Below are 72,089 nucleotides of genomic sequence, written 5' to 3' on the forward strand. Positions count from 1 at the left end.
TGTCTTCTTTCTTACCACCACCGTGTTTGCCAACCATTCGGGATAGAAGACCTCTTTGATAGCCCCTGCCCTTTTCAGTTTCGCCACTTCGTCTCTTACGGCACTAGCGTGTTCCTTCGAAGGACGTCGGGGTGGTTGTTTCTTCGGAGCTGAAGAGGGGTTGACGTTCAGGTGGTGACAAATAAGGCTGGGATCAACTCCTGGGGCGTCGTAGGCGTCCCATGCGAACACGTCGACATTTTCTCTGAGAAATCTGACCAGCTCCTCTTTTTCCTGAGAAGGTAATTCAGAGCCGACCTGAAAGAACTTCTCTGGGTTGTCGTTCACAGCGATCCGATCTAAACTTTCACACCTTATCTCCTCGGCCAGCCCATCGTCTTGCTCTGCCGAGGCGGCTGATTGCTATAAACTTTCAGGGGCCGAGGACTCGGCATGGGGCCGATGTAAGACGGCGGCCACCATACATTGCCTGGATACGGCCTGATCTCCTCGAATCTCTTCTACTCGTCCTCTGGATGGGTATTTTACTTTTTGGTGAAGTGTGAAGGTCACGGCCTCTAGGGCATGGATCCATGGCCTTGCAACTATTGCGGTGTAGGGTGAATAAGCGTCGACCACGATAAAATTCACCTCCACCGCCCCAGTCTGTACGGGTAGTCGAATTTGCCCATTTGGCGTAACCATCCTTCCCTCGAAGCTGAGAAGGGGGGAGTCATAAGCTGCCAAATCTTCTGGCTTCAAGTTCAGCCCCTTGTACAGATCAGGGTACATTATCTCTACTGCACTTCCCGAATCCACCATCACCCTTTTCACGTCGAAGCCCCCAATCCTCAGCGTGACCACCAAGGCATCATCGTGAGGTTGAATAGTTCCTCTCTTATCCTCATCCGAGAATCCCAGTATCAAAGAGCTTCCCTTTTTTGACCTTTTGGGTTCCCTCTACCTGCCCTCGGAGGGGAGCCGATCAACAGCTAAAACCCTGAGGATGGGCGGCCCCGTTCTTCCTGGTGCAGCGAGGATGACATGTATCGTCCCAGTGGGGGGTCTTAAAGACACGTCCTTTCGAGGCTCTTGTGTTGCTTGGCCGGGGTGGCCACTCGATGGATGCAGCAAGTGACGTAACTTTCCCTCTCGGACCAACTGATCTAGATGATTCCGTAGATTCCTGCAGTCCTCAGTAGTATGCCCATGGTCCTGATGATAGTGGCAGTACAGGTTCTGGTTACGTTTAGAAGGGTCTCCAGCCATCTTTCCCGGCCACCTGAAATAGGGCTCATCCCTTACTTTCTCCAGTACCTGTTGTACTGGCTCTCTGAATACGGCATTCACTGTTTGCGGGTTGCTCTGCCCAGCCTGCCGTGAAAAATCTCTCCTCGGCTGACCAGGGTTGTGCCGTTCCGTCCTGAAATCATTTGCTTTGGGGGGGATAACCTTCTCCTTTCCCCTCCCTTGCAGCTGATCTTCCTCCACTCTTTTGTACTTGTCGATCCTATCCCTCAACTGATCAATGTTGGCAACTGGTTTACTAGTGAGGGATTTCCTTAAGCCATGGTCGGTGGGGAGCCCGCTTTTAAATGTGCTGATAGCGACAGCATCATGGTTGTCATCCAGGTCGTTATACACTTCCCAGTATCTATCTGAGTATGCTTTCAGAGTCTCTCCCTCGTGCATGGATAAGGACAATAGCGAACCGAGGGGCCTGGGGACTCTGGTGTTGGTGATAAAGCGGGAGCAGAAATCCCGAGTGAGCTGCTTGTATGAGCTTACGGAATTTGTCTTCAGGCCGTTGAACCACCTCATCGCCATTGATCCCAAGCTGGACGAGAAGATTTTACACATAAGGGCTTCATTTTGCGAGTAGATCGCCATCTTTTGGTTAAATTGACTCACATGCTCTACCGGGTCTGCTCGACCGTTATAGATGGCGAATGCCGGTTGGTTGAAACGTCGAGGCAGCTTGGCCCCTTCAATTCTATACGTGAAGGGGGACCTTGAAACCTGGTCCAACGCTTTCTTCATGGCGTCGTTCCCTGAACCTTTGCTGGATGTGCTCTCATACTTCCGCACAGGGCGTGGTTCCTTTTCGTAGGAAAAGGTTTCACTTGGGGGGGGTCCTTGACCTCCGTCGGTAACTCACATCCTCCGCATTAGAGGACTCGTTTGAGTCTGAAGGAGATCGTCTTCGCTGTGCCCGTCGTAGCTTCCTCTTCAGATCATCTATCTCTCGCTGCATGGCCTGGTGACTATTTCGCCTCTGGGACACGTGACTACCTATCTGAGTGTGACTCTGGCTTGTCCGGATAGTATGCACACTTCCCTCACGATTTTCCCTGTGGCCTGGGTTGACGGGGTTATTTTGCCTCTGGGACTCGGCGGGTTGTGTCTGTTGGGAGTTAGCCTGGTGAGGATTCTCCTGGTGCGGACCTAGTTCTGCCATGCTTGACCGTTGTGCTAGCTGATGCCCTAGTTCTTCCCACAGACGGCGCCAATTGTAGTTGCACGATTTTCCTGGCCCAAATTCTATTGATCAGGCCTTGGCTCAAAGCGCAACCCACAATAAATATTTGTAGAGGATGGGTCAAAGAACTTAACCTCAGTGAGCCTATTCGGTCTGGTACATGGACAGTATTATTGCAGAAAAGAAAAGCATAAGAATGGATCTCTCAAGTGTAATTCTATTTATTCAGTTCATAATACAGTTTTCTCCGTCCCCTTCTTTGAGGGACTCCACTACATTATATAGTTCCCCTCCTCTCATCTCAACCTTACACTTGTTTATCATCTAAGCATCCACTTGAGTACCTGTCTCATCAGACGCCCTCATCTCTCCCTTTGTGAGTTGCAGAGGTCAAGGCGGTACTGTTCAGGAGTCTTTTCCTCATTAATGCGGCCAAGAGGGTGGTTGGGGCGCAATTAATGTGGTGGTAGCTCTCCATAAGATATTTTGGATTTTATTCATTTTATATGTTGGGAGGATGAACTGAAATGGCTGGGGAGAGTTCCTCGTCTGGGTTTCGTGATGTCCGAGGAGGAGTTACTCCTCGGACAGGTTTCCTTGGCGTTTATTGGGATTGGGTAATGCTTCATATGTGGTTTCTCTTCGGACAGGACGCTCCTCGGACGGGCCTGAATTTGGAATAGCCCATTATTTCTGAGCCGGGCCCCACAGTTTCGTTTAGACATCAATTTTTAAATGAGATTTAGATGTTCAAAACTTTATTTAAAATTCAAAATTTCTCTTTAAAACATTATTTAAAAGTCGAAGTTTCTCTTTAAATGACATAAAGAAATGCATTTTGATAAACTTTAGAAAACGTAAGCTTAAAAACATTACTTTTGAAAACTTTTGACTTATAGGAACCTAATTAACAAAACTTATTTATATTATGCATAATTAGTTACAGCACTTGAATCACTCTGAAAATTCAATTAAAACACCCTCCAAATTGTCTCAAAATACTCTTAAATAGGACCTATAATCAACTATGGAAATTACTTACTATTCTCCTCAAAATATAAAGTTTATCGAATTATACAAACTAATTCACTAGGATTATACTTTGTTGAATTAAATAATAACACTAATGCAGGGCGTCTATATCCAAAAATATGTTTCCTTGAATTTATCAAAACCCAGAGGCAATAGTCAATACTTTAAGATTTATTATATAACCCCAATGAAAACTGTGGGCTAAATCTAATATGACTTTATTCTTGGACTTAATATTAATGACCCTAATGGATTTAATATCTAAGCATTTTGGGATGAAATTAGAATTTGGGTCAAAACCAAGTTTGTCATTATCCTTTAAAACAACTGTAGAAGTGTTGAACTTAAATGGTTCACTGTGTTTGGAATAGTCAACGTCTGGGCAGAGACTATCAAGGCCATCAATCAGAGAAATTGGACTTTTGACAAAATGTGAGCAAGCTAGTGTGAAATCGGTGTGGGGGTCTGGTGTTAACTGTCCAGCAAAATAACGAAAGGACATTATGGTATAAATCAGTATATATAAGTGGTTATCTCTGCAAGCCCAAAAACTCTTACAATCTTACGAAAATGCCGAAAGCCATATTCATGTATTTAATAACTTCGGCTTTTGTTCTAGAATAGGTACAGTGGCAACCTACGATTCAAGGACTAACGCAAAAGTGTAAACCATATTCTAGGAAAAATATCTCTTTGAAACAAATCTACTTATCACTAATGTTTCCAAAATAAAAATTCTAACCCTCTAATTTCTGACAAATAAAAAATCATACCTGGAACAATTGGTTGTTTTTTCAATTGTATTTGTTCTAAACTTCAAGGGAAAAAACACATTTTCTAGCCTCTTTAGTGATAAATCCCTTTTTATGAAAAAAAACCCTAATTTATCTCTTCCTCTACTTTATATTTAACATATCAGAGATGTGAGCAACAAAAAGTACTTATGACCCATCAATTATGTATATATATATATATATATATATATATAGGCAAAACTTAAGTACAGTATCTAACTAGATGCTGTTCTTTAAGTTACCTACTTAAATTTTAGCCATGTGTCCAACTAATCAAACTAGCAAACACCGTTAAACCCATCCGTTAGACTGACACCTTCTAGTTTGGCCATAAAAAAACACCCCTGCTTATTGTGTTCTTGTTGCAGCTCACCGATCTTTTTTTCAGATTGCCGAAAAAACTCCACTGCTTTGGGGGACTTGGTTTTAAATCCAATTAAAACAAGAGGTATTTGATAGACAAAATAGATCCAACAAATGATATCGCTGGGAACATCACCATCTCGACAAATAATTTCAAAACTAGAGGATAGGATTTAGAGGTAATGTTCACTGGAACAAATCCAAGTTAGATTTGGAAAAAGGGCAGTAAGGATTTGCTTGTATCTTTATTTTAAGCACATCATTCGGGGTTGGCCTCTTCTCCCATTCTTATGGGTTTGGAAAGAAAACTTAAAGGCATCCACCATCGACCTCGCCACCAATTCACTTCAGGAGCCTCCCCCGGTTGAGCGATGGCAGATCTGAATCGGTCTTGGAGTTTAGGATTATTTAGATCGAGACAGATAGAGAGTGATGGAGAGAGAGAAAAAGGGAGAGAAGGGAGAAGATGTAGGGAATTTAACCGAAATCCCAACTTGTGAGAAACAAAAAATAGAGAAAACACATGCCAAAGAAAAACAATCACACGCACAATACAGTATTTACGTGGTTCGGCAATTTGCCTACGTCCACGGAGTTGTAGAGATTTCACTATTATCAGGGAAAAGTACAATACACAGTGCGGCTACAATTTTTTCTCTTTATAAAAACACGGCAACTGACTCACAATAATAACCCTAATCACCAAAGTCGATTCCACAATGGGCTAAACGAGCCAAAAAAATTTTCCTGGGGGCATTGCCCCCGAACCCTCAAAAGCCTATCAGCTCAAGCCTTCACTCCATGGACTAAGCCTCAATAAACCTCCTATTAAAATCACGTAATATTATTCGAGTCAAGTCAGGTTATCAAACCAGATCAAACAAAACTAAGTTTCACAAAACCCAACAGAAGAGAGGTTAAAATAAAGCTAAGGCACTACTATTGGCAGCGATGAGTGGTGAACGGCAAAGCTCAAAGCTCTCAACCATTGTCTTCAATAGATGAGAGGAGATTAAGAAACAAGTTTTTTACGCCGTTTGTGCTGATTTTAATTAGTTGGATACGTGGCTAAAATTTAAGTGAGGAGTCTAAGTAACAGCACCTAAAGCACTGTACCTAAATTTTGCCCCAATCCTTTTTATAAGAAAGACTCTCACATTATCATTTTTTTTTTTCTTTTAATGGGAGTTATCTAGTTATTTTAAATTCTAAAATGTAGGCACTTAGTACAAATTCAAAACAAAAGAAAAAATTGTATATATATGTAAGGACTGAAATTGGATTGGACCCAATATAGGATTGGGTTCTAACCCAAATGGCCCAAACAATAAATTTATAGAGCGTGGATGAAAGAACTAGATTTATTCCAGAAGAAAAACGATAAAATTTGGTAATTTAAGGCTGTTAGACACAAGTATGATGAGAAAATCTATCCTCGGAATAACTTGAGGAGTTTATACTATATTATCTTGTTGATCCATAAAATTATACAAGAGTCCACAGTCTTATTCTAAAATTGCTTTCTTTTTTTCCTGATCCCCCCTTTTAGTAAATCTTCCCATGTTATATACTACAATCTTGGTATCATCCCTACCACACACGTGTAGGTTAAACTCGAGGAACTCTTTCCTGTCCCATCCAGCACCTCCTAAAACCATCAACTAGTAGTTGTAAGGTTGCTTGATCATCGTTCAGGTATCACTTCCACATTAATGCAGTCAGAGAGTTGGTTGAGAGTCATTTAATGCGGAGGTAGTAGCTTTTTGAAGATATTTGTTGCCCTTCTCCTTTCTTATCCCTTGTCCAACGTCTAACTCTTAGTGGTGATGTAATTTTGAAGAAAGTCCATGATGATATGACACTCTTACTGACCTTGGACACCTGTTGCCGAGATGGCTTTTATCCTCGGACACTTGTTGGACTTATCTCATATTATCTCTACTCTTCTCTTTACTCTGTTTTCCTTATAATCTTAGCTGGACCTACTCGGATGGTCTAATATCCTCGGATCGGGCCATAGGCCCAGTTAGCACAGCCTTAACAGTACCTCCTGATTAACTGGCCCCCACAATATATATATATATATATATGTGTGTGTGTGTGTATGTATATACGCACACATTTTTTTTGTAATAGGAAAGGTTCTTACACACACACACACACACACATATATATATATATAGCCTCTAAGCACACGTGTTACGTGTGCTCAAAGGTTCTTTTATTTTTTTGGGTAAAAGTTAATAATTTGTATCTATTATAATTTGGAAATATTTTTTTTTTTTTTTTCAAAAAATAAAAATGATAAACTTTAGAGATAAACAATAATTGTAATTTTTTTTTGAACATGTGTTTAAAAGTGGTGTAGTGATATAGAGAAAATTTTGGGTAGGAAAAATAAGATGAACATGAGGGGAAAAAATGCTAAATTTTAGAAGTTCTCTTAGTTTTTCATTTTTTTTTAAATTGGGGGTGTTTTATTAGAAAAATACTATGTCTACAACATTTTTCACAACAAATCATAAGTGGCATGTTGTTATTAGTTGTAATGGGTGGGTAAAAAAGTAATTTAAGTTGTGGATTCAAATCAAAACAAATAACAAACTACCCCCTAAGATTTGTTATGAAAATATTGTGGACATAACACCTCTCGTTTTATTATGATGAAAAATGAATTAAAAATGCTAAATTTTAGGAAATAAAAAGATGAACGTGAAGGAAAAAAAAAACCCAAATTTTAGGAGTTCTCCTTTTGAATTCAAAATGAAATATGTTATTTGTTTGACATTTATGACCTTATTTTTATGAGAAGTTTCCCTTCATTAATGTAGATATTTTTGAACCATATAAAAGTCCAGTTTAAATAGGAGAATCCTCTTATAGATAGAATAGAATATATATATATATATATATATATATATATATATATAATTGTAGGGACTGAAATTGGATTGGACCCAGTACATGATTGGGTTTTGGCCCAACAAGTCCAAACAATGAATTTGTAGAGCGTGGGTGAAAGAACTAGTTCTATTCCAGAAGAAAGATAATAAAAATTGCTAATTTAAGACTATTAAACACCAATAATATAAGAAAATCTGTCATCGGCCCGGTCTAAGAAGTTTATGTTATAATATCTTGTACATGAACAAAACTACAAGAGTTCACCGTATTCTTACAAATATTTCTTGATTTTTTCCAATCCTTTTTTTTTTGGCGCTTTCCCATGTTATATACTAAAATTTTGGTGTCATCTCCATCATACATGTGTAGGTTAGATTCGAAGAGCTCATTCTTGTCCCATCCAACACCTCTAAGAACCATCAAATAGTAGCTGTAAGGCTGTTTGGCCATTATTCAGGTATTACCTCCACATTAATGCGGCTAGAGAGTTAGTTGGGAGGCATTTAATGTGAAGGTAGCAGTTTTTGAAGATATTTGTTGCCTCCCTTTACTCACCCATTGTCCAACGTCCAACTCCTAATTGTGAAACAACTCTGAAGAAGGTCTAGGGTGATAGAACATTCTTATTGATCTCGGATCCTCGTTTTTGAGATGACTTTTCTCCTCGAACGTGTGTTGGACTTATCTCGTACTATCTTTATTTTTCTCTTTATATCATTCCCATTATAACCTCATTTGGCCATTCTCGGATTGGTTAATGTCGGATTGGACCATAAGCCCAATTCGTATAGTTTTAATAATACTTCCTAACTAACTGGCCCCCACAGTAATTGAATTAAATTTTTTTTTTTGTTAAATGAAAGACTATTATTTTTATTTTTATTTTTTTATCTATGGGAGTTATAAAGTTATTTTTAATCCTAAAATTTAGCTAATTACTACACATACATAAAAAATTTAAAAATAACTTAAATTCAGGAATTAACAACCACCTTTAAAACCAAGAAACTGTAACATTTTTTATGGGTAGTAAATTAGTAATTATCTTCGAATTGCCTTTAAAAAATATTGAAATAAAAATGGACGTGTATTGTAGTGTTAGGTGAAACCCAAAACAGTTGTTACGGATAACTACCCACATTGGAGCTAAGGTGGTCCTAACTTGGGGGAAAAAATCAATTTTTATATATAAATTTAAAAAAAATTATAATTTTTTAATCCTTAAAAAAAAAATTTGTGACCACCCTAAATTTTTTTAAGCCCGTAATAATTAAAATTTTGTATAAAGTTTGACAACAAACTTTGTTATAGACTAAGCCTACAACTTCACTCAATATTTTTTTTTATTGAATGTGAATTTTGACAAATCCACCATTGAAATTACAATTTTTTTTTCTTATATCCTACATACTTGCAAAACTCCAAGAAGGTCAAAGATCAATAAGTATGTCATCAATCAAATATTTAAATTTCTATTTTTTGTTGTCTAAAATTATAAATAAAAAATAAGTTTAGAGATAGAATAGTAAATAACATCTAATTGACATGAAATTTGACATGTGATTTAATACCATAAAGAACATACAATTCAATAGTTAGATTTTTAAAATATGTAGCCATGTTAATTTGTTTAGTAAGAGTTTAGTTTTAAGCTACAACTAAATTTGTAGTCAAATTTTGTCCTTAAACTTTGGTCCCTCTTAACAATATATTAAGCCCTTACAAATAAAAAGAAAATTCCAAGAAATTTTTTATTTAACTAAAATTTTGAAAGATATGTAGTTTGTAGCATTGATAATAAGATTGTCATGTAATGATCTCAAAATAAGAAAATATGTACAACGAAATTGTAAAACTTTATGTATTTGCATGGTTTTTTTTTAATCAATATATAAAGTTCTTTTTTTTATTAGATTTTGTATAATTTAAGTTTCTTAATGACCACTTTGAAAAAAATTCATAACTCGTCACTAGATAACTATAGGAATCACAATCAGTTATTATTATTATTTTGTTTCAAGAAAGACTCACATTTTTTTTTTTAATCTTTGGTTTTTAGGAAAGGCTCGTTACAAAAGTTTCAGTTCCAAAAAATGCAAAAACAAAAATTGAAATATATATGTGTGGGGGGGGGGGGGGGGTTAAAGGAAATGCTCCACATTGTCTTCATTTGTTGTTTTTTTTATTATTTTTTATCTTAAAATTTAGCCACTTACTATACATCCATAAAAAAAGTTAAAAAGAGCTTAAATTTAGGATTTATCAACTACATTTAAAACCAAGAAATTGTATCTAACATTTTTGAAGGGTAGTAAATTAGTAATTATCTTTGAACTGCATTTAAAAAATAAATAAATAAAAATGGATGTGGGTGAGATCGGACGTTAGGTGAAACCAAAAACAGATAAGATTGAGATTGAGAAAAATAAATCTAATTAAGTGCATCCAATAAAGGATAAGGGACCACAATCAATTTCATATGTTTTTTTTTTTTTAATAGAGAATTTTAACCTATGACGTCCGCTCCTAATAATAACTATTTTATTATCAAATCAAGACACCGGTTAGTTTTTGGTATAGGCAGAGATTAAACCTCATATCTCTTATTCAACCATCAGAGACTTTTCCAGTTGAGATAACTGGAATCCGTTATAATCAATTTCATATGTAAAAGATAAGATTGACAAAAATGAAGTCAAACTATATGTATTGTATTTAATGTTGTGTACATTACTTGGGTTAGTGTATTGTTAAAGTATAGAAGTTTTATTTTAAGTAATTATCTTATTAGTTGAAAACTTGTAAATGGAAAAAATCTGAGTATTTTAAAATTTAAAACCACGAAAATAAAGAATTCAAATAGGAGAACCTAAATAGTAGTATAGCCTATAAAAAATAAATATAGATATATAAAAGATACCCCAATTATATTACAATTTTTTTTTATCTATATAAATAATTATAAGTTGCAATTTCAAGGTTGTATGGATTATAGAAAAACTCAATCACATCCACGTTACGTGGAAAGCATAAGTATAAAATAGGGAGGCATGTACCACCACCGGTCCACCATCGAGGTTGAAAGAAAATATGGAGTAGGACCATTAAATCAATGCCCATGTTTTGGAGAAAAAGACAAAGAGGCATGGAACAAAAAACAAAGGATATATCAGGTATTTCATGTTCGCACTAGTTTAAAATACAGTTTAGTTGCGTGGTGTGGAGCAATTTTGTAGTGATAATAATACGCACATGCTTTCTTTCATTCGACGTGCGACAATGATTATATATTTCTCTCTCCTATCTCCGTTCACACTATCACGTGCTTATCGTGGCCGACGTGTCGCATACTAACTCTCCAACGTAAGAAAACAAATTAGGAAAAAGTTTAGGTAAAACTTGTATATAGTAAAATATAATTACTATTATCTTTTTCAAAAATAAGTTAATAATAACTAATTTCAATTGAATGTAATATGAGGAGCTTATTTTTTTGGATCAAGAAACCTAATATACTATTATACTATACCTTTTTAATTATACCTAAGTTATATATCTATCTATATTACTAATAATAAATTTTTTATTTGGGTTTCATTATTTTGTTTACAAAAATATATTCATACGAATTCTTAAACTCTATAAAATATCCAACTTTTAGTTAAATAATTTTAAATTAAAAAACACAAACTTATTAAAATAATAATTTATTGTTCCTAAATTTTAGTGTTTTTTCTTTCTCTTTTCCATTTTGCCTAAAAATTAAGACAAAAAACACACGGTTATTTATATATACTGCATATTTTTAGAAAGATTACTTCTCCTATTTGAATCCAATGCCTCTATGTGAGAGTTGGAAAAAAAAATGAAGAGTTTCAATTTCAAATAATTTATTCCATTCATATCAGCCACCATGTACAAATAACTAATTAGGAAAAAAAATCACATAGATAATGATACTAAAAATTAAGACATTATCTCTATCTCACTTTTAAACATTATTACACCAAACCCAAAAAACAAATAAATTAAAAAGAGCCTCACCATATAAATAAAAATTTTGTTTTTACTTTGACTTTTGCTCCTTTCACCTATCCACAAACCTTCTCAATGCCAGTCTAAATCAATGTACCAATACTCTTTAAGGTTACAAGATAACAAATTCGCTAAAAGTCTTGTAGTTTAATTTGCATGTTTTGCTATTCTTAATAAAAATATCTAGGATTCAAATCTCCTTCCCATTATAACTATCGAATTTATCAATCAGAAAAAGTTCTTACTTCCTATTATGATAAGTTACAGGCCGAGTATGGATTGAGTTGCCTTGAACCCCCAGTACTCTACCTTGAAATCCTGCTTCACGCCCAACTTTGATACTTAATTATTTGATACTTCTCATTATTATACTTCTCATTATTTCTTATTGGTTTGAATTTCTATGATCTAAATGTACACAAAATCAGAAATGAAATATTGTTTAGTTGTTTGTTTTTTACGCTTGATGCTAATCTTAGTTAGGTACTTAGGTCAAAAACCTTAGTGACGCCCAAAGGTGTTGATAAAAGTCAATAAACAATAATCATTACCAATTTCTTCCCTTTTAAAGCTAACTACCACGCGCATTACAATTTACAAATAGAAAATATTATTAAGAATTTTTTTTTCTTTCCATTTGATAGAATATGAACCAATGACCAGAATACTAATGAATTTATTTTTGGTGTAAGGAATTATTCGATCCCAAATGTCTCATTTGTGAAAGAGCAAATTGAGACCACAAATTAAGAAGTTAATTAAACACCATGAATCTAAAACAAAATTATCAAAAAAGAAGAGTGCGTGAGCGTGAGAGAAGAAAAGGGGTTGAATTAAGTTAGTCTGGTAAAAAATTTTCACCTAACCCCATGATGCTGATGTGGTAATACAATACCATGAAAATTGAAAAAAAAAAATTAATTAATAATACAAAAAGAGGGTGCCGTACATTCAGGAACAGGACACAATTTCTTCTCCTCAATACTCTTAAGCTAAAAATTACTGTATAATAGCATAAAAAAAAGGATATATATATATATATATATATATATATATTTTGTTAAAAATAAAATTAAGGTTAGCTAAACCACACCAAGTTCTGGGTAAGGAATTTAGGTTAAGACTCGCAAGCCATCTTTTATGTATGCTCCCAATGAAGGACTGCTAGCAACAGAACTGATCTTAGGTAAGTTAGATGAAGTGCTTGATTTTTTTTTTTATTATTTAATTTTTTACTTTCCTGGAAAAGAAATGAATTTTTATAAATATGAGAATTTTTTTTTTTTTTTTTTTACAAAGTATCGTTTCTATTTGGAGCGAATATTCGTTGTCCCAGTGTGAACCCATAAGAGTAAGAGCATTTAAGATAAGGAGAGAGAACGAAAGAAGAAAAAACAGCAAACAAATAACAAGAAGAGAAGTGTACCGAAAGCAAAACAAAAAAGGAAAGCGAAGGCGAAGTTAGGAGAATAGAGAGGTTCTCCCTATTTTCCTATCTCTCTCTTTCGTTCTCTTCTTCCCTTGGGAAAAAGCAAAGAAACTCAGGAAAGAAATGAAAAGGGAAGAAGAGAATAGCAATGGAGTCGATGTGGGGTCCAACTCCAAGTTTCCGCTGAGCTTTTGGGAGGTTACGGCGGCTTCCACCGTGCTTTTGGGCTTCCTGTTTGGCCTAGTTGGTGTTTATTTCACCATGCCTGCATCTGATTATAGCTTCCTTAAACTTCCTCGTAACCTCGAGGACCTTCAAATCCTCCGGTATAATCTCTCTCTCTCTCTCTCTCACTATTTTCTGCAAAAATTACAACTTTTTTTTTTGGCTTGAATACGATATAAATCAGCCAAATGGGTTCTGTTTAATTGATTAATTTTCCTGGGAAAAATAGGATCTTTAATTGATTTTGGGTTATTGTGTATCTTTTTGAGATGGGATTTTGATAATGTTAGCATATCTGCATCTGGGTCTGATTCGCTGTATTGCGTTTTACATATAAAGGTTATAGATTTAAAGAAACAAATTTCTTCCCTTAGGGCTAACCCAATTGGAAAAAGAAGAAAAAGGTCATGATTTTCCCTGATTTTGTAAAGTAGCTGTGGTTAAAATCTAAGTCTTAGAGAGGAAAAACAATTGGTTTATACGAAACAGATAAGGGGTTTGGTTTCTTAGTTGGATTTGTTGCAAGACCTTTACATGTTCATTGCAGGTCTAGCTTGTTGACTTACCTATCAAAGCTTGTTGACTGATATAGGTTATTTTAGGATTGTTAACATTTGTCCAATGATTAATTTGTGGCTTACCAGGGAGTCCTTGGGCTGCCTGTACTCTCTGTCTAACTGGAAGAAAGAACATAAAAGCAAAGTTTAATGAAATATATACTTTAATGTAGCCCCCCAAAAAAAGAGAGGTCTAATAAAATGTTTTGTGAGTCTTCGAGTACGATCTGCAGCAGTTTGGTGGGTTGTCATGTTTCTTTTTATTAGTGCTTGAATTGTAGGCATGATAATCCTACAGAGATTGTCAAGACGAAAATGGCTTGGTCATTTTTTCTTCACTCTCTCTCTCTCTCTCTCTCTCTCTCTTAAATTGTACCTGTTCAGATTTAGAATGGTGATACTTGAATTCTAAAAGCAAACAATGTTAAGAGCTTAGAGGCTGGTTGACAGATAGGTTGCTTTGCCTTGGTTGATAGATAGGTTGCTTTGCCTTTGCTTCTTTACTTTCTGTTGATGTTGAATTGGATTTCATGGTAATTTGGATAGTCATTAGATATTGGCTACCAGCTGTTCTGCTTGATAAGGAACTTGACCAGCTTACCATGTTCTGCCTGCAGTGGGTGGGAAAGATTGACTGAAAAATTGGACATAACTTGGTGCTGGCCCCACCTAAGTGAGCTTTTGGAAGGCTTGGACTGGTCCATCTACTCTTTATTTATTTACATTTGCAAGCCTTAGACTTTTCCATTACAACAAACAATGGCCTAGGATTTGACTGAAAGTCAGAAAAATTATGGAAGTCAACCGTTCTGTTGGGGTGTCACAAGCATCTAGTAACCACTAACTGATGTGCTCTGATATATGTTACCAGATTTTTTTATACGTGTTTCTCTTTTTGTTGATCTTTGGCTCGTTCTAATTATAAAAAATTAAAAATCCCTTTGTTTGACAAAATGCTTATTCCCTGCCATAAGTGCTCTATATACGGAGATTGTTGAATGCTATGTTGATATAATTTTTCCTCCTCTTTTTCCCCCTCCCCTTCTTCTTTAGAGATCACCTTGAGAGCTACACGAGTGACTACACAGCACAAGTCCTGGTGGGGTACTGCATGGTTTATATATTCATGCAGACGTTTATGATTCCTGGGACTGTGTTTATGTCATTACTCGCTGGATCCCTTTTTGGAGTCTTCAGAGGTGTAGCACTGGTTGTCTTCACTGCTACTGCTGGGGCTTCTTCTTGCTATTTCTTATCAAAACTGATTGGCCGGCCCATTGTCTTCTCTATTTGGCCTGACAAGTTAAAGTTCTTTCAAGCTCAGGTGAATCTCAACTCTCCCAGTAAATGTTTTTGGTTAGCTTAATTTTCAAACTGGAATAACTTATTATTGTATTTTTACTTCCAGGTTGCTAAAAGAAAACAGGGGCTGTTAAACTACATGCTTTTTCTAAGACTGACTCCAACATTGCCAAATACATTTATCAATTTTGCCTCACCAATTGTTGACGTGCCTTATCATATTTTTTTCCTGGCAACCATTATCGGCCTCATACCTGCGGCTTTTGTCACTGTCAGGGTATTCTCTCTTTTAATACTATATAATCTTGAACATTTGGATTTATTTTTGATCTTTTGTGGGTGAAAGTTTGTGGTCAAAGAGCCAACTGAATTTAGGATTGCCTCAGATGTGAAACTGATTCCATTACAGCACGTGAACACACTTCTATAGAGAGAACTGAGACCTTGTTGGAACCTCCAATAATGATGTAATGAGTTCTTCTGATATGATTGTGTTCGGTCGTAGACTGTGTTCTCTTGGTATGGTAGTTTGGAGGAATTAAAGAATCTTACGAGTAATTCAACAAATCTGGTTATTACCCACTTGTTAGAGATTTTGTTCATATCAACTTCTTATTGTATTGTCTAGTGAAGTTTGGGGGAATTCCCAGTTGACTTCAATGCAAGAAGTCGGGAGCCCAAGTGCTTCTGCAAGTAAAAAGTACAAATAGTTGCAAGTATTCTGAGTTGTTGAATTAATAGCACTAATGTCACTCATATCTAAAAATCTAAAGCTTTTTTTTAGTGCCTAAATATTCCTGCCTCTCTTTTTTAGTGCCTAAATATTCCCGACTCTCTTGGTATGTGTAGGCTGGATTAGCTCTTGGAGAGTTGCAATCTGTAGGGGATCTCTATGACTTCCAATCAATTGCCACCCTATTCTTCATTGGAATTGTCTCTATTACTCCCACCCTGGTGAGGAACAAGGACTCGTAGCATTCCACTGGCAGAACTTGGTTAGTGTACATCAGCCCTTGCTCTCACAGCAGCCATTTGGGTTTCGCTACATTTCTGTATAGATTTGTATTGAATAAAAAGCATGATATTGACAATTCTGCAGCCACCGGAGATGATTATGTGGGGAAATCTAATGCTGTGGATGAGATTTCTGCATTGTGGCATATTTAATATTGGGATTTCAGGGGCTTGGCGGTGGGGAGGGAGGGAAGAAGCAGGTTGGGTCGGGGGATATAATGTTTAAATTCAATTTCAATGTAAGAATCAATCTACATTTTTATAGATGTGTATATTGTTGTTTGGAAACAGAATGCAATTACAGGCATTCTCACGCTGTAGGTTATTACCATTGGTTTGTGTTTAGCAAAAAAAAGGAAAAAAAAAAAGTTTAATTGGTTTGTGTTTTATTACCCAAAAAAAAAAAAAAAAAAAAAAAAACCAAAGCTGTACTGGGAAAATATATTTGTTTTATATGCTTTCAGCCAAAAACTAAAGGTAGGTTTTTAGGCTAAACATCTATATATGATGTGATGGCGTGTACTGGGATCAGTGATCGGTATGGAATAGACTGATTGTTTGATCAAGCTGTGTAATGCCAGGGAAATTCTGATGCCTATTTTTAATAGGATATTGTCATTGTATTTTAATCTTCATTTTTATTTTTTGAGGAAAAATTTTAATCTTAATCTAGGATTGAAACAAGAAATGAATGAGCAGGTGCACATTGGCTGATTACGTTTGTTTACTAGCCTAGATCAGTTGTGCCGTCGTGCTTAATCCCAGGTTTTTAGCCAATTCCTTGAAGGGATTAGTTCCTATTTAGCCAGTAGAAAGAACATAATATTACATTATAGGCAAAAATACCATTTAAGTCACCGCATTTTGGGGTTAATTTAGATCCGAACATTTTGGTAACAGTTAATTTGATTCTTGTTTTTTTCAACTCATAATAATTTAGTTCTTATTATTTTCAACTAGCAATAATTTGGTTCCTACGGTTAACTAATAGATCGATAGTCCATAAAATGTAGTTAACAGATTGATGGTCCATAAAATGTAAAGACCAAATTGATAGTAACCTCATAATGTATGAATCAAAATGGTATTTTTGCCAATATAAAATTAACGAGGAACGTGACAATTTTTAAAAATAAAAAAAGAAAAAGAAAAAACCTTGTGATCTCTTTAAGTAATCAAATACCTAAACAAATTAGAGTTAGAAATTATTCTGGGGAAGAAAAGGATTATATATATAATCGAATACATTTAACTTTCAGTTTTGGCTGACCACGTAATATTTTGCCACAAGCTTTTGAATCCTCACAATTTATGCATCAATATATATTTTAATTTAATTTTAATTCTATTATATATTTAAATGCTTAATTAAAATAATGTCGCATTACCTTTTTTTTTAAATGATAGAATTGATAGTTTAATATACAAATACAACCATAATATCTATTAATAATAGCCATAATTATATAAATAACTAATGATTTTTTTATAAGTCAGTAAATACCAATTAATAACTACTGTACGGGCATGTTTTGGTTCTTAGGTCCAAAAGTTGGATGGATTAAGGCCCAAAGAGCCTAATATAATAAATTTGTAGAGAATGGACTAAAAAGCTAGGCTTCAACGAAGTGGACAACATCCCCAATGGGCTAAAGATGGTAAGAGAGCAAGGAAAAACAATGAATGGACAAGTACGGTGCACAAAAATTCTTCCTCAGCAACATCCGAGGAGAGTAGTTCTTGAATATATTTCTCTTAAATTTAATTACAGTTGCTGTTTTTAATGCTCCAGTGTTTTCTCTATAGATTTTCTGCCCTCTAATTTCTGGGGGAGTCTTTTACATTATATAGCTCATTTTAGATGATCTTGATCCTCCATTTGTTGATCGTCCAGGCCACTACTTGATTACTTGTCCCATCAGACACCTTCCCAAGCCTCTAATGAGTTGGGGCAGCCAAGACAGCACTGTTTAGGGGTCTTCTCCACATAAATGCAATCAAAAGGTCTGGTGAGATACATTAAATGTGGTGGTAGCCACCATCCCTCCAGTCATGTCAGAGCTAGCCCCCCTTCCTGAAACTCTTTTTCCACTGTATGACCTCCTCTGGTAATGTGCCACTGACGTGACCATACTGTCCGAGCGTGTGACCTCCTTAGCATGATAATGGGCTTCTCAGTCATGGATACGACACGTGGTACAAGTACTTTATTTAAATTCTTGTGTCCCACAACTACCATAATTTTATATTAATAGTTCCATAAAAAACACAACATGCTAATAAGATACATAATTATCAAAATTTAATATGAATATATATATATATATATATTTAATTATCAAATTGTATATTTATACACAAAATAAAAAAAATTTCTCAAAAAAAACAAAATAAAAGAAAGAGAAAATTATCAAATTGTATATTTATACACAAGATAAAAGAAAGAGAAAATCATTTTTTAAATAAAATAATATTTTATAAATTGGGGCGGCAGTGAATGTATGTTTTCTCTTGAGCTTGGTTGATCAATATTGAACATATTTTAATTAAATTACATCTGGTTTTCTCTAGTGGTGTATTTATCGTATAGGGATTATGAGTGGGAATGGTAAGGTAAATTCTTAAGAATTCCTGAAAATTTAATTTGTTTGATTTTTTTTTTTTTTTGAAAGTTATAATTTCTATGAATATCTCAATTCCCATACATTACAATAATTCTAATTCTCACATTTTAAGTACAAAATGTCAATTTTCGCATATCTTATATTTATAAAAGTTATTAATATGAAATTAAAAAATATATGGAATTAATTTTTTTAAAATAAAATGTTTATTTGTATCCAAATATGTCAATATGATGTTTATTGACGTTAAAGGGTATTTTTTACTATTTAAAAACTTATCAATAATGGTCAAATTATTAATTCTTTTAGTTATTGAATGATTTTGTATAAGATTATCCTAAACAATTGAGTTTATATTTATATTTAAAATATGATAAAATTTTCAATTATTTTTTATCTTTTATTTTTATGTTTTGAGATAGATAAATAGTGGAGGAGGAGAAGGAGGGATTCAAACTATAAATATGAGATATCTCAGAAGACATCATTAATAGTTTAATACTGGACTATAACTAAGCATTTAGTGATTTCGATGTGTTTCTTCCCCCACCCTTTTTTTTTCAAGATCTCAAAAATAATTATAATTTTGGCTCATATATCATGTATTATTTACTTCTGAGTTTAATCAATTTAAATGTGCATGTTACAAAAATATGTTAATTTGATTAGTTTAATTAGCTTTCTTAAATATTATTACATAAATGATGATTAAATTGGTCATTAGTTGGATATATTCTAAATTTATAATGAATATACATTTTATATATGTACACTTATAATTTTATTAGGTTTTTGTGTATCTTACTGTACAATATACGATATAGAAAAATCAAAAATCAATTTACAATACGATTCACATTTTAAATATTATGTTTATATTTCATGCCATGCTTATATCATATAGCTCAGTATAAATGTTCAATGTTGTGCAACACGCTTCGACATGTAACTTACTATAAGTAAGTACATTAAAATCATTTAAATATATTGCTTTAGGTAAAAATTTATTACTAATATTTCAAAAAAAAATAAAAATCTATTTCAATTTTAACTTTTTATTATCAAAAGTTTCAAGAATTTTAAAATATATTTTTTAAAATAAATATTATCTACTTTGACTTTTGATTTTGATTATAAATTATAAAAAAAAAAAAAAATTGTGGTTCTACACAATATGTTTTCGTTACATAATTTGAGGGTTTGTTTTTTTTACTATTGATTTTGTTGTCTTAAAAATTTTGGTTACAAAAAATGGATGTTCTCTCTCTTTTTGGCATAAATCTTTTAAGCAATACTGAACCTATTTTAATTAAATTACATTTGGTCTTCTCTAAGAGCATTCACAACCTTGTAAATGCTATATAAATTTTTATTACTTCTCTCATCTCTCATTGTACTATGCTTTCTTTTCTTCATTGCTGTCTCTCTCATTTCTTCTTTCCTTTTCTCTCACTGGTCTCACATTTTTTCCTCTTTTCTTCTTTCTTTCTCTTTTCTTCATTTACTGGCATCCACAACTGAAAACCACGGTGGTAGTGGTGGTGTTGAAGTTTGTTTGTTTGTTTGTTTTTTTTTTTTTTTTTAGGAGGTAGCTTGTTTCTAATGGTGGTTGTTTTGTGGTGTTGGTTTACTTAATAGGTTTTGTGTGGGTTGTTGATGACCAGATAGTTGTTGTGGAGGTGGTTTTTTTTTTTTTTGCCGTGGGTTGTGGTTCCACAATGGTGGTGTGGTGGTGGTGGCTGATGGTGGTTGTTTTGGGTTTTTTGCGGTTGGTTGTGGCTGCCACAGTGGTACTAGTGGTGGTTCTAGTTTGTGGGTTTTTTGTGGTCCGGTTTGGGTTTGATGGGTTTTGCTTGTTGTGGTCACCATGGGCAGGGACGGAACCCAGACTTGGAATTAGGGGGGGCAACTCTGCTTCTTGCTGTGTGTGGCGGCTCCGGACTTTGAGTCTACTTCTTTACTACAAAGGATTTTTGTTTAAAATTTTTTAAATGGTCAAGTTGTTTTGTTTGGGGTAAAATAGATTGATTGAGTTTAATTTTTTTAATTTTATTATTGGTAATTTTTGTTGTTGGGCTAATTTTTTTGAGCTTGTATATTTTGTTTTAGATTTAATCTATTAATTTTTTACGACCTTTAAAAGGTTAAAAATGCTAAAATTACAATTTTTTTTTTTTTTTTTTACAAATTGCTAATATGATGAGTGGTTATTGATAAGTAAAAAGTGATGCAAGTATACAAATTAATAAGAATTTGCTACCTCAATAGTTTGTATAAACGTTGTAAAAACGTTTGTGGCTATAACATTACTCTCAAAAGAATTGATGTTATTATTAAGGGGGGCAAAGTGTAATTTTATTGAACAAAATTGCTAAAATTAGTACCTATTAATATAGTAATATTTTTTTTTAAAAAATTTAAGGGGTGCCATTAGTCCAATAACAGCTTCGTCCATGGCCGTGGGTCTTGTGTTTGTGGGTTTTGTTTGCCGCTTTATCCTCTGTCTCCCTCTCTTCCTCTCACAGTAAGGCTTCTCTCTCAAGTTTAGTTTAGTTTATGTTGGTGTTGGTGGTGTTGTTGTTGTTATTTTTTTTTAATTTTTTTTTTTTTTTTGGCTATAGGGTTGATTTTTGGATGGATGCTGATTTTGGTGGTAGTGGGTTGGCCATGGGTCTGGGTTTGCTGTTGAATGTTGATGGTTGATTGTGTTGAATGTTTATGGTGGTGGTAGTGGCTAATTGTGGGTGTGGCTGTGACTGGGTTGCTTGGACAGAGAAGAAAGTGGTGGAAAGAGAGAGATACAATGGTAAAATAAAAATAATATTATTTAAATGAAGTTGTAAAAAAAATAGAATGTTTGATGTTTGGTGAATTGTAAAGTAGTGTGTTAAAATTGATAAAGTTGGATTTTGGAATGGTAAATGCTAAAATATTTGGCATCCTTGATGAGAATGCTCTAAGGGTGTATTTGTTATGTACACATTAGGATAGGAATGGTAAATTCTAAAGAAGTCTTAAAAATTTAATTTTTTATTTGACAGAATTTTGGAGAATTAAAATTTTCATGGATAACTTTATCCGCATATACTATGTGAATTCTAAATTTCCAATTCTCACATTTTCTCACATTTTTGTCTATCAGTAACAGTTAATAACAACCTACCACTTAAATTTTGTTGTACAAATATTGTGGACATATTATTTTTCTTTCAGATATCGTATATCTATATGAGTTACTAATATGACATTTATAACTAACCATTATATTCTTTCTTATAAAAAAATTTATTATAAAATTAATTTTAACACTTAAATGTTTATTTTTACCATTTAACAATTTATCAATAATGGTAAAAAATTTACATAAAAAAAAGGTCAAACTATTCCATCAAAAAAACAAAAATAATGACCAAGTAGTTCCCTTTAAAAATTATTGAATGAGTTTGTTTAAGATTATCCAAGTAGTTCCCTTTAAAAAAAATTTTAAATAGTTTTATTAAGCAAAAACTTCGGAAACTTATGACAAGGCCCGTTATAGAAGAGACAGATATGATATCCTTGCGAAGATTGAGTTGTACACTTGTACTTTGAGCCCCTTATTTCAGAATTCTGAAAAATTTGGAGGTCATCCTTGGGAAAGAAAGCGTGAAGGATGGTGGGAATAAAGGAGGAACCACTGGACACGGGAAAAATGTTAAAAAGAAGGGGAAAAAAAATCGTGATTCAAGGATCTTAAACTTTCCATTTCAATTAAAAAGTAAAAATAAAACATTTGTAATACACCCAAGCTTGAGAGTTACATTACCAATATCATTATACTCTCAAGTCATGTCTACAATCCAGAAACTTTCGCTTTGTATTCCTACTTAGATTTCTTGAATTTCTTTCTCTGCTGGAAGCTCTCCGGTGTTTGGCTATCTAGCTTGCGTTTGATCCCTGCTTGTCTTGAAGAACCACCATCCTTTCGCACTGTTTCTTTTGCCCTTCGGGCAGCAACTGCTGGTCTTTTCCGCATCTGTTCTTTTGACTTCTCTCTCTGATTTTTAGAATTCAAATGGCCTGGCCTACTGCTTTTGGGATGGTCGCTCTTTTGTAAATCAGATTTGTGCGCACGCTTGCCCTGGTAGGACAGGGGAGCCTTTGTATTTGCCCGGTTATTACTCTTTGGAGTCCTAGGATCCATGGCCAGCCTCTTGGCAGGGGAAGTAGGAGCTTCAGCAGGTGATGGGTTTGGTCTCTTAGAAGGGATAGAATCTTTTCTTGCATGAGAGACCCTTAGCTCTCGGTCTCGAAGCTTCCAGTTTCGTTTTTTAACAACCATATTTGCAGCTTCCTGCAAATACACATGTAATTATAATGTAATTAATGAGTAATATAAGGGCTATACAAGTCTCATTTATTTTGAAAAGTAATGGCAACAAAAGACTTCAGAAATAATAACAGAACTTTGAAAGATTTCATGATCAGACTGAATATTCAGTTTACAGTATCAGAGGTTTTGCTATTTCTTAATCTGTCTTTGCCCTTAAATTGATCATAAGTCTTCCAATTACCACCCACCTTTAACCCAAAGCAATTCAACTCTCCTTCACAAGAAAATAAGGCATGCTCCCCTAGAAACATTTAGCTAAACGCCTAAATCTAATTCCAAAATTCACATCTTGGCCAGATAAAAGAGAAATCAATATCGTCAACAATAAAACATGCAAGATATCATAACCATTCTATCCAAACGATTCCTTTCGCTTGATCTCTAAATATGCTTTGTCCAAAAGAGATCCTCTAAATAACAACACAAGATAAAGGCTATAACGCATTTCAGATGGAAGCTTTAACCTCCAAACATGTCCACAAGCATTTAGTGACACAACACACTGTTTATAGCCTCCAGAAATTACTTTCACAAGGTAAGGAGAAATTCACAAAAAGAGTCCCTATGACTATCCCTTGAAATCATCGATTATAAATTACAACTCCAGTTCTCATGGTATCCATGTATAAAATGACAAACAGTGGTGTGAGTGACATAGGTGTATAGAACTAAGTGTGACTGGATATGCCAAAAGCAAACTTTGTATCATACTATTTTAGGGAAAAAAAAGCCTGCCAAAAGTATTTAACTTAATGAACATCTCAAGTTTTTGACTATCTTGTACTTTCATAAAATTACTTTAGGAGAACTGAACTTCAACTAACTAGAAAGGTAGACTTCCATCTCAATTCCCACTAACATGGACTGAAACATTTCCAAACTCAATAAGCATTCACAATTAAGTTAAAAATTAAAATTGTAAGATAATTTGAATTCATACCCTTGTTTTGAACAAGACGTAGGCGATGCCCTTTCCGAGACTTATATGGGAATGTCTAATGACCCTAATGGCTTCAATGCAGGATCCCAGATTACCAATACCAGAAAACAACTGATAAAGTTCTTCATCCTGAAAGAAAAAAAGAAGAAAGAAAAAAGAAACTTACGTCCAAATTACAACAATAATGCAGAATTGGAAACCCACACATGCAGAAATCAACACAAGCAAGTTACCTTTACATCATATGGGAGGTTACCCACGAAAATAGTTCTCTTGCTATCATAAAGTGAACCAATCTCCCCTTTCAACTTCTTACGAGGTGGGCATGCCCTGTCTACACGAATGTGATTTCCAGCAACCTAAGACCACATTAGGAAAAAAAAAAACTTTTAACACACACACATGTATAGCAACAAAAATAGAACTTGACATTGAATCATGGCAATTGCAAAAGTTGAGATAAGAATGTACTGCAGCCATGTTATGGGACAAAGAAGCCTGGGCGGATTCCTCAGTTTTAAAAACAATGTATGCATGGACACTGCAACAATAAGCTTTGTCATCAAAATAATTACACTGAGAAAAAGACAATAAAATATCTAGAATAGCATTAGAAAAAAAAATCATAACAAACATATCATTTATCAATTATTAAACGAAAAGGACTTCTCTTCAGATCGATCATAAATTCTACCTAGAAGCCATCAATATAGAAAAAACATATTATTGCCTCATACATGTCAACATAGCAACTGTATAGACGAGGGAGAGAGGTGAAGTTTCCAAGATAAATCAAATAAATTATTTGAACATCGAACAGCAAAAATGAAAATTTTAATATAACACACTAAAAGCAAAGTTAGAAAAATTATACAACCAATCGACCCAAAATCTATTTATATAACATGATTAAACGATTATAGAGAAACACATTCAAATTCCAAACAAGTTAAATGAATCAAACTTGTACAAAAACAATTATGTGATTCAAGATAATCACCAGTCAGCAGCTTCATTGATTTTCTTCGAAAGTATGGCTCCCTTTCTCGGTAATTTCGTCTGCAAAAACCAAAAACCAAAAACAAAAGAACATAGCCATCCATCAATACTCACTCCATATAACATGTTTGCTCAAAATCAATCAAAAAAGAAAAAGAAAAAAGATGATTGACACTCACATCCAAGACAGGCACAGACCGAATCCTCACAGACTCAATCTCTCCAAATTGTTTGAATTCCTTGATCAAGGCCTTCTTCTTTATCTTCAGTGGCAAGTTGCCAACAAACACAGTCCTCAAAAGCTTGCTTTCGTCGTCGAAACCGTTATTGGAAACCACCATATCCTCCACACTATCCACTGTTTTCCTCTTCACCCCCACCACCACTTTCTTCTCCCGTTTTTCTTCCTCTTCTTCTTCCTCAACCGCACCGAATTTCTTCGCCTCGTACTGTCTCTCAAGCTCATCCCTTTTCCTCTTCTTCTTCTTCTTTTCCTCCCTATCCTTCAAACCCAAATCAGGGTTTTCTTCCCCTTTTGGTACGGAACCCGAATTGGATTCGGAAACAAAATTAGCGTTTAGGGTTACCTCTTTCTTCGATTTCTTGGCCTCCAATGGGGCCTCGGCGACCAAAACTGAATCATCACCATCATCATCAACAAGATTAGGGTTTTGGGATATCTCTTCCTTGGATTCCTTGTCCCTCTTCCTCTTGCTCTTCTTCTTTGTCTCCTCCTCCTCCTCCTCCTTCTTCTTCAAATTAGGGTTTTGAGAAATGAGAGATTCAGCAGGAGCAAACCCTGATTGATCATGGGAGTTTCGTTTGTAGGGATTGACGGAGGAGAAGATGGAAACAGCGGCGTCTTGGGGGATTCCGAATAGGGATTGGAATATGTCGGTGTCGGTTTTGGGAGATTTTGTTACTTCTTTGGATTTCTTTAGTTTTCCCATATCTCAGAGCTGTAGGCTGCAAGAGTGTGGAATTGGGTTTGGAACCCTAGGGCAATTTTAGGAGGGAGAAGTCAAAAAACTTTGAGGACCGGGTTGCCGGTTTGAACTTCTAAGCCCACGGGCCTTCTAAATATATATTATATGAGCTCGGCACACACACACTTTAATATTACGTAAGGATTTTGAATTATTTTTTTTATGTGGTAATAATTCTGTTTAGGGTGTATAAATTTGTTTATCACTTGGAATACTTACTACTTAGTAGTTACTAATTAGTAGTTGCAACTCTACAAGACGACCCATTAATCGAGAAAGTAAAGCAGACATTTACCATTTAATTTTCAAATGAATAACTATAAAAAAAAAATGAGAAACGACAATACTTTTATCATAAATTTTAAGTGATAGGTTGTTATCAATTATTATGAGTGGACAAAAAAATAATTTAAATTCTAAATTAAAATTAAAATTAATAATAACTTACCATTAATAATTTATTATGAAAATATTATAAACATAATATTTTTTTTAAAAAATAGCATATCTCCACTCAAGGGTTTCATGCAAATCTATCACCACCCTAAAAAGGAAGGTGGTTAAGATAATTAGCTACAATCAAAAGCAAAGATCTCCGAGGTCAAAACTCATTCCCCCTCCCCCCCCTAAATAGATGATTAGATCATATTTTCCATGTATGAGAAAAATCTTAATGAGATTAATTAAAGATTGAGAGTTTTAATCCTAACTTGAGCGTTAGAAGATTCTTGGGCCGACATCACACTGATGTCGCTGAGGTCTTTTGTCATTTTCTTTGTCTTGCAGCACATCATCAGGTTGAGTTGTCCAAGTCTTCTCAACCCTGCATCAACAATTTTTTCATTTATATTTATAAGAATATTTAGAAAAGGTAATACTTGGCCCACTCTAATTTTTTTTAATATACATATATGATATATCTATAGACGATAATCAAATAAATTGAGTCCTAATTCTATTCCCAGTAAAAAAAAAAAAAAAAACTAATTCTACCAGATATATGTTAAGTGATATATATATATATATATATAATTGTTTTTGTGCAAAATGTGAAAATGTATCTCCAAATTTGATTTCTGTTTTGTTATACCATTTAGTCTTCAATTGTTTTAATAATGCCTCTACAATTTTCATTTTATTTTATCACATTTTTGGTCTAATATACTTATGGCTAAAAAAAAAAATCAAACTAGTCAATGAACTGAAAAGAGCATGGTTATTGGTTCTATGGTCGAACCAATAGTCGAATCGGTCAGGTCATAAATAATTTGAATAATAATTTTAAAATTATAAAAAAGTATAAAAAATTGCCTATTAATTATGTGTAATGTGTTTACCTTTGATAATATTAATAAGTGTTTATATTTTTAATAATGTTAACAATTTGTTACACATAACTTGTGTGGGAACAATTTTTGCCTAGACCAAGTGTTGCACTTGTAGTCATTTTTGGCTTGGAGAGTCCCACATTGGAAGGACAGCCTTCCTCTTCATGCCATGTAAGGGATGACAAATGGTGATAGAGTACCACTAGTTTGGTTATCACCATTGGTCATCCCTTACATGGCATGAAGAGGAAGGCTTTCCTTCCAATGTGGGACTCTCCAAGTCAAAAATGACTACAAGTGCAACACTTGGTCTAGGCAAAAATTGTCCCCACAACTTGTATAACAAAGAGTTAGATTTTTATATAATAGACTATGTGGCGGTTAAAAAATGCACATGTATTTTTTAAGTAAGTCACATGACTTATTAAAGGATTTAGCTTACCTCTAGTATTTTTTCAAGTGGACATCTCATTTTATTTTAATGGTGTGGTGGTAAGTATTAATCTTCACATTTTATTTAATAAGTGGATGATGTGGTAGTTTCTAATTAAAATAAAAGAAGATTCCAGTTAAAAATGTAATGGAGGTAAACCAAACCCTTAAAATTAATAGGAGGTAAGTCGGACCCATTTAGGTTTGTAACGAAAAAAGTATGGCAAGTTTTGTTCATTTATAGTTTCTTCACTTCAAATGTCCATATCTCTCTCTCTCTCTCTCCCCTTAATTTTGTCTTCCATTCAATTTCTTCACCTCAAATGTGTGGCAATTATTTTTCTTTTCAGTTTTTTTTTAAAGAGAGTTTCAACTTATGGTGTTTGTTCCTGATGATAGTTCTTTTATAATCAGATCATGACATCAATTAGTTTTTGCTATAGGTAGGGATTGAACCCCAAATTTTTTATTCAACCATCAGAGACTTTACCAGTTGAGTTAACTAGAACCCATTTTTTAGATTTTTTTTAATTAATTTTTTTTTTTTGATAGAGTTTCAACTTATGGCTATTTCTGATAATTGTGCTCTTTGTTATCTGACTAAGACATCAATCAGTCTTTAGTAAAGGCGAAGATTGAACCCTAAATCTCTTATCTAACAATTAGAGACTTTACTAGTTGAGTTAATTGAAATCCACTTTTAATTAAATCTAATGAAAACAGCTTTTGGAATTTTTATCATTGTCCGAATGGAAGGGCAAAGCGTGGGGTTAATTTCATTACATTTCAAACCATTAAGCAAAAGACTACTGCAGGAGACATTTGCTTGTGGGCTGATAGCCTGATATAGTGGATTCATTCCTTATCAAAGAAATGGATATGATGCCGATTCGGGACTAGCCTTCTATTGTTTTGCAGCTTGATCGAGGATATTCCTCTCCATTTCAAATAAAGAAATAAATTGTCTAGAATCTCTTTGTTTGAGATAAACCATATGACTACCATTTGGGTTTTTTATTTATTTATTTTTTAAGTTTTATGTGCAAAGAAACCTGTGCATAATCATATGTTTTTTTTTTTTTTAAAGTTTTATGTGCAAAGAAACCTGTGCATAATCATATGTTTTGGTTTGGCTGTAAATACCACTGAAGCGTCTAAATTTCTATTATTAACTGTGAAATTGTTTTTTTTAGATAATAAATATTATTATTCTACTTGTCAATTCTATATTGGTTCCATATCTGTTGTTCAAAGACATGCTTGAACTAAGGTCATATAATTAATTTGGTTGGAATTTAGAGGTGACTACAAAATTCTGAAGGTTTATATGAGCTCATTTGAAGCAACAAGTGTTTTATTTGGATTCATAATTGCTGTTTTAGGAGTGCTTGAATACGGGTCAAAAAACTACTGGTTTCAATGAAATTTAGAGGTGACTATATACCCTGGGGATTATCGGTCTAATTTGAAAGCAACAAGCATGCATGAGGTTTCACGAATGTCTTCTTGATGCAAATAGAGAATAAGATACATAGACCAGTTGCAATATTGACTTGTCCTTATTGATTGTGTTGTATACTGTATGCATCAGTTATGCAGAAGGGGTTCGGCTTTTGTGTTGAGGACTTGAGGCTATTCTTAGGATCGTTCATTAGTAGCAAAAGCTATATGTGAACCTAATGCAGTGTATAAAGGAGACAATCTTACATAATGTACATTCTAGTTTTTGATATTTGATAGTTAGAATCTTATTAAAGGATAGGCATATGCACTAGTACAATATCCAATTGAAAGAAGGAAAGCACGGACCATCAAATTGCTTGTTGTGCTACTACAAAAAATAAGGCCTAAAATGACACGACATATGCTTGGGACACGGCAACATGCGTGTCCCATTTTTTTATTTATAAATATACTAAGCCCCAAACTTAGAAGATGTAAGAGCATTTGCAACAGTGGAGCTAAAAAGCTATAATGCTATTTTAGCTCCACCAATATACCAAAAAATGCTTGCAGCAGTGGAGGCAAAGCTAAAATTTTTAGTTGATTTGCTACAGTGCACATCTATAGATAGATATGCACTGTAGCACACATCTAAAAAAAAAAAAAAAATTTTAATCCAACTCCTATTAAAATAATAAAACTCACTTCATTTTTCTTCATTCTTTTATTCTATCTTCGTTCCATCATCTCAGTTCTCTCAAGAGCTCTCATCTCAATTCTCTCGAGCTCTCATCTCTCTCACTCATCAAGCTCTCATCTCACTCATCAAGCTCTCCACGCCGTCGCTGTCCCAGCCCAGCCCACTCCGTCGCCGTCCACGCCATCTGTCAAGCTCTCATCTCTCTCATCTCTCAAGCTCTCATATCTCTCCTCTCCAAGCTCTCATCTCTCTCATCTCCCAGCCCACGCCGTCGCCGTCCCACGTTGTCGCCGTCCCAGCCCACGCCGTCCTAGTACACGCCTTAGCCCGCGCCATCCCAACTGATCCACTTCAGCTCAGTGCTCTCTCTTCTTTTGTAGTGAATTTTTTCATTTTTTTGGCTTAATTTTTCTGGGTTTAGTGTTATTTTGTGGTGAAAAATGGTGTTGTTGCTCTGTTGTTTTGGGCAAATGGTGTTATTTTTTTGCTGTTTTTGCTGGGTATAATATCTGAATGGAGGAACGTATTGGGAATTTTCTGTTTGCAGGAATTTGTTGTGTGGTTTCTGTGGTCTCTGTAATTTGTGCAAGAAAGTTTACATGTTTTGTTGTCACTGTGATTTGTTGTGTTGCACAAAACCACATAGTTACGTGTGCAGGGTAGTTTACATTTGTTGTGTTGATATAAATGTCTCTGTAAATGTAAGTTTGTTGTGTAATTTGTCTCTGTAATTTGTAATATAAATGCCTATAAATGTCTCTGTAATTTATCTATAAATGTAATATAAATGTCTATAATTGTAATATAAATGTAAGTTTGTTGTGTAATTTGTTTACTGTAAATGTCTATAAATGTCTCTGTAATTTGTTGTGTTGATATAAATGTTAGTTTGAGAATTTTTTGTGTGCAGGGAAGTTTATATATATTTTTTCTAATTTTATGGAGTCACGTAGGGACACAGAGTTACGTAAAGACCTAACATTTATCACGGGTATCATGAATGGGGATATAGAAATTGACTCACAATTTTTGGGAACGTCTCAAAATACTCCTGTGTCAGTTTCTGATTCTCCACCTCCACCTCCACTACAAGTTGAAAATGCCTTTTCTACAAAAGGAAAACGGGGCTCTAACTTTATTACAAAGGAAGATAAACTCTTAGTGGCAGCATGGCTCAATACTAGTGTTGATGCCATAAACAGTAATGAACAAACACAAAATACCTTTTGTCAAAAAGTTTGGGAATATTTCATGCAGTACAATATATCTGGTACCGCACGTACTGTTATCTCCTTGCTAAGTCGTTGGGGAACGATTAGTGAAAAGACAAATAAGTTTGCTGGGTGTATGGCTCAAATTAACGCACTTCATCAAAGTGGTATAACCGAAGAAGATAAGGTATAAATTATATTACAATAGTGTTAACATGTCAATTCACCAATAGTTTGAAGATATTAATCATGTTATATTTGTTTTAATTTTTTTTAGATTACCAATGCGAAAGCTTTGTATTTAGAGAAGCACAAGAAACCCTTTCTTCTTGACCTTTGTTGGCTCATGTTAAAGGATCAACCAAAGTTTGCTGATCCTAACAATGCTAGATCGAGATCATCCGTGCCTCCAACTTTGGAGTCAATATCTATTAGTGAAGGGGATTGTGGGTCAGGACTTGGTGACACATCCAATTTTGAGAGTCCTATTGGTAGGAACCCCAAAAAGGCCATCTGAAAGTACAAAGCCACCGGAAAAGATGTAGGGGAATATTTGAACAAAAAATTGAAATTGATTGAGGATGTAACTCGGTTGGAAGAGGAAAAAATGTCTTTTGAGAGGGAAAAACTTGCAATTGAAAAGGAAAGTAGGAAAGAAAAACTTAAGATTGATAAGGAAAGAATGATGATTGAGAAGAAAAAATTTGAGCGGGAAGAAAGGTTAGAGGAAGAGAGAATCATGATGATAGATACAAGTGGCTTAACCGGAACATAAAAAGCTTTTTATGAACAACTCCAAGAGGAAATCATGGCAAAACGAAGATCACGTAATTAATGGGTTTAATTGTATTTTGGATGTAGCTTAGGGTTTTATGTATTTTGTAGTGGCTTATGTCACTTGATGAATTATCTTAAACTAGATGTATGTATTTATGTATTTTGTAGTGGCTTATGTCACCTGATGAATTATCTTAAACTAGATGTATGTATTTGTGTTGTGACTTGAAGTGCAATCTAACAAAGACTTTGAAGTGTAATCTTTTTTATCTTTTGTTAAGTTCCATTTGGTCTTGTGATAGGCATTGATATAATTCTTTGATCCAACGAAACTATTATTTGATCCACTATGAGTATTACAGCCACTATGAGTGCCTATTATATATCTTGCTGTTACAGCCACTATGAGTGTCTTTCATCCAATTATTTCTATTCATTGAACATTCCTAGTATCATATGCTTGGTTTTGAGATGATAGGTCTTAGAATAAATCTATGAACAATGAGCATTCATAGTATTTCCAAGTTTTTTTTTTTTTAGATGTATGTGTTTGTGTTGTGACTTGTGCGTGAATTGGTTATATTCATTTTGTTGTGGCTTATGTCACTTGATTTTAATTTTGCATCTATAGTAATAATTGATTTCCAATTGTCTTGAAAGTTGCATCCATGAATCACTATTTGTTTCGCAAGTTCCTTCTTGATGACTCAGATGAAGATGAGATAATCGAAGAACTTGTTATGGAAACATCACAACCTAAACGTCGTCGTCGTTCTATCCAACGTAATCATTTGGTAGGCTATAAGAGGCTTTTTTTTTTTTTTTTTGCTCCCACACCAATATATCCACCTGCTTTATTTCGTAGGAGATTTTGGATGAAGCGTTCTCTTTTTCTCCGTATTCAATCTCAAGTAGAAGCTCATGACTCTTACTTTGTCCAAAAAAGAAATAGTGCTAACAAACTTGGTTTATCTTCATTACAAAAGATAGCTGCACTTAGAATGCTTGCGTATGGAGTATCGGGTGATTTGATAAATGAATATGTGCGGATTGGAGAAACTACAGCATTAGAAAGTTTGAACAAATTTGTTACTGCGGTAATTGATATTTTCTCTGAAGAATACTTGAGAAAGCCAAACAAAAAAGACATTGCTAGACTGTTAGCTCACGACGAACGTCGAGATTTTCCAGGTATGTTAGGTTCAATTGATTACATGCATTGGAAGTGGAAAAATTGTCCATCTGCATGGAAAGGTCAATATTGTGGTCATATTTATGAGCCTACTATTATTTTAGAGGCAGTAGCATCATATGATCTTTGGATATGGCATGCATTTTTTGGATTACCTGGGTCAAATAATGACATTAATGTGTTAGAACGATCTCATGTATTTAATGAACTTGCTGAAGAACGTGCTCCTACAATACATTACTCAATTAATGGTCATGACTACACTATGAGATATTACCTTGCTGATGGCATATATCCAAAATGGGCAACATTTGTGAAAACAATCTCATCTCCACAAGGACAGAAGTATAAATTATTTGCAGCAGCCCAAGAGGCATATAGGAAGGATGTTGAGCGTGTATTTGGAGTGCTTCAAGCAGGTTTCGCAATTGTCCGTGGACCTGCACGATATTTTCATCTTGAAACACTCAAAAAGATCATGAAAGCGTGCATAATTCTCCATAACATGATTGTTGAAGATGAGCGGGATGATAATGAAGTGATAGATTTGGATTATTGACAAAATGATTGAGTGGATAATCCTCATTTGTAAATGTTACGTGAACAAAGTGATGAATTTTTGTCATACATTGAGAGGCACAGACGCATTAGAGACCGAGAAATTCATTTTTAACTCCAGTCGGACCTTATTGAACATTTATGGCAATTGCAAGGCGAGTCGTAGGAACTTTCTTTTTTATATGTTGAGAAGCATGAGTCATAGGAACTTGTGCGAGTGTGTGAGTTTTATTGTAATTTAGTTTGAGTTATGTATGTGAGCAAATCTATGGACTACATTGTTCTTACTATAATATGTGTTCTATTTTATATGTTTTCTTATAAAATTCCTTCATTTCATAGTTCACATTGTTCCAAGGTTGCTTCCGGACAATTGAAATGATAATAGACTATCATGATAATTGAGAAATTGTTTTAGTAAAAAAAAAATGTATGAGTATAATTTGGGGTTGAAAAAATCACTTGTTAACACTAGACGATTATTTGCTATCATGCGGTGGCGGTGGTGGCAACGGCGGTGGCAGTTGAAGGTGGTTGTGATTGTTGTTTATTGTATAGGATATATTATTTTATTGTAGTGGATATATTATTTTATTGTAATGGATATATTATTTTATTGTGATGTTTATATTATTTTATGGTGTTAAAAGCTAAAATAGATCTACTGTTGCAGCATGTATGTAGGTAAAATAAATAAAGTAATTTTTGGTGGAGCTAAAAAACTAATTTTTTAGTTCCACTGCTGTGGATGCTCTAAGGGAGTCATGTAACAGTGTTACACTGTTACGTATGATTGGAAGATGATGAAATATTGTTCCTGTGGGGCCCAAATAATTTATGGGCCGGCCCATTTACCCGTGAGGAGGCCAGAGGCCCAAGCCGAGGAAGGCTATGGCCCAAACTCGGCAGGATAGCCTTGGGATTCAGCCGAGAACAGTTCAGTCCTCGGCAGACCCAAAGTCCCACCAGAAAGAGGGGTAAAAACGGTATAGGATTAAAACTAGGAAGAAAAATCTAAAATATCCGGGGAAAGCTGCCTTCACTGCCATTCAATGCTCTGCACCTGACAGAGCCGCATTCTTTGGCTTTTACAACCACCCCCAACGACTTTGGGTATGAGCTGATGGGACAAGTATCAGTCTTGGAAAGTTTGACCCTACACGTGGACGAAGGACAGCGAACACAGGCCAGTATAAAAGGGAAAATAAGTGACCTAGGGAAGGGGCTGGGAAAAATGGCCAGAAACCGGAGCCTCCTAGCCCACCTCCAGGAGAAAGACTCCAGGGGTGAAGAAAACTTAACCATGTGGGAACATCACGAAAAACCCACCGTCTGGTGACCAAAGCCTAACCTTTCAAACCCACGCTCTACAAATGATATTGTTTGGGCCTTTTTACGTACGAACCCAATACTGTTTAGGTTCGTCGCAAAATCGAGTCCTTACAGTTCCAAAGATAAGTATATATACAATCTAAAATAATATTTAAAAAATAAAAATAAAATGAAATAATGGCTATAATTATGATCAGGAAATACTTCGGAAATAGTGTCATTACTTCACATGGGAAAAATAAAGTAATTTTTAATAATAAAATAGTGCCTATTTATAGTAATTATTAGGGTTAACCTTTGGCCAATTTCTCTAAAAAAACAAAAAAAAAAACCTTTACCTAATTGTTTTTATTATTATTTTTTAAATTGACCTAAATGATAAAATAAAACCTTAAAGTAACGTATAAGAAATATATGAAATATGTGATTGAAAGGAATTTTTTTTGTTTTTTTAGACGATAATTCAAATGAGTTAAGCTCTGTTCATGGCCCTTTTGTCAAAGGACTATGAATCAGACCTAAAAAAGTCCAAATTTACAGATCAGTGACATCGAGCTACCAAGGTTGTAGATCTTTTCATTGGTGAAAGAGGCCTTTCAGCGCCTAACTACATATCAACATGACGAGCTCAATTGACGGGCGTATTAAATATGATTGCAAGACATGTTTTGTAAACAGGAATGATCCTTAACGGTATAAACTACAAATTACACCTCTAAAATTTAGAGTATTTAGATTTTATATTTTTAGAATTTAAATTTTACTATTTATAAGTTATATGTTGCTTGGATCGTTACCCCTTCATCTATTTTTGTTGATGTGTCCGTTAAGTGTCACGCCAACATCCCATGTGTATTTATTAATCTAGTCAAATTTTGGCACATGGATTTTAATATTATATATAATTAAATAAACTTAAAATAAATTTTCTATACACACACACACACACATATATATATATATATATATATATATGATCAAAGTTTAATTATTCTCAAGTGACATTGTGAGGTGAGCATTGTATTTTTGATCACCTTCAAGCAAAATAAATATATGTAATTTTTATTTAACTATTCCATGCAATGCATGGGTTAGTGCCTAATTAAGGTATAATTTTTTTTAGAGATAATTTTAACCTATGACATCTGTTCTTAATGATTGCATTTTATAAAATTGATCCATGCAAAACCGTTGAAATATCACATTAGCATTTTTAACCAAACAATGACTCACTTGAAAATGACCAATTATGCCTTGTGAATGTAGTAGAGCGGTGAAGGACATAGTTGGCTCAAATAAGGTAGCCTACGAAGAGGTTTTTTTTTTCCTGTACTTGAATGGTGTACCGCAGCCACATATAGTATAGATAACATAATAATTGTATTATGAGTTTTGTAACTCAACTAATTGACACTTTCTTATGTTTTCCACAAACATTCAAGATTCAAATATCTTCTTTCATGTTGTAACTATTTTACTAAGTTAAAGTTACCTTCATAGTTGGAAAAAAAAGGAGTGAATAGAATACGATACGTGACCAAAACTTTGGAATCAAAATTAGAAATGTTAAAAACATTAACAGAGATACCCAAAGGTTATGTTTCAAGAATCTGAGAAGTATTCAGACAAAAGAAATATACAGTTATAAATTCTACAATAGCATTGCAGGACTGCAAGAGGGAGCTAATTTATCCATTGAAAATAATGGGGACTGTAGCCAGGCAGAAAATGCCAAACAGTTAAGTTGGTTCGAATTAACATCTAAATTAATCGTTACAATTATCAGCGACTCGAATAGCTAAAGTGTTACCTTTCCCTTCTTAAATGAATTAGAGAAGAAATTAAAGGGCCAGTACTCCCATTTGAGGTTATCACTCTCATTCTCTTATGAACTGTACGTATTGGACAAGTAAGATGGGTGAGTTGAAATTAAAATTGCCGGCCTAAAAACACTTACAGTGGAATATATATATATATATATATATATACATGTATGTATGTATGTATGAGTAAGACTTAGATACAGTACTTATGTGTTATTTCTTAGGTTTCTCTTTTAAAATACTGCCATGTGAATTTTTTCTCATGGGATCGATAGAAGTGTATTTTTTAGTTAAGTAACCACATGATTGAATCTTAAAAGAAGAATCTAAAGAACAGCACCTAAGGTATTGTACCTAAGTTTTATCTTATATATATATATATATAGAGAGAGAGAGAGAGAGAATACATCTCCAAATACTTGCAGCTGCTGCCACTTGCATGCACCAATTTTAGAACACGAATAGGCATGACCTACTAATTAATATATATATTTTTTGATTTTATTCAATGATAACTACATGATCTTTAATACTTTTACTATTAGCTTACTAGATTCCCCAGAACTAATATTTAGTTTGGAATTCATTCAGTACAAATTAAGCATTTTATTTCAAGAGAAGGAGAGTAAACCCAAGGTTAGTTTCCTCGTCCATTTCTATGTCACAGTCTTAATTTTCAGTACTTGATGTTCAATTGTGCCGCATATAGAGGCACTACATTGAATTTAAAAGTTCCTAACAGCTTTATTTGAAGTTATTTATATCTGGCTATTTAAACTTTCTCTATACATATAGGGCCAGGTTAAGTTCAAAATAATGGTTTACCCATCTTGTCATACCTAGATTCAATCTATTAATTCACAACTATATGATTTATGATATATGATCATGCCTAAATGAACATCTGAATTCATCTTACTGGTTTCTCAAAAAAAAAAAAAAAGAATTCATCTTACTGTCTTATAATTAAGGGTAAGTTGCATTTTTTTTTGTCCCTAAGATTTAGGATAAGTTCAATTTTAGTACTTCAAATTAAAAAAAAAAAATGTCATATTTGGTTTGTGAAATTTCAAAAGGAAAATAATTTCATCATTGTAATTGGCAATATGTTCGATTTTAATCCCTTAAATATGGGGTTGGTTTGATTTTTTTTTTTTAGAAACAAGACAGAACTTTATAAAAAATTGGATATCTTGAGATGTTAGCCATATAAATATAAAAATAGATCAAGAGACCAAATTGTTCATTTTTAATAATTTTAGGATCAAAATCAAATAGAACCTGTAATTGAGGGACTAAAAATCCAATTTACCTTATAATTGATTTATTTATAATACCCTATAATTAATTATGACATGCTTTGCATGTTACTATTATCCTATACCTAATTTTTATCGTGTATATATAATGTGTATAGCCTTGCTTCTCTGTTAGTTCAACAATTCCCTAACATGGAAGAGAAAAGAGATATTAAACAAAGTCACCAACAAGAAGAAAAGCCTGATAAACAAGTCGAAGCTGATCAAGAGGAAAAAGACATTCCAATTCTTAAAGAGAACCAGGGCTAGCTCAACAACTTTGGAGGCTTTAGGCGAAAATTTTAAGTGTGGTCTTTTTTTATATTTAAATATTAATCAAATAATATATATTGAATTTTTTTATTCAAAATCTATTTTTCTTACTTTTTGAGATGCAAAATTACCAATTAAGTTTTTATATTTAAGTTCCTTTAACATTTCGTTTTCAATTGATAATATAGCTAATCCACTTAATCTTTGTTTTTCAAATAAAAATTAATTTATTACATGGTTCAATAAATTAGTGTCACTATAATACAAATGAGTTGATATGATACACATTAAATTATTAATTGGTATGATAATTTATAATAATTGATAAAGTAAGAAAACGTGTTGTCCTATGGGCCACTGGGCTGTGCAACCTATGCAGCTTGTGCAGTGTGCAGTGCACAACTGTGCAGCTTGTGTTACTATGCAGTGCGCAACTGTGCAGAAAACGTGCTGTCCAGCCTAAATTTAATTTTGTTAGTAGAAGTTGGACTATTTTTTTTTTCCCTTTTTAATCTTCTGCATTTTAGGATACAATGCAACCTTTTTAATGCACTTTATTGACCAATATAAGTACTTAAAATTTTTTAATTAAAATATATAGATAAATATATTACATATATAATTTTTTTTTTTTACAATTCTTTTATTTGGGGGTCTTAGGTTATTGCATCAATTGCATCACCTATTGAGCCGGCCTCGAAGAGAACCAACTGCTGGAGGATACAGAGGAAGGAAGAGATGAAATTAAGGTTGAGTCTCAAGCTGAAAAAGTTAGAGAGAACAAAACATATACATCAAAGAAATCATCAAAAGAAGGTTCAGAACAAGAACACAAGGCAAAGCACACAGTCCCTCAACCATTTCGTTTGGCAACTAAAAAAAGGATGTCTAGGGACAGACGAGATTCAAATTATTCAATGGATTTTTCTACAGCAATTGGTTTGAGAAGGACAAAAGAAAAACGGGATTCAATTGATTTCAAGGATTCACAACCTCTGTCAAAAAAAAAAAAAAGGATTCACAACCCAAACTCTCCACTGTCACTTCAAATCACAAGTACTTTCCATAACAATTTCATTAGAAAATATTAGAATAATAAAGAGAGGAAAAATGTTTTTACAAATTTTTTATTATTACAATTTGATAATTACAACAATGAAGAAGAAAAAAATCTACTAATTGGTCAAAGGAGGCAAATTAATTTTGATTTCAATTATAATTATATACTAATTGTTACATTTCGCTTGGCCCTCCTTGAGAAAATTTTATATCTCCGCCAATGGGTATATATATGTGTGTGGTTTTTAAAATAATAATAATAATAAATTGGGAAAAAATTTATAGGAATTGGAAAAGCAATTTGATCACTTAAAATCATTTTGTCAACATAAAAATGAATTAATGAATTAATTCGATGGTCTCCATAAAAAATAATAATGAATTAATCCTTTGATTTCACAGTAACAAGTTGGCTACTGAAAAATGAAGACTTTTTTTTTTTTTTTTTAAATGGAAAAAAACGAAGATATGTTAAGAAATAAGTTTGTGCTTGAGTTAATTAATAATAATTAAGTTTTGAAACTATAAGATTATTTGATTAATTTTAAATGGGTATGCATTTGGATATATATTTTTTAAATTATTATTTGATGATTCAAAGAAAGTAGACAAAAATAGAAATACTGTTAAAACAATTATTGTTAGATTTTAAAAAACTGTATATAAGCAAATAAATTAATGTGTGGGTGCCTGAGGACCAAGGATGAAGTTGAAAGGTTGTAGCATTGACTCAAGGACCGAGGATGAAGTCGAAAGGTCGCAGCTTCAACATGGTAATGCTGCAAGCCACGGGCCCAAGTGGGGAAGCCGCCCGAGGAGGAGAAGAAATGAATTATGGTACTCTTTGATATTCTAAGTGGGAGTTAGGATCTGAAGAGAATGGAAGTCAATAGGCAGTAGAGAAGCTTTTGGCTTAGTGTAGCCTGTTGCATCCGCATTAAAATAATAGACAACAACTTTATCAACCGTATTAATAAGGAAGTGACCTGAATAGTATAGGCCATAACTAAGCAAATTTCTTTCACCATCTTCTTCAGATGTGAAAGGTAACAAATGTCAAAAAAGGAGGGAAATTAGGTAGAAATGAATAGTAAAGATGTGATGGAGGTAGAGGTATATAAGGAAAGGAGAGAACATTGAAAAGGGGATAAAAAAAAAAAGAGAAAAGAAATAGAAGGAAGAGCATTGGGAGAAGAGAGTGAATAGTTCTACTTTTTTATGCAAATTTAGTTTCCTTGGGAGCAGCTATGTAGAACCTAATACTCATTTATTCCTAAATATAAACTTGATTCCTCCTTGTAGTTGTCCTCGGGCAGAGCCCATTATTTTTGTTCTTTCTCTCTTCTTACAAATTTTATTGGTTTGGGCCATATTTGAAAGGCACAACCCATTATTCTAAGTGGGTTTGGGCTACCAATTTTTGGGTCCTTACAATATGCTTTAAAAAATTAATCCAAACACATTAAATTTAAAAGCTAATTTAGAACAGTTGACACAAAAATATAAGTAAATTAACTTAATTCTCTGTTGACCTTAATTATTTAGTATAGTTATTTATTTATTTATTTTTTTGAGAAGGGTATTTAGTATAGTTATTAGTTAGACAAATCCCAATTGGATATACAACTTTCTTTAAATTGGATCTTCCAATGATACAGGCCCCACAACCACAAGGTTCAATCTTCAGCTAGTGTTGGAGAAACCTCTAAGCTGAGGCGTGCGAATTCCACTAATGCCAGTATGAGTGGTATACCTAAAGCAACAGCAACTAAACGTGTTGGGGGAAGAATAGAGGTGAGTCCTAATGCGATTCTAAACTTAGCCATTAAATCGGACTAAAACTAGGTTTAAGAATCAAATTTTGTGGATATTTTTTAAGTTAAGGTTACTTTTAATACTCTACCCAGAGAGAGAGAGAGAGAGTTTCCCATTTGAGTAGTCGGGTTTTGTTAATGTTAAAACCATGTTAAAACTATTTCTTGTATAGTTGTATGCCCTAAATATATGATAACTTTGTTTGGTTTCAAGTGAAAAAATAATAATAATAATGAAGAAAAGAGCAAAATATAATTTTATTGGTGGACAATTTAGTTGGAGAAATAAATAACATTCAGAAGTAAAAGTTTAATTACAGAATATAATACATTTCTGCTGAAGGTACCAAGTAGTTTTTTTTTTTTTTTTTTTTTTTTTTTTTTTTTTTTTAAATTTTAAATGTAACAATTAAAGAAGGGGATAAAATCATTTAAAAGCAATACTACTCAAATTGGGTTTGGCTTACTTCCTGTATTTTTTTAACTGGAAAATCTTTTTGTTTTAATGAGAGATTAACAAGTCACCCACTAACTAAATAAAATATGGAGACTAAAATCCACTACTACTTGCCATTATATATTTAAAACAAAAAGGACACATTCAATTAAAAAAGTACTGAAGATAAGTCAAATCTACTTAAATTTCACCCGCCACCGTAAATAAACAGCAAAGATCAATATTGATTGCGAAACCATTAATGATATTTACGTATACTAATAAATATATCACATTAATACCTATTTGTTGTATAATGACTAGAATCCATGCTGCATGGACATTTGACTTCGAAGAAAATTAAAGTATCTAATATTTTTGTGTCTGTGTGTGCATGCAAAATTTTATTGCTTTTTTTTTTTTTTTTTGAGTAAATTTTTTTTATTGCTTTGTTAACTTCTTTTAATGTTGCCATTTAAAATTTTGAAATTTCACATTTTCTTCGCATCATCATTATAATGTATTTTTATTTGGTTTATAGAGTTACCAATTATGTTTGATTAAACTAATTAGAACTTGTTTCTCAAAAAATAATTAGAACTCAATTTCTTTTGGATAGTGCATTACTAATACTAAACAAATTCGGTTGAAATTCGATTTGATATTCACTTAATAATTTTTAATTAAACCAGACAAGATTTTTTTTCACAAATTCTCATATATATATATATAAATTGTTGAACTTTTTCATGCTACAGGTTAGTGACTAGTTTCAATTTTTTTTTTTTTTTTTTTTTTTTGGGTTGGAGCTCATAGTTGATCAATAATTGTGATTATTGCTAATTGGTGACTTGCAGATCCCCATCACACGTCCTAAATCTCCATTGCTTGGCCAACAAAGTAAGTTCATCTCTAATGGGAAAGCGCAACTTAGAAAATAAGGAACATAAGGCTTCAAACTTCAAAGACGATAAGTATCCGTGCAAAGGAGACCATAAACAAAATACTAGAAAGTTCTCGGAAGGTTGTGAATCCCCCAAAGCAGAAGATGAAAGGTGTTTTTTGGAGTGCATGATGATTATTTATACCGTGTATGGCCATCAATCCTCTCTTTCTATATCTACTTGTAAATTTGTTATTAAGAGCTAGGGTTTATGTTCGACTATGCTTACAATTAAATTGCATGAACTTTATTGTGTACTTGGCTTGAACATTCATAAAAATGTGGCTACCATTGTCAAAATCTATTAAGTTCTTACGGTATCCAATAGGACCAATACTCAACATTCTCTTCTTTCTACAATGATTTGGAAAATTATAAGCTAAGGCCATGCACAAGGTGCTTCTTTGTACTTTACAAATCGGAGGAATTAGAGAGCATATATATATATAGCTGGGCTCGCCAAATTAAGCCCAAGGATCACAAATTTTCCTCATCAATAGACAGGGCAGCTCAATAGGTGATGCAATTGATGCAATCGCCTTAGGCCCCCAAATAACAGAAGGCCCCCATTTGTATATAAAAAAAAATTATATATAATATATTTATCTATATGTTTTAATTAAATTTTTTTTTAAGTACTTTTATTGGTCAATAAAATGCATTAAAAAGGCTTCATTGTATCATAAAATGTAGAAGATTAAAAAGGGAAAAAACAAAAATAGTCCAACTTCAGCTAACAAAATTAAATTTAGGTTGGACAACACGTTTTTTGCATAGTTGCACACTACACAGCAGCACAGGCTGCACAATTGCGCACTGCGCACTGCACACTACACAGGCTGCATAGGCTGCACAACCCAGTAGCCCATAGGACAACACGTTTTCTTACTTTATCAATTATTATAAATCATCACACCAATTAATAATTTGATGTGTATCATATCAACTCATTTTTATTATAGTGACACTAATTTATTGAACTATTTAATAAATTAATTTTTATTTAAAAAAGAAAGATTAAGTGGATTAACTATATTAAAATTAAAATTAACAAAATCTTATTTAAGGTCTTATGTCACAAGAAAAATTAAGTGGATTAACTATATTATCAATTGAAAGAGAAATGTTAGAGAAATTTAAATACAAAAACTTAATTAGTAATTTTGCATCTCAAAAAGCAAGAAAAATAGATTTTAAATAAAAAAATCAATATATATTATTTGATTAATATTTAAATATAAAAATCACCACAATTAAAATTTTAGCCTAAGGTCCCAAAGTTGTTGAGTCAGCCTTGTCAATGGATCAGGCCGACAGCCCCCAATCGCAACCAACACATGTGGATGATAAAAGGGACCTATGAAAATAATCTCAAGGCACATCAATATGGGCCGCAAAACCACTAAATCAAATTGATGATAATGGCCCATTAAGGCCCACACAAAAATAGCAACAGCCTACCTACCTTCCCGGGCGAGAACTGAACAAATTCTAGAAACTCTTAAGAGTTACAGTGATACAAGAACAAGAAGAAAAAAAAAAAAAGAGTTTTATTAGTGCAGAAATAGAGAGAAGAGAGAAGAGAGAGTGCTTCAATAATTTCTTGCATAAAATCTCAAATAATCAATACATAATGTATATATAGATCCAAACTAACTAAGGGTCTGTTTGGATACCGCTCGTTGTTGAAAACTAAAAATTGAAAATACTGTGGCAAAATAATTTTTAAATGTGTAAATAATGCCGTAAAACCTAGTTTTAATGAAAATTTTGCTGAAAATAGTACTTATGGGCCCTATGAACAGTGCACGGAACCCACTGATAGAAATGCAAACGCACAACGCAAGCTCAAAAACGCTATCCAAACTCCACCTAAAGCTTGGATTAAGCTCTAACCTGCTGCAAACTGTGCGCCTAAAATCTGTCCACATTGTGGGTCAAATAATGTGGCAAAATATACTCAAAGTCAAAGTTTGTTGAGCATTAGCACTGGGAATTGCAAATGTCAAATGTAAAAAAAATATGGCATTTCAAGCCCAAAAACCTTTCATCTGGAATTGTAAAAGCCAACAATTGCAAATTTTTTTGCAATTGTGTTACAGTGCAATTCTACATGTAAAATTGCACTGTAGCACAATTGCAAAAGAAAATATTAATATTTTTTCTCAGTCTCTCTCATCTTTGTCTCTCATCTGTCTATCCATCGCTGAAGCTTCACCAGACCGTAACCTATAGCATAGCCAACCTAGCACCACAGATTAGACACCGAATCACTATCGTAGCCAGACATCGAACCACCGCCGTAGCCGGACATCGAACCACCATCGCTACCCAGCAACCCAAACAAAAAAACCCAGCACCACAACCACGACCCATGGCCCATGGCCACATCGACAATGACACCCACAACCCATGGCCAAACCAACGGTGACACCTACAACCCACGGCCAAACCCACAAATCTGATCCCTATAACCAACAAAAACCCATCGGAGCACAACCAACAAAAACCCACCACTGGAGCACAACAACCAACAGAAACCCACTGGAGCACAACGACCAACAAAAACCCACCGAATCACAACCAACAAAAACCCATATCACGAATTCACGACCCACAATCCACAACCGGGCCACAGACTGGAGCACAATCAAACCCAGATAAGTAACAAAGAAGTGAGACAGGAAAGAGAGAGGAAGGAATGAAAAAAATGAGAGAGGACGAATAAAAAAAATGTTTTTTATGTTTGCCTTCTGGACTTAAAAATAATATTTTAATAAAACGGTAAAATAATAAAGTTTTGAGATGCTGGAGGTATTGTAAAATGGTATGGTATAAATGATAAAGTGACTTTTTGAGATGGTAAAATAGAGTAGAATTGTAATTCCCAGTGCGGATGCTCTTAGAGCATTCCCATTAAGGATTGCATATGCCAAAAGATGCTTTTTTTTTAGCATTTAGAGCATCCGCAGCCCAAATGGTATATTGTATATGTTGAGATATTTTACCATCACAGCCTTCAAATGTTGCTCCAACCTGACTTGCAAAATGTGCCAATTGTAAAAAATTTTACAATACTGCTACAGTACCATCTTATTTGTAGGATGGTACTATAGCAACATTGTATAAATAAAAATTATTATTATATTATCTCTAATTCTTCTCTCTTCATTTTCTCTTTTTCTTACTGCTCTCTCTTCTTTTTGCTCTCTGATTCTTCTCATTACCTTCACTCTACACTAAACTTTCATCAACCCAATGGAAATACAATGCAAGCAGTCATCATCCTCCTCGTCTCTCTGATCGGCATGGTGGCGCAATTGAGTTGGAGATCGGCGTGGTGGGTTTCTAGATCAATGGTGGTGGGTCTCCGCATTTTTCCTTCTCCGGCAACTCTCTCTCTCTTTCATTTTTCCTTCTCCATGAGGGTCTCTGTGTGGGTCAACAAAATCAACTTCCTTCAAGCTTCCTAGCGGCGGATCCGCTTCCTTCGAGCTTCAACAAAATCAAGCTATCCAGCGGCGAATTGAACAATCCGGTTTTCAAAAATTTTTTTTGTGTTTGTGGGTGAAGATTATGTGGCTTCGCAGTGGTTAGCGATGGAGATTGCGATGGGTTAGTGTTGGGTCGCATGGGTTGTGTGGGTCAGGTGGATTGTGATCTGTGTGGGAGTGGGTTTTGGGTCGGTGGGTGGTGGTGGGTTGATTTCAATAGGTGTGATTTTGGTGGGCAACGGCGTGGTCAGTGGATGTAGCGACGTGGGTCTGGTCATGCAACAACTTGGGCAGTAGGTGCAGTGGCGTGGGTTTGCTAGTGATGGCTCCAATGGGTTTGAATGGGTTTAACAGAGGTTTGAATCGGAGCTTCGATGGCTCCGATAGTGATTTTTTTTTAATGGGTTTGACCGTGGGTTGCTATGTTTTTTTTTTTTTTTTTTTTTTGGGTGTTGACGATAGATTATGGATTGCTGGTGGTGGTGGTGTCAGGTGTGTGTAGTGTAGCGGTGGTGGTGATTGTGGTTCTTGAATAGAAAGAAAGAGAGAGAACGAATAAATAATGTGTGGTATTGTAAATGATGGTAATTGTGGGATATATTATTTTATTGTGTAGCAATATTATTTTAATGAGTAGAATAGGAAAATAAAAGTTGGGATGCTGGGAGTATTGTAAAATTGTATTATATAATTGATAAAGTGACTTTTTGAGATGGCAAAATAAGATAGGATATAATTTCCTATTGGAGTGGATCCAAAAACTTGCTCCATCAAATATTGCATATGCTAAAATTTTTGCAATACTGCTATAGTGCGCTCTCATTTTTGAGACCGCACTATAGCACAATGCTATCATTTTTTATTAATTTCTCTCTCTCTCTCTCTCTCTCTCTCTCTCACACACACTTCTCCTCTATCACACCATCTCACCCAAGCTTCTTCGTCTCCCTCTCACCATCTCATCCAACTCTTTCACCACTGCAATCTAGAAAATACCCAGAAAATACTAGAAAGAACCCTGCTGCAATCACACAGAAACCCAACCAAAAAACCTAGAAAGAACCCCACTGCAATCACACAGAAACCCAACCTCAAAACCAAAAAATCAGCACCAAAAAATACCCAAAACCTCACTAAAAATACCCAGAAAATCAACTTTCAAAACCCAGAAAATCAGCTTCCAAAATACCCAAAAAAACTAGCTTCCAAAACCCAGAAAAAAAAAAAAAAGAACACAGAAAAACAGCTTCCAAAACCAAGAAAATCAGCTTCCAATATACCAGAAAATGAGTTTCCAAAATACCCAGAAGGTGTGAGAAGTGATTTAGGCCGATGGAGAGAGTGAGAAGTGTTTTAGGCCGACAGAGCTTGGTGGTCAGCCATGGAGCATGGGCTTGAGAGCAGATTAGAGACATGATGCACGATTTTGAGAACAGATCAGAGAGAGGGAGAAGGTTCTAGTCTTCTATAGAGGGAGAGAGAGACAGCTTTTGGGTTTTGATAGAGGGAGAGACCGAATAAAGAATAGTAAATAAATAATATTTAAATGAAATATTAAAAAAAAATAGAAGTTTTTATATAGGTTGTATTGTAAAATGGTGTGTTATATGTTATAAAACTGGGTTTTGAGATGGTAAATGCTAAATTTTTTAGAATTATTGATGGGAATGCTCTTACTGTCACAGAAATAGCACTTCTTTTAAAAACTTGATTTATGTGCAAGCTTTGTAGTTGTTGTGACTTCATACTTCCTATCATGAATTCTTAAAACTTGATTTATTGCATATGCCTCATGATATGGTTCGGCCAAGGGAGAAGTATGAGTTCTTGTAACTAAGAAAAGTTTCAAATACCTTACTCTCTTTATACAGTGGGTTATATTTAGTTCAATTAGTAAATTATTTTGCTGTTAAATAAGATATTTGAGATTCAAATCTCTTTTATAGCAAAAACTAACTAGTGTCTTAACTTGATGAAAAGAACAATCATGATGGAGTAGACGCCATCGATTTAAATTTAAATTCTACTCTCTTTATATAATTCTATACATCTTTATATGATGTTGTTTATTACATTTATTGCATTGATTTAATGCTATATATCAACCTGGGTATAGACGAGTATATTCGTTAAATATCTCCAAATACACTTGCTTGGCCTAACATATTTCACATTTATTTGTAAATGTCTCATGATTTAAATTATCTACACATGAGAATACACTTTTACTCAGTAATTCGATCGTTATATATATTTTCCTGCACATCTTCTTACGATGTTTCTTACTGCATCTATTGGCATAAATTAAATTCTAAGTGTATTAACTCCGACGTTGAGAAATTTATATTTAGTAGCCTTGCTTAATATATTTCATTATTTCAATTTCACATGCCTTATAAGTTATAACCCAACATATCTTCTCCAATTTATTTCATACAGCTTAAAACTATTTACACATGAGAAAATTATTATTCTCATTAATATATTATTTTTTATATCACTCATTATATTATAATGACTAACAGGTGATCTATTGACATAAGTAGTACTCAACTCGATTACCCTAAAAAGAACTCGAAACTATATATCCCCTAACTTATCAAAACACAAAGCGAATCAAAACTACAAAAAGACCCCAAAAAACCATCCAATTACTGGGAATTGTTTGCAGATTTACTGTGTGTGGATTGCCCTAACACGGGAGCAATTTCGTCTACTAGGAGTTGGTAAAGCCGCCTGCGGTAGCCTCCGTTTTGTAAAGAGTGGAACACCCAACAACCATCCAATTACTGGGAATTGTTTGCAGATTTACTGTGTGGATTGCCCTAACACCGGAGCAATTTCGTCTACTAGGAATTGGTAAAGCCGCCTGCGGGGGCCTCTGTTTTGTAAAGAGTGGAACGCCCAAATATTTTCTCAAGTCAATATTGGTTTTGGGGATTTCATGCATCGCATGCCCTATTGCACAAAAGAGAAAGTCAAGTCGTTGCACGGGGACATATAAAAAAGTCAAACAAATGAACAATTACTACTCAACTAGTTGTGCAATTAAAGGAAGTGGGCGAAATTAATAAAAGTGTGAGTTTGGATAGCATTGAGAATGAAATTTTCAGCTGTTTTGTTTGGATCTCATGCATTGTTTAAGGAACCGCAAGTTTTAAAACTGGGTTCATGATACTATTTACGTATTTAACAATTATTTTTTTACGTTATCCAAACAGACGAATTAGACTAATCGAAAATGGATAAAAGTGATAAGTCGGTCAGACCTCATCTAGAACAATATTACACTGTACAAAACAACACACACCTCTCCCTCTTCTCTTCCACCTTCTTCTTATTGCCTTCTAAAGACAAGAGCTTCCAGTTGGATTCGTACACGCATACTATATTCTATAACACTATATGCAACATAATTTCATTATTATTCAAGTTCCTTATATATATATTTTTTTGGTAGTTGATGTTAGTGGTAGCAAAGTAGCAGAGTATTCCACAGCTATAATCCTTGTCAACAGCATCATGTTATCGACCATGGTCACTGGTAAACATCCTCAAAAACCAGCAACCACAGCCGGTGACTGCGACGATCCACTTATATCTTTGCTTTCTTCATTTTCATCCTCCTCCTCCTCCTCCTCCGCTTCCCACATAAACTGCGCATATGATCCCAAAACCATGCTACATGTTTCAAAGTAGTAAAATTTAAATTAGTGTCACGATTCATTGAGATAAACTTTCTTTTAACTAAAATAACCTAACTAGATCCATCGACATAAATTTGATTTTAAGAATAAAAAACAGACCTAACTAATTAATACAAACAAAAACAAGAAGTAAGTACCGTACCAGTCATGGGGGGAGGCATAAACGGCTTGATCGAAGTAAGATTTGGCTCTATCTCCATCTCTCTGTGTCTCCCATATAAGCCTTCCGTACAGAGACAATAATTCTCCATCTCCAGGACTTGCTAATATAGCTCTTCCATAATACTCTTCCGCTCTCACTGTATCTTTCACCACCTAAATTCATTTCCACAATCACAATTAAATCACCTTTTTTTTTTTTTCTTTTATTTAATAATTAGCAATATATATATATTCTTGAAGTAAGCAAGTACCTCGTGCAGGAATTTAGCGTAGTTTCGAAGCAAAAGTGAATCACCAGGATTCGACTTGACCATTTCTAAATAATATGCTGCCATCTTGCTCTTCTCTTCGTCGTTTCCGATTCCGTTATCTCCGCCACCGGATTTCCTTCCTTTATCGAATCCTCCTCCGTCAGAGAACTCTAGCTCCTCCACCGGAATTCCAATTTCCGGCCATACTCCAGCGCCGTTTGTCTTCAAACCCCGCGATCCGAGTTCGCTATCCGATACGTACTCTTCCTCGGGTATTATGGACGGAAATGATCGAGATCCGACTCCGCTCATTCTGGATATCCCGGATTCGGATCGGATCATGTCGGTTTCCGAATACGCCCTCCGCATCCCCCCGTCTCTCCGGCCATTGGTGTCCAAATGGAGAGAAACCTTCGGGGAAGTGACGGAGCTCTTCTCGCCGGTGAATACGCCGGAAATGGAGTCGTTCAGGTAGAGTGCGACTCGGGGCGAACCGGGCGATAGTAACGGGACCGAACCGGTTCTGATCAGAACAGCTTTCATTGTTGAATTGAATTGTAAACTAAACGCCTTTTCTTTTTTTGGCTTTTGAATAATTTGCTCACTTTCGCTGAAACGCTGAGGTTTAAGAAATATATATATAGGTGATCGCGTACCGTTGGATGTGCTGACGATGTTGACTTGTGGGACGATAGAGATGGAGACACGTGTTGAGGGAGCACGTGAGCGTTGCTAAGGAATAGGCACGCCCAGTGGGGTCGGCGTTGGTGAGCTTTTTGTGGGAAAAAGCGCGTACAGAAGTAAAAGTAAAGAAAAATGGGAACATTCACGAGCAGAGCGTGATTAGACTACCTTATCATGCCACGTGGAGGCTATATGGGTCCCATGTACCTCTTTTTTAACCTAATTTTTATTTTTATTTTAGAAATGTGTCTTTGTATTAGGATATTTTTTCCTTTCTTTTGTGTGTGTATTTATTTTTCAAAAAAAAATTATGAAATTAACTAATTAAATAAAGATTTGACTTATCTCTAGTAGCAAGTGGTAATGAGTTTTAATTTTCAGATTCTTCACATTTTATTTAATTAATGAGTGATATGACAGTTTCTTATTAAAATAAAATGAGATTTCTTATTAATGATTTGTAATACACCATATTTCTCCTATTGTTAAAATTTTCTTTCACTTTTAAAACTTTTATTGAAAAATTTTAAAATAGAGAATTGTTCAAATATTGAATCTATCCTATTTTGAGTTTGTGAATTATTGAATTTCTCGTTAAAATTTTTTAAAAAGACAAAAATTAGAAATGCAAATATTCATTTTTTGCCTATTATCAAACAATCAAACAATTAATTTTTTAATTTTATAGTTTAGTGAGGGAATTAAATTTAATCCTATAATTTAAAGGAACAAAATATAATTAACCCACCCTATATATATGTGTGTGTTCAAATAATTCACCTCCTGTGGTGAGTTCCAGATAGCTCAATTAGTATAGTCTCTTATGGTTGTATAAGAGATCTGGAGTTCAATCTCCGTCTATACTAAAAACTGATTGATATCTTGATCTGATGATAAAGAGTTATCATTAGGAATGGATGTCATAAATTGAAACTCTTTAAAAATAAATCACCTCAGGAAAGGGTTTTTTTTTTTTTATAGGGTTTTGTCTTACTCTTAATGGATTGCATTGTTAAAATAATTAACACTTCATTTATTAGCATGAATATTTGAGAATGTAGTATGTGTATGGGCGGGATCTGTTGCCCCAGATGGCCCATGGGATTGGGAACGCGTAAAAGCAATTCAGTGTGCTTCACAATACAAAGCTTATTAATGACAAAAATATTTGATCATCATTTACTGACTGATATTATAGGAGATAATCATCATTCCTTGGCTTGAATGACCTGATAGTAACATTTATTTTTAAATTATTGTGTATGATATTTATATATAATTGTACTTCTTTAATTTTTCTCTTTTCAATAATTGCAACTTGTAAGGGAAATGACCTCCTCCATTAGGCTTTAACACTACTAAAATTAATAGTAACTGAAAGTGATTGAATTGATTAGCATCAACTTGGATTAAGTTTCACAAAGTTTATATTATACAAAATGTTTATGGATTGCTAAACAAGAATAAAATATAATTCATAGGTTTCAATTAACTTAGTTTGCCAAAGATCTTAATCTATCTTCGATTATTCTTGAAGGTGACTCGAAGATTGCTTTTGACGGTTTAAAGAGCAAAAAATATTCACTGACAGAGTACGGTCATCTGCTGGATGTGGCCAAGGAGATAGCAAATCAAATGGACTTAGTGGAATTCCAGTATCTGCAAAGACAGGCTAAGCCCATAACATTGTTAGACATGTGAAATATGTTAGCGAGTTTTCGGTGTGGATCGAGGATGTTCCTCCACAACTTATTTCTGTAATTCAAGCTGATTTGGCTAACCATCAATAAAATTACAGTGTTCCTTCTTAAAAAAAAAAAAAAAAAAAAAAAAAAAAAAAAAACTAGTAAAGTCTCTCATAATAACATTTATTTTTAAATTATTGTGTATGATATTTATATATAATTGTACTTCATTAATTTTTCTCTTTTCAATAATTGCAACTCCATTAGGCTTTAACACTACTAAACTTAATAGTAATTGAAAGTGATTGAATTGATTAGCACTAACTTGGATTAAGTTTCACAAAGTTTATATTATACAAAATGTTTATGGATTGCCAAACAAAAATAAAATATAATTCGTAGGTTCTAATTAGCTTAACTAGTAAAGTCTCTGATAGTTATATAAAAGATTTAAGGTTCAATTTCCGCTTACGCAAAAAACTGATTGATGTCTTAGTTTGATGATAAAGAGCTATCATTAGAAGCAGACGCTGTAAGTTGAAACTCTTAAAAATAAAATAAAATCATAACATCCATTATGAATGAGTTGGGAGGAGATGGAGGAAGAAGGATTATTTTACATTCAAATTTTCAAATACTTGCTTATTTCTACTTGATTAAATATTGACTAATAGTGTGGGTTTGGATCCGCGTTTCCAAACCCATGTTTGCAGTTTTTTTTTTTTTTATTAAGTGAACAATACTTTTTCACATATTTAAAAATTATTTTGTTACAGTGTTTTCAATAAAAATAAGTTGTATTCAAACGGACCCAAACACACTGTAGTTTTTTCAAAAAAAAAAAAAAAAAAAGGACTAAAAGGCACATGGGAGGTTTAAGTTTAACTTAGAAAGAAATGATCATATAGAATTAATATTTCTAACGGGAAACAACAATTAAATAGAACTTGACTCAAATTTTTCTGATCTAAAAAAAGCCTCAAATGTTTTAGAAATACTCACTTTGCGTGTCCAGAGCATTTCTTTTATTCGCATCAAACAAAAATTATGTATCAAGTTAAAAAAAAAAAAAAAAAAAAAAAAAAAAAGGAGAATTGATGGAAATGGAATCGATACATATTGCATAAAAATATCTTCTTCTTTTTATTTATTTATTTTTTTTTAAATTTATCTAACAGTTGTGGCTACATATATTTTATTATATTATATTAATTATTGACGTCCAAACAAACAATATAAAAATTGAGGCATAAAGGCATTCTTATCTTTTCTTAAACATATCTGATTGGGTAAATTAAATGAATGGATAAATAAAACCCACGTTCCCAAAACCAGGGCTCCACTAGTGAAAAAGAGGTACCGGAGCAAATGGTTTTGGTCGTTTCGATGTTCCCATGCTGTTTCTATACTAGCCAAGGAAATTACAACTATTTGGCCCTATGCATCATTGTTTTGTGACTAAAATAACAGTCTTAGTTTTTGCTTTATAGTATATAATAAAAAAGACAATTATTGATTTGTATTGTAATACTTATGTAAGATTTATATTATAAATTAATAAAAAATCATGTTAACGGATGTCTTTAGAAAAATTGTTAATAAATCATAATAGAAAACTTTTGATATTACTTTTATAAAAAATATAAAAAGCCACTAATAACATTTATCGTTTTATCATTTTACAATTGTTAATAAATCATAATAAAAAAGTTTTGACGCTACTTTCATGGAAAATATAAAAAATTGCTAACAACATTTATCGTTTTATCATTTGTTCAATAAAAAATTTATGAAAATAGTTCTTAAACCAATGCCCATTTTATATAAAAATATACAATATTATACATATTTTATTTAGTTCATAACCTAAAGAAAAATACAATTTAAATTAATAATTTTTCAGAGAAAAGATTCCTGAAGTCCCAAAATTGAGTTCCATCTCCTTTGCCTCTTCTTCCACTTATGCTTTGCATTATTCGTACATTGTATTTGTACTTGCTCTCAATTCTCAGCATTACTGCCTTCTCACAAACAAACAAAAAAAGAATAAAAAAAGGGTCTAGTGACATGGGATGGGGACCACCTGATTCACGTGATACCACGTGTGGACTCTTAAATGGAATCCACGTGGAGAGTTCGGCACGTGATTTCTCATGTGCGAAATTTTCACTTCACGCCATGTGGCATAAATTCTACGAATGACACTTGGATTCTGAACTGCCTCATAACACCTCTTTCAATGTTTTTCAGACTACCTTCATTCACAGGAATCAAATAAAAATGAGTGGAGACTGGAGAACACTCAAACACCGTACATTAATTGATGATGATGAGCAACTAGAAAAAAAAGATCAAGATGGAGAAGCAAAATTTGCAATGAGCTAGGAAATAAAAAAGTTTTGATTCCTTCAAATATCAAGGGCGGTTTTTGTTTTGGGCAAAAAGTGATGGTCATTGTCTCTCTCTACACAATTTTAGATTTTATGTATTAAATATTAGATTTTAGTAATGAATTTATTTGAAAGACTACTTATTATTATTTTAATTTTGTTAGACAAAGTAATAAAGAATTTGTTCACCTTCTACTCATGTGGGAGATTGAAAATTTTTAAAGTGTCGCAGATAAAGTAAAACACGTAAACAAAGTGCACAACAATTTAAGAGAAGATAATATGGACCAAGTGTATGTTTGGTATGTACAATGGAATAGATTTTATTGATTGAGATTTCGTGTAATAGTCTATTGCACCATATAATATCTCTCACATCATTTTTATTTTTTCTAAATTTTTAATTTTTTTTAAACTTTCAACTTTTTTACTTTTTTAACTTTCTTGATCCAATGGTTGGTATCAAAAGTTAATTTTGTAACTTTTAATCTGAATCATTGAGAATGTATTGCATGGTATAATAGCCATAGCTATTGCATGGTATAATAGCCCTAGCTATTGCACGCTATTGCACCAGATCTCAATCCTAGATTCTATAATGTAATAGCTATTTATTAGGAATGAAGAACCATTCGGTTGTTTGATTATGTTTTTATTACAAATAATAGTCATTCCTTACCAAAATGAAGAATAAGGGCATGTTTAGTAGACTGCAATAGACGTTGTAATGTAATAGTTATTCTTATGGTTTAGTTATTCTTTAGTTTGGTTATATTTTTATTACAAGGAATAGTCATTCCTTATGAATAACTATTCTTTAAAATGAGGAATAATTATTCCTCTTTAAAAGGTGGTATTAGTTATTTCTTAGTAAGTGTAATAATTTCAAAACTTAATATATTTCTAAATAAATAAACTTTCCATATACATCTAACAATTATAAAAATAAAAAATCATAAAAAATAACACATATCTCTCTTAAATTTAAAAATAACAATTTTTAAGGAGATATAATTGTATGAGTAAGATATTTCTTAAAATAAATGTTAAGTTTCATTCTAATGTTATAACTCATAACCAAAATAATGAATATGTTTAGTTATTACATTACAACACACTTTATTACTAGTAATAAAGATTATAATTCCAGTCGTAATCCTCATTCAGTATACCAAACGTACCCTAACTGTTTCCTACCAAAATGATTATAATAACTATTCTTTAACCTGTATACAAAAGTAAAATTCCTAAAAGACTTCCAACCCCAATAACTGTCTCTCCCTCTCATGAATCAATTCACAATTTTTTTACTTCTTTTTTTGGCTTCGTTATTCTCCATGTTAATTTTTTTTTCCCACTATTATTCTCACCGTTGGTTCAGCATTCAAAGCTCAATAATGTGAAAAGAGTCAAAAGAACCCACTGTGCTAGCATGTTCTTTGTTATGATTTGGTATTAAAATTTTGAAAATTATAAATTCTATTTAGTTTTTATATTGTTTGTATTTATAACTTGGTATCTATATGTTGTGATAAAAATAACTATATTGATATTATCAATTTTTTATATTTATTAAGATTAATTTATAAAAATAATACTAATCAATTAATCATATATATATATATATATATATATATATATTTCAAGTTCTATTAAAATTGTTGTTTCCTGTTAGAAATATTAATTCTATATGATCATTTCTTTCTAAGTTAAACTAAAACCTCCCATGTGCCTTTTAGTCCATTTTTTTTGTTTGATAAACTACAGTGTGTTAAATAATAGTCAGTTTTTCTGCAAAGTAGACTATCAGTCAATATTCAATCAAGTAGAAATAAGCAAGTATTTGAAATTTTGAACGAAAAATAATCCTTCTTCCTCCATCCACTCCCAACTCATTCATAATGGATCTTATGGTTTTATTTTATTCTTGTTTAGCAACCTATAAACATTTTGTATAATATAAAATTTGTGAAACTTAATCCAAGTTAGTGCTAATCAATTCAATCACTTTCAGTTACTATTAATTTTAACGGTGTTAAAGCCTAAAGGAGGTCATTTTCCTTACAAGTTGCAATTATTGAAAAGAGAAAAATTAATGAGGTACAGTCATATATAAATTTCATACACAATAATTTAAAAATAAATGTTACTGTCAGGTCATTCAAGCCAAGGAATGATGATTATCTCCTATAATATCAATCAGTAAATGACGGTAAAATATTTTTGTCAACAAGCTTTGTATTGTGAAGCACACTGAATTGCTTTTACGCGTTCCCAATCCCATGGACCATCTGGGGCAACAGACATACACATGCTAGATTCTCAAATATTCGTGCTAATAAATAAAGTGTAAATTATTTTAACAATGCAATCCATTAAGAGTAAGACAAAACCCTTAAATAAAAAATAAAAAAAAGCCTAGGAGGTGAATTATTTGAACATATATATATATATATATATATGTAAGGACACATTTTGGTTCTTAAGTCCAAAAGGTAAAAGGATTTAAGCTCAAAGATTCCAACACAAAGAATTTGTAGAGAGTGTGCTGAAAACTAAATTTCAATGAGTTGGACAACAATTATAATGGGTTAAAGATGACAAGAAAACAAAGATAAACAAGTTTTGTGCAAAGAAAATCTTCCTCGGCAATGTCTGAGGAGAGTAGTTCTTGTATATATTTCTCTTAGACTTGATTACAATTATAGTTCTTATTCCTACAGTGTTTTCTCCACGGATTCTCCGATCCCCCCCTTGTAATGGGGTCTTTCTTCCTTATATTCTCCTGTTTTGCTTCATCTCCACTCTCCGCATGTAGGTCAAGTTGCTTGCTTTCATCCTTGTCCCATCAGTACCTTCCTGAAGTTTTTGGGGGTAGCTGTAAGGTTGAATATCACTGTTCAGGTATCATCTCCACATTAATGCGGCCAGAGAGTTAGTTGCAGAGCATTTAATGCAGTATTAGCAGCTTCTCTTAGATATTTCTTAGCTTCCCTTTGTCCCATTCCCTCCTGACGTTTATCCTTATCGGTAGAATCGTCCGGGGTGCTGCTCTTAATGACAGAACAAACCTTCTGACCTCTGTTTTGCTTAGCCGATGAGGCATTTCTCCTCGGACTACCTTCCCAAACCTTTATGGCCAGAATCCTTCCATACCCTACTAATTTGTATGTCTTAGCTAATGTCTAACTGTCCTCGGATTGTTGAACATCCTCGGACAAGGCCCACGGCCCAATATACACCCTTGGGCCTCCCATCCCCACAATAGCCCCTTGAAATTCCCCTCTTTTGCTCCTCGAAAAAAAAGGAGGATTTCGATATTACAACAATTATTCTACTCTGTCCTCAAGTCATTTCTATCTGTGCAGGTGCCTTTTCAACTGCCCAAAAGCACACTCTTGGTGTTTCGGCATCTGGGATGCGCTTGTATTTATTTTCTACGGCTCCATGTTCCCCACGTTCTATGGTACGATGGAGATCCAACAGTTGAAGATTTCATCAGAACTTAAGCGGGAGTTTTCCCGCTTGCTTTTCTCTTTCATATATATATATATATATTGCCTAAAAGTTTCGACTGATTCACTTTTTGCACTTTCAAATCTCAAGAGCTAGTCCGAGGAGCCCTTCTTCCCTTCCGTAAGTCGTCTTTAGTATTTTCTTTTTCTCTTCTGTTTTTTAATTTTGTTTAGAGCCATTTCTTCCTCGGCCCGTCCAATTTCACCTCGTCTCTCTACTACCTTCAATTTTTCTTTCATATGGGTAGATTTGCTTACATAGTAGACACCTTAAAGGGTATAGAGAGCTTTAAAGCTCAATATTGAATCCCATCGGGGGTTTCTATTAGGTATTGCGAAAAAGGGGAATGACACACTATGAGGCAGGAGGGAGAAGTAGTATTCCCTATAATTGCCTTTATAGAGGGAGGGATGAGAATCCTTATGGATAGAGTAACTAGGGATCACTTGATTGCTCACAAACTCTCCCCCATCTAGTGCGCCCCCAATATGTTTAGGATTTTAGGTAGTGTAGATGCCCTCAATGAGAAGATGGGTGTGAACCTCACCCATCATGACGTTAATTGGATTTACAATTGTCATAAACTAACAGGGCAGGGGTATTACCTTAAAACTAAAGTTCCCGTAGTTAGGCTCATATCGTGTCTCCCTGAGTCTAACAAGGGTATGAATAAAGATTATCTGATCATCTCAGGGGAGTGGAACGATGGGCTTCATTGTCTGACCAAAGAAGGGATACCAGGTGGGGTACTTAGGTCTGGGTCTACTATTCTAACAACACTTTTCTTCATTATTAGCATTCTTTGTACTCACTTTCTTCTATCTGTACTTGTAATTTAATTTTTCTTTTATTTGTGCTGTTTTCTAACAATGTTTTTGTTTTTGGTGAATTTGCAGATAAGTACTCTGCTATCCCCAATTTCAGCCTTGTCAACAAGTCAGATTTGACAAGAATACTCAAGTCCGAGATCTTTGTCCACAAAGATAGACAATTGAGAGTGGCCCACCTCATCCTCAGCTATGAACCCTTATCATCTAACTTCCAAGCACCAAAGTATGTGATCAAAGCGAGAGATCAATGCTTGCACCAGATAAATATCGCCGGACCAGGTTTCCTTGTTACCGGCCCAGTTCCGGATGGCGTACAACAAGTAGAACTACCATTTCGGCACGTTACAGAGGAGGAAGCAACTCCCTCCCAGCCAACAATTAAGGAGGAGGAATAAGTAGTTGAAGTTTCAGACTTCGAGGACGAGTTTGAGGTTTTCAACCAACATTAATCCCCAAAGCCTCTAGCTGGTGACTTTAGCTACTTTCTTCTAGCCCAAGCAAGTAGCATCCAAGAAGTTGTAGGCGTTCCTGACGCAATGGTGCTACAACGTAAGGCTAAGATGAGTCTCTTAGAGCTTCTGGAGTTCTACATGGGGGGTAATGCACTCGAGGTGGCCATTTAAACCAAACCCCCCACTCCTCCACTTTCCCAAGCTTCTCAAGCCGATCCTGCTGATAAGAAGAGAAAACGGGATCCCAAGGGCAAGGAAGTTGTGGAGGAAGGGAAGGGTCTTCCCACCAAAGAAGCTGAACCTCAGAAGGGGGCCAAAGTGGCCAAGACTAGCTAGACGAGGTCCTCCAATAAAGGACCCATAGTGGACAGGGGGCGTGACCGCTCCTCCAAGATCCAAGCTTGGAATCCTCCATTTGTGCTAAATGGATCTCATTTCCCTTCAAACGCCTCAATAAGGGACTTCTAGCAAGGGAGAGCTGGATACGTGGCAGATACTATGAAGCAGGCTCTGTTGCTGCCAAGTGACATGGCCGACTTAAGGATCATGAAGAAATACGAGGTTTTTCTAAGTCTCAAGAGGGACCTTGCGCTAGTAAGTATTGTATAACTTTTTTCTTATTTACATTTATTTTTGAGTTATTATACGTACATACATACATACATATATATATATATATATATATATATTTCACACTTAAGGCTCGAATTGCTTTCTTTCATTATTATACTATTTCCTTTGAAGATTGTCCAGTCAGTGCATATGGTCGAGGAGCTGGTGACCAAATGCCACCGGCAAATGAAAGATGAGGTAGGTGGATTGTTGCTATGGAGGCCTTTTCCTTGGTTGAGAAGAGGATCCAAGAACTTAACAACCAACTGACTGAGGCTGATAAGGAGAGGAAGAGTGTCAAGGCTGCTCTGCACGTGGTCGAGAAGCAGGTAGAGACTCAACACAAGCAACTCCGCCAGACAGATGATCAGCTATCTACAGCTAAGAAGCAGATGGGGACCCTAAAGAAGAAGTTGGCAGAGGTGGAGAAGGCTGTAGAAAAGGCCAAGCAGGATGGCTACGATATTGGGGTGATCGAGACTGAGGAGACCTTTAGGGCTGAAGTCACTAGGGTTTGTAGGACCTACTGCCTCCAAGTATGGAATGAGGCCCTCAACCAACTGAGGTTAAAGCCTCTTCTGCCGTGAGGAGAGCAGAAAATGTCAACTGCCCTTTAGCCATCCATGCATCAAGCTCCCCGGGCTCCAAGGCTAATACTAGTCCCTAAGATCCAAATCCTAGTTAGGACTCACCTGCCAAAGCCCCTTCCTCTTCCAATAGTCCTCCCAAAGAGGTAGAACAAGTCAAGGCAAGTAAAAATGAGAAGGATACAACCAAAGGAGTGGCCCTTGAAGCTACCAAGCCTCCAACTGCACCCAAGGACCCCCCTAAGGACAAAGAGGTCGCCCAAAGCCTGGAAATTGTCCTGGCAACCCTCCCTATAACTACCAGGGAGGATTCTAAGGGTAAAGGTCCAGTCTCTACAACAACTGCAACTGCCAAACCTACCAAGGCCATAGAAAAAGACAACCCTCCACTGAAGATTAAATAGTGTTTAGTTACATTCTGTATTGTTTTTCTTTTTTATGTAATTGTAGTTAGCATTTCTAAAATTGTACTTACTTTGCCTTTTCCAAGGCTTAACTTAATGACAATTATGAGCTTTCTTTTATGCTTCTTGTACTTGTGCAAATTCAAATATAACTTCTAATTTACCTTACACTTAATTGATATAAAAATGAGATATAATTTCATTCAATTTTAAGATATACCTACATTCTTGACTTCAACAATTATCTGTACGAGTGATAGTGTAGTTGCTACACTCTACACAATTAACAATGGAACGTGGTAAACCTTCCAAGTCCACAATCTATAATAAAGTGTAATCTTAACTTCAAAAACGTACCTTACATGTCTGAAACAAGCAGCTCATATGACTATATGTGCTTTAGGCTTCCCTTTTCAATCTTGAATAATGATAAACTATGCACTTACAGTTTCACCTACTCACCCAATTAACAACATATCAAAGCAATGGTAGGTGTTAATTTACCCATAGTGTGTGGTTTGAGGAACCAAATACGACTAAGGTTTTGTTTAACATCTAAATATTTTCTTAAAGAATATTAATTTACCCACGGTATGTAGTCTTAGGAGTCAGCCATGACCGTGGTTCTGTTTAATACTTAAACAAATAATAAGGAGTACTAGTTTACCTAAGGTATGTGGTTTTAGGAACCAGGCATGTTCGAGGTTCTATTTAATACTCAAACAAGTAATCAAAAATATTAATTTACCCATGATATATGGTCCGAGGAACCAGACATGACCAAGATTCTATTTAATATTCAAACAAGTGATCAAAAATATTAATTTACCCAAGGTATGTGGTCTAAGGAACCAGACATGACCAAGGTTCTGTTTAATATTCAAACAAGTGATCAAGAATATTAATTTACCCAAGGTATGTGGTTTGAGGAACCAGACATGACCAAGGTTCTGTTTAATATTCAAAAAAGTAATAAACATAACACATAATGTCACAAGTAAAAACATGGCAGAATGACCTTTCATTAATAATAGTAACATCGCAGGTTATTTACATTCCAAGAGTGAGGTATAACATTTTCATCTAAATCTTCTAGGAAATAAGCACCTATACCAGCTACCGAGGTAATACGGTATGGCCCTTCCCAATTGGACCCTAATTTTCCCCATGCTAGGTTTTTTGCAATACCCGCAACCTTTCTTAATACTAAGTCTCCAGGTGCTAATGGTCTTAACCTTACACTTGTGTCATACCCTTGTTTGAGCTTCTATTGATAATATGCTAAATAAACCATGGCATTTTCTCTTTGCTCTTCAATAAAATCCAGGCTCTTTTCTAAAAGGTTGTCATTGCTATTTGGAGTGAACAAGCTCGTCTTCAACATTAGGAATCCAGTCTCCAAAGGAATTGCAACCTCGGATCCATAAGTCATTGAAAAGGGCGTTTCCCCTGTTGACCGACGAGGGGTAGTCCGATATGTCCAGAGAACATGTGGCAGCTCTTCTACCCATTTACCCTTTGCATCATCCAACCTCTTCTTGAGCCTATTCACTATGACCTTATTAATAGCCTCGGCCTGTCCATTCCCTTGTGGATAAGCCAGAGTTGAATACCTATTCTTAATACCCAATTCACAATAGTAACTCTTGAAAGTTTTGCTATCAAATTGAAGCTCATTATTCGAGATGAGGGTATGAGGAATCCCAAATTGAGTGATGATATTTTTCCACACAAACCTCTTGGCATCCACATCCCTAATATTTGCTAATGGCTCACCTTCAACCCATTTGGTTAAGTAGTTAATGCCGACAAAAAATCATCTCCTATTTCCTGCTGCCTTAGGGAAGGGCCCTACAATATCCAAGCCCTAATAAGCAAAAGGCTAGAGACTAGACAGAGGATTGAGGACACCTCCTAGCTAATGAATGTTTGGAGTAAATCTCTGACATTGGTCACACTTCTTCACGTATTCTTGTACTTCCTTTTGCATACCCTTTAGTGAGAGCCCTGTGAGACAGTGATCTGCCTCTTGCATGACTTCCACAAATCCCTTCATGTAACTCTTCTAGGAGTGACTTTACTGCCTCAGGATGGACGCATAGCAAATATGGCTCAGAAAAAGAGCGCTTGTATAACTTTTGATCCTCGGACAACAAAAAAGGGGGAGCTTTTCTTGTACTTTATTAGCCTCCCCCTTTTCCTCGGGCAAGAAGTCATTATTAAGGAATAGAACTATGGGATCTATCCAACTAGGTCCCACTCTAATTTGATGAATCTGGGCTTTCTCCCTTTTTATCTCAATAGGCTTACATAAATTTTCAACCAGGTTAACCCAAGGTAAACTCTACGCCAAGGAGGTTGCGAGAGTGACAAGAGAGTCAGCATGTGTATTTTTGCTTCTAGGGATTTGTTGTAAGTTGAAAGACTCAAACCCTAATTGCAAGTGCCTAACTTGATTCAAATATTCTTTCATTCTCAAATCCCTGGCTTCCAATTCTCCCTTTACCTAGGTTACAACCAACCTTGAATCTGAAAATACCTCCACTGTTCTTCCTCCCATTTTCTGAACCATAGCCATCCCTACCAACAAAGCCTTATACTCAACCTCATTATTCGTGGCCGAAAAGACCAACCTTAAGGATTTCTTAATAATAATCTTTTCAGGAGATACCACAACTAGCCCCATTCCAGATCCTCTTTGATTAGCTGCACCATCAACGTATACCCTCCAAGATAAAGGTTCTTGTAAGGAAACCATCCCAATTGATTTTCCATCCATGTTCTGCTTTTTTCCCTCATCTTCCAATGGAGATTCAGCAAACTCGGCCACCAAATCTGCAAGGACTTGGCCCTTAATAGAGGTGAGAGGCATATACTTGATATCAAAAGCTCCTAGGATCGTACCCCACTTGGCAAATTCTTCCTATGTAATCAGCTTTCCGAAGTACTGATTGAAGAGGAAGTTTGGTTAAAACCACAACTGTATTAGTTTGGAAGTAATGAGGGAGCTTCCGTGTAGCATACACCACTGCCAAGATAGCTTTCTCTAACTGTAGATAACAAATTTTTGCTTCATACAATGACTTGCTCACATAATAAACTGGTCTCTGCAATCCATTATTAACTCGTATCAGTATTAAGCTCACTGCATGAAAGGCCATAGTAATGTAAGCAAACAGAACCTCCTCCTCCTCGGGCTTGGATATAATGGGTGGCCGAGAGAGGTATTCCTTCAACTGCTGGAAGGTCAAGGCACACTTTTCGGTCCACTCAAATCCCTTCCACTTATGTAACAACTGGAAGAAAGGCCTACATCTGTCTGCTAATCGAGAGATGAATCAATTCAAAGCAGTAGTCATTCATGTTAGCTTTTGAACCTCTTTGGGATTCCAAGGAGGCTGCAAATTGTTAATTGCCTTAACTTGATCAGGATTGACTTCAATTCCACGATGAGTGACCATGTAACCCAGAAATTTACCTAAGCTAACGCCAAAAGAACACTTGGAAGCATTAAGGTGCAGCTTATGCTTTCTCAGTATTCCAAAAATATCTTTGAGGTCATTCACATGCTCGAACTTTACCTTACTCTTCACCACCATATCATCTATGTAGATTTCAATGCTTTTACCGAGTTGAGGCTCGAACATCCTAGGCATCATCCTCTGATATGTAGATCTTGCGTTCTTCAGTCCGAATGGCATCACTTTGTAATAGTAATTCCCACTGAGCATAACAAAAGCAGTCTTCTCCTAATCGTCCAAAGCTAATGGTATTTAATGATATCCTAGAAAGGTGTCCAAAAAGCTCATCCGAGGATGATCCACAATTGCATCCACCAATTGGTCTATTTGAGGCATTGGGAATGGGTCTTTTGGGCAAGTTTTGTTTAAATCAGTGAAGTCTACACATATTCACCACTTCCCACTTTTCTTCTTTACCACCACTGTATTAGCCAACCATTCAGGGTAAAACACCTCTTTTATTACCCCTGCCCACTTAAACTTGATCAACTCCTCATTGACAGCATCAGAGTGTTCTTTAGAAGAGCGCTGAGGTGGTTGCTTCTTAGAAGCAACAGATGGACTGACATCTAAATGGTGGCAAATAAAATTTGGATCCACCCTGAGGGCCTTATAAGCACTCCACACAAACACATCAATATTTTTCTTAAGGAAGACAATTAATTCTTCCTTCTCCCGAGGACGTAATTGCACTCCTACTTGGAAAAACTTCTTCTCGTCGTCATGAATAACGATTTTTTCCAATTCTTCACACTTTGCCCCTTCTACCACCACGTTTGTGAACAAGACTATTGCCCTTAATTGTTATAAATCCCTCTTTGCAGAGGCTGAGAATTCACCTCTGGTCAGATGCCTAATCGCGGCCACTAAACACTATCTGGCCATAGATTGACTTTCAATTAGCTCTTCAACTTGATCCCCTAATGGAGACTTCACCTTCAAGTGCAGAGTGGAAGACACAGCCCCCATGGTGTGAAGCCAAGGTCTTGCCACAATAGTAGTGTAGGGGGAGTAGGCATCTACTACAATGAAGTCCACTTCTACAACTTCTGACCCTGCCTAAATAGGTAGTCTGATTTGGCCCTTCAGAAAGACAATCTTTCCATCAAACCCTATTAAAGGAGAGTCATAGCAGGCCAGGTCCTCGAGCTTCAGCTTCAGCCCCTTAAATAGATCAGGGTACATGATCTCTACACCACTGCCTTGATCTACTAAAACCTTCTTCACATCATACCCTCCAATCCTAAGGGTAACCACCAAGGCATCATCATGCGGTTACAGGGTTCCCACCTTATTTTCGTCGAAAAAGCTCAAGGCTAGACAGACTTCCATTCTCCTCCTCTTAGGGTCAGGAATCAAGATCTCTGCAAATGGCCGATCTATAGGCATCACCCTGGACGGATGGGAACCGGTCCTACCTAAGGCAGTAAGAATAACACTAATTGTCCCCAAAGGTGGTCTTGAAGAGCATTTTTCTGAGTTCCCGACCCTATCTGACTGCCTTGTCCACTGGGCTGATATAAGAATTGTTTTAACTTCCCAAACTTAACTTGCTACTCGAGATGATTCCTTAAAGTCCTGCACTCCTCCATAGTGTGTCCTCGATCTTGGTGATACTAACAATGAAGAATTTGATTACTTTTCCTAAGATCCCCACCCATCTTATTGGGCCACCTAAAGTATGGCTCATCCTTTATCTTATCCAATATTTGATGCACAGGCTCTCGAAACACCATATTAACCACCTAAGCAGTAGTAGATCCAAGGTGCCGAGCAAAATCCTTCCTAGGTCGGTTATTGTTGTATCTCTCTGACCTGAAATCCCTTCGATCCTAGGGGACTACTTTAGCCTTTCCCTTTCCCTATTGTTGGTCCTCCTCGACCCGTTTGTACTCATCAATGCGAACCATGAGCTGACGTACACTCCTAGCTGGTTTCCTTGTCAAAGACTTTCTCAAATCATGCTCAGCGGGTAGGCCAATCTTGAAAGTCCTTATAGCCACATCATCAAAATTCTTATCTATCTCATTAAACATCTCCTAGTATTTGTCAGAATACGTCTTCAAGGCTTCCCTCTCTCGTATGGTCATAGACAACAAGGAGTCCAAAGGCCGAGGAATCCTACTGCAAGTTACAAAACGAGCCCCAAATGCCCTAGTAAGCTCCTTAAAGGAGTTAATAGAACATTCCTTCAGTCCGTCGAACCATCTCATCGCCATAGACCCCAAATTGGATGGGAACACCTTGCATATTAAGGTCTTATTCTTTGAGTGAACACTCATTCTTTAGTTGAAGTGGCTAACATGCTCCACAGGGTCTGTTCTGCTATTATACGTGGTAAATGTTGGCTGAGTAAACTGCCGAGGAAGTTTTCCTCCTTCAATCCTACGTGTAAAAGGTGACTCACTGTGGGGAGTCTTTGATCTGGGCCTATAACTATCGTCCCTATCATCATCAGAAGAAGGTTCCGAACTAGAAGGAGTCCCTCTCCGTCGCTTATGGCGTAACTTCCTCCGTAGATGCTCAATCTCCAATTGCATGTTCCTAGTATTCTCTCCATGAGAGACGTGACTCCCACTTCGAGACTGACTCCTACTAGTGTGTGTGGTATGTACACTAACATCCCGGTCCCTTCGTTGTTCAAGACTGAGAAACTGATCTTGGCATTGGGAACCAACATACTCTTCTCAGTTTGGCCCTAAACCTAACATAGCTGAATGTTGATCTTACTAAAGCTCAAGTTTCCCACAGATGGTGACAATTTTAAGGACACGTTTTAGTTCCTAAACCCAAAAGGTAAAAGGATTCAGGTCCAAAGAGCCCAACACAATGAATTTTTAGAGAATGGGCTGGAAACTAGACTTCAACGAGTTGGACAACAATCATAATGGGTTAAAGATGACAAGAAAACAAAGATAAATAAGTTTTGTGCAAAGAAAATCTTCCTCGGCAATGTCCGAGGAGAGTAGTTCTTGTATATATTTCTCTTGGACTTGATTACAATTATAGTTCTTATTGCTACAGTGTTTTCTCCACGGATTCTCCGATCCCCCTTGTAATGGGGTCTTTCTTCCTTATATTCTCCTGTTTTGCTTCATCTCCACCCTCCACGTGTAGGTCAAGTTGCTTGCTTTCATCCTTGTCCCATCAGCATCTTCCTAAAGTCTTTAGGGGTGGCTATAAGGCTGAATATCACTGTTCAAGTATCACCTCCACATTAATGCGGCCAGAGAGTTAGCTGCAGAGCATTTACTGCGATGGTAGCAGCTTTCTCTTAGATATTTCTTAGCTTCCCTTTGTCCTATTCCATCCTAATGTTTATCCTTATCGGTAGAATCGTCCGGGGTGTTGTTCTTGATGGCAGATCAAACCTTCTGACCTCTGCTTTGCTTTGCCGAGTAGGCATTTCTCCTTGGACTACCTTCCCAAACCTTCATGGCCAAAATCTTTCCATACCCTACTAATTTGTATGTCTTAGCTAATGTTTAACTATCCTCGGACTGTTAAACATCCTTGAACAAGGCCCACGGCCCAATATACATCCCTAGGCCTCCCATCCCCATAATACTAATCAATTAATCACATATATTTTTTAATTTATAAATGGATCAATATCAAGCCATATTGTAAAATATATATCTTTTTAAAAATGGTATTTTATGAATTTTGACAAAAATATAATGACATTCCACTATCTTAACATAAATTTAGGTTTCTATTACAATGTTGTCACCAAACAAATGAATAGGAATAGTTATTTGTCATTCCAACTTCTTGTATTACTTGTAAACTGTAATACTTATTCCTATTACATTGTAATAACTATTATAGTGTATCAAACGTGTCCTAAAAGTTTTGGATCTTAGTTAAATTTTTTTACCATGAGGCATATTGACAACACATCATTTTAATGGTTATTTGGGAGTTGAGACTATTAGCTAATTGGCCTAATAGTTGAGCCACCCATTAAGTTTGTTTTAGCTTTTATCATTATTATTATTATATTATGTACTTGCCATGGTGGTCTGGTGCCAATATCACAAGACAAGAGTTAAATTTACCAAAGCCTAGCTGATCCTTCTAAGAAGAGTCAGAGAAAGACTCAGCGACGGAGTCGTCCTTCATCAACGTAATTGTTGTAAAATAGCGGAAGCTCAAATTACCAAGATTGATTGTGAAAATATTTTAGGCTTGGGAAAGATCTCTAAACTAAACAATAAGAACAAAAAAATAATTAATCCAAAAGAAAATAGACACAAAACACCAAGATTTACATGGTTCGGCAATAGCTTATATCCACGGGCAACGACTAACAAATTTCACTATAACAAATTTGGGATAATACAAATTGGTGTAGAGGCACTCTCACAAACCCAAATTCCAAATACACGCAAATAGCTCTCTCTCACAAACACAAAACCAAAGGTTCACAAATACCAAATACAAATTGCGCAAAAACCAGAGAAAGAGTCACAAAGCAAATCCAAAAGTTGCAACGCACCAAAAAAGAGCAAATCACCAAACCACAGAACCAAAACGAAGCAATTACAAACCTCTCTCACTATTCCAAATTGCAACCGACAAATATCAAAGAACCAAACAAGAGAAAGCCTTTTTTCCTCACACCCTCTCATCTCTTTTTCTCTAATTTTTTGTAGCAGCACTATGCTTATATAGGAGACTTGAATTGGCTAGTATATCCAAAACTAAGAAGGACTAGACTTCTTTTCCACATACAAAAGGAGAATCACACCTATTCCAAAAAGAATTCCAAATCAAGTAGTAGACAAGACTTCTAATAAAGTTTGATAACTTCAAATAACAGTAACCCAAAAGGAATAAAATTTCTTCCTTATCCACATCCAACAAGGAGTCGAACACCTAATTCAAGCCATATTCTACAGTAATATCCTTAACCAGCTCTGCACTTATGCCTTCTTCTCTGCTAATTCCTCTTTCTTTTTCATCCTTGCCTTCAATTCTTCACTTTCAAATTCAAAATGGGTAAAATTTTGTTGTTGATCATAGATATTGCAAAAGATTTAAAGTTTAGATTATTTATTTATTATTATTATTATAATTTATTACCAACTAGTAACATAATTTTTTTTTATGGGACATATATAATAAATTGTTTTGAAATCTCCTAATAGTAACCGAAGGAAGCTATTCTAAGAAAAGAAAAGTCAGTTAATTTTTTTGACGAGGAAAATTCACTTAATTTATAATAAGAATACATCAAAAGTCACTTGGTAAGAAGCTTATGTTACTAGGCTCAGCGAATACCTCAAAAGTCACATTTGTAAATAACTCACCATTAAAAGAATACAAAGGAAAATGTTAATACCATATGGCTTTTCACCTTGGTTAAACATTCAATCAATTCATTACTAACATCGAAAGGCATATGTCTCACCAAGAACGAATTTGTTTATCCTATATTTCAAATTAAATGTCACATTTTTATAATAAAAAAAAATTAAATACCACATGATAATATGAAAAAATCAATTTGTTTCTTATATGTTTTCTTCTCCGAAGACAAAAGGTTTTTTAATTGTAACTTCAGCATATATTTAACAATATTGTGACTATTAGATCATACTTTCTCACGTGTTTATTTGAAATTATTAGCAGCCGTATGAGAATACTTAAGTTTTGTGAAAAATCACATGTTAACATAAAAATTATTATGAAAGCTTGTGACCTCTATCAATGGCATTACGTGAACTACTAAACTAGAAGTCAACTAGCTTTAAAATGTTGAAAATTCATAAGCAGCGCTTATTTGAAAATAGAAATAGAAAAAAAAGGAGGATAAATCAATTTATAGATTAAAGTATTTAGTTCACATGGTTATGATAATTTAGTAGTATATAAGGCCAAGGGGTTTCAGTCTAACTATCAATTAGAATTTAACTTGAAAATGAGAAAATTCCTAAAATGGTAGCACATCCATGGCTAAGAAATTTATCAAAAATTTTTTTTGTGGTGGTGATATATTAATTTGTTTATCCTTATTCTCATTGATCATGTTGATGACGTTCATGAAAGATATTCTACTTGCCTTGAAAAACAATTTGAAGGATGCAACCAAGCGAAAAAGCTTGAGATTTGAGAAGGCATATGAACTTTGTATTTTTTTAAGTTTTAAACATTGCGAGGCTCAGGGGTATGGAGACCCATTGTATCATAGACTCATAGTGCTTATATAAAAAGCCAAATCACTATGCCACAAAGAATTTAAGGAGCATCAAATGATGGATATTCTTGCATATTGTTTACTTGAATGGTACTAAAAGCATTTAAAAAACAACTGAAACGCACCACCACGCATCCTTGATGCAGTAGTCACTCCATAAGTATAAATGCTTGTGGGGTGTGGAAAGTAAGGACCGGAGTTTAAGTCTCTAGAAAGGAGCTTCACACGCATATATACTTAGGCTAGAGTATAAATTATATCTTATATAAAAATTAAAATAAAAAATAAAAAAACAACTGAGACGCTATTAATATGCAAACTCTTGGATCTATGGTACCATATTTTATGAGGAAGATCATTTAATTCTAACTGTGTGTGTCAAGAATACATACAATTTATGAATAATATACTTGTGAGAAATCAATACCATTTTGTAGATCAAAATCACTCTCATAAAATACATCCCCAAACATGGGTCTAAGATTATGCCATTAGCTTCATGGAATCATGTCGACACTAGATCTTTACACTCGATCCCCAAACTTTCATTATTTGGAGCACTTGGCTTCCATGATATATATTATGCCAAATCAGGTTCCTATTTTCTCCTATATGATGAGTCTAAAGGTTTAAAACTCTCTTCTTTTAATGGGTAGGCAGACACCCTTAAGAAGAACTCTTGCCGTAATCTCCAACAGAAAAGACGAGATCTTGATTGACTTTCTAACTTATAGTGCCGATATGTATAATCCTAGATATTTCACTTTAAAATCTTATCTTCTTTCAGCAGGAAGTATCTTATCTTCTAAAAATCATCAAAAGCATCTTATGATAAAGAAACTAGAAAGACCCACAGCAAAATTAATCAACTCTGATGTGATCAAATTTGTCTCTATTAGAAATAAACAAAGTTTATGAAGATAATGTGGATACTTTAAG

General features: G+C 34.6%; 5 protein-coding genes across 6 annotated transcripts; 3 read left to right on the forward strand and 2 right to left on the reverse strand.

Annotated features, from left to right (window-relative positions):
• Positions 1–12,938: 12,938 nt before the first annotated feature.
• LOC115971731 (uncharacterized membrane protein At4g09580) lies at positions 12,939–16,705 on the forward strand. Of its 2 annotated transcripts, XM_031091749.1 has the most exons (5): positions 12,963–13,341; positions 14,851–15,121; positions 15,206–15,376; positions 15,949–16,094; positions 16,199–16,705. In XM_031091749.1, the coding sequence occupies exons 1-4, from the start codon at positions 13,139–13,141 to the stop codon at positions 16,072–16,074; spliced, it is 771 nt and encodes a 256-aa protein (XP_030947609.1). In that variant the 5' UTR covers positions 12,963–13,138; the 3' UTR covers positions 16,075–16,094; positions 16,199–16,705. The 2 variants fall into 2 exon arrangements, with proteins under 2 accessions (XP_030947608.1, XP_030947609.1); XM_031091748.1 differs by having other exon boundaries at positions 12,939–13,341; positions 15,949–16,705.
• A 5,748-nt stretch (positions 16,706–22,453) lies between these two features.
• LOC115971967 (RNA-binding protein 34) lies at positions 22,454–26,108 on the reverse strand. The gene is made up of 6 exons (XM_031092095.1): positions 25,228–26,108; positions 25,050–25,108; positions 24,521–24,590; positions 24,283–24,408; positions 24,050–24,178; positions 22,454–23,070 (listed from the first exon to the last, which is right to left on the reverse strand). The coding sequence occupies exons 1-6, from the start codon at positions 25,996–25,998 to the stop codon at positions 22,600–22,602; spliced, it is 1,626 nt and encodes a 541-aa protein (XP_030947955.1). The 5' UTR covers positions 25,999–26,108; the 3' UTR covers positions 22,454–22,599.
• Positions 26,109–30,876: 4,768 nt separating this feature from the next.
• On the forward strand, positions 30,877–31,665 carry LOC115970115. The gene is made up of 2 exons (XM_031089787.1): positions 30,877–31,335; positions 31,426–31,665. The coding sequence occupies exons 1-2, from the start codon at positions 30,877–30,879 to the stop codon at positions 31,663–31,665; spliced, it is 699 nt and encodes a 232-aa protein (XP_030945647.1).
• A 90-nt stretch (positions 31,666–31,755) lies between these two features.
• On the forward strand, positions 31,756–33,676 carry LOC115970116. Its single transcript, XM_031089788.1, has 2 exons — positions 31,756–31,868; positions 32,791–33,676. The coding sequence occupies exons 1-2, from the start codon at positions 31,756–31,758 to the stop codon at positions 33,674–33,676; spliced, it is 999 nt and encodes a 332-aa protein (XP_030945648.1).
• Positions 33,677–49,373: 15,697 nt separating this feature from the next.
• On the reverse strand, positions 49,374–50,870 carry LOC115971817. The gene is made up of 3 exons (XM_031091875.1): positions 50,268–50,870; positions 49,997–50,169; positions 49,374–49,828 (listed from the first exon to the last, which is right to left on the reverse strand). The coding sequence occupies exons 1-3, from the start codon at positions 50,808–50,810 to the stop codon at positions 49,702–49,704; spliced, it is 843 nt and encodes a 280-aa protein (XP_030947735.1). The 5' UTR covers positions 50,811–50,870; the 3' UTR covers positions 49,374–49,701.
• Between the last annotated feature and the right edge of the window lie 21,219 nt (positions 50,871–72,089).

This window comes from Quercus lobata, chromosome 12 (assembly GCF_001633185.2).
Source record: "Quercus lobata isolate SW786 chromosome 12, ValleyOak3.0 Primary Assembly, whole genome shotgun sequence".
NCBI classification, from domain to species: domain Eukaryota; kingdom Viridiplantae; phylum Streptophyta; class Magnoliopsida; order Fagales; family Fagaceae; genus Quercus; species Quercus lobata.

Excerpts from the sequence above, each read along its gene's own strand:
- LOC115971731 (XM_031091748.1), top strand. The coding sequence starts at position 13,139 with ATGAAAAGGGAAGAAGAGAATAGCAATGGAGTCGATGTGGGGTCCAAC. Across the intron at positions 13,342-14,850 it reads GAGGACCTTCAAATCCTCCG|AGATCACCTTGAGAGCTACA; the intron begins GTATAATCTCTC and ends CTTCTTCTTTAG. Across the intron at positions 15,377-15,948 it reads CGGCTTTTGTCACTGTCAGG|GCTGGATTAGCTCTTGGAGA; the intron begins GTATTCTCTCTT and ends TGGTATGTGTAG.
- LOC115971967 (XM_031092095.1), bottom strand. The coding sequence starts at position 25,998 with ATGGGAAAACTAAAGAAATCCAAAGAAGTAACAAAATCTCCCAAAACC. Across the intron at positions 24,591-25,049 it reads ATCAATGAAGCTGCTGACTG|TGTCCATGCATACATTGTTT; the intron begins GTGATTATCTTG and ends TTATTGTTGCAG. Across the intron at positions 24,409-24,520 it reads TGTCCCATAACATGGCTGCA|GTTGCTGGAAATCACATTCG; the intron begins GTACATTCTTAT and ends ATGTGGTCTTAG.
- LOC115970115 (XM_031089787.1), top strand. The coding sequence starts at position 30,877 with ATGGAGTCACGTAGGGACACAGAGTTACGTAAAGACCTAACATTTATC. Across the intron at positions 31,336-31,425 it reads GTATAACCGAAGAAGATAAG|ATTACCAATGCGAAAGCTTT; the intron begins GTATAAATTATA and ends AATTTTTTTTAG.
- LOC115970116 (XM_031089788.1), top strand. The coding sequence starts at position 31,756 with ATGTCTTTTGAGAGGGAAAAACTTGCAATTGAAAAGGAAAGTAGGAAA. Across the intron at positions 31,869-32,790 it reads AAATTTGAGCGGGAAGAAAG|GAGATTTTGGATGAAGCGTT; the intron begins GTTAGAGGAAGA and ends TTTATTTCGTAG.
- LOC115971817 (XM_031091875.1), bottom strand. The coding sequence starts at position 50,810 with ATGAAAGCTGTTCTGATCAGAACCGGTTCGGTCCCGTTACTATCGCCC. Across the intron at positions 50,170-50,267 it reads ACGCTAAATTCCTGCACGAG|GTGGTGAAAGATACAGTGAG; the intron begins GTACTTGCTTAC and ends AAATGAATTTAG. Across the intron at positions 49,829-49,996 it reads TATGCCTCCCCCCATGACTG|CATGGTTTTGGGATCATATG; the intron begins GTACGGTACTTA and ends TGAAACATGTAG.